This window comes from Mustelus asterias, chromosome 25, assembly GCF_964213995.1.
Source record: "Mustelus asterias chromosome 25, sMusAst1.hap1.1, whole genome shotgun sequence".
Lineage (NCBI taxonomy): Eukaryota > Metazoa > Chordata > Chondrichthyes > Carcharhiniformes > Triakidae > Mustelus > Mustelus asterias.
The window spans coordinates 23965471-24037559 of record NC_135825.1 but is presented as its reverse complement, the minus strand read 5'-3'; the positions used below and the strand labels follow the sequence as shown (position 1 = coordinate 24037559).

At 43.7% G+C, this 72089-nt stretch overlaps 2 protein-coding genes across 2 annotated transcripts; one reads left to right on the top strand and one right to left on the bottom strand.

The window, feature by feature from the left end:
* Positions 1-22993: 22993 nt before the first annotated feature.
* Positions 22994-23938, top strand: ora2 (olfactory receptor class A related 2). The gene has a single exon (XM_078241963.1). The coding sequence runs from the start codon at positions 22994-22996 to the stop codon at positions 23936-23938; it is 945 nt and encodes a 314-aa protein (XP_078098089.1).
* Positions 23939-49717: 25779 nt separating this feature from the next.
* Positions 49718-61812, bottom strand: tmdd1 (transmembrane and death domain 1). The gene is made up of 4 exons (XM_078241962.1): positions 61644-61812; positions 59972-60091; positions 58250-58402; positions 49718-50100 (listed from the first exon to the last, which is right to left on the bottom strand). Exons 1-4 carry the CDS (start codon positions 61792-61794, stop codon positions 49718-49720), a joined length of 807 nt encoding a protein of 268 aa, XP_078098088.1. The 5' UTR covers positions 61795-61812.
* Positions 61813-72089: the final 10277 nt, after the last annotated feature.

The following is a 72089-nucleotide window of genomic DNA, read 5'->3' as shown; positions in this document are numbered from 1 at the left end:
AGGAAAGGAAATTTACCATCCTTTCCTGTTCTGGCCTACATGTGACTCTGGAAACACAGCAATGTGGGTAGCTCTTAGATGCCCTCTGAAATGGTCTAGCAAGCCACTCAGTTCAAGGGTTATTAGGGATGGGCAACAAATACTGACCCAATCAGTGATGCCTGCATCCCATAAGCAAATAAAAAGAAAATGTTTTGCTCACTGATTCATTCAACTTACAGTGTTAGATGCACTTTGACAGTGTGTGGGATGGATTGGTTCAATTGCTACTTGGAATTTCTGGACAATGAAGATTGGCATAAGGTTAAAGAGTATGAAAGCTCTACCTATTTTAGGGTTGGGGATGAGAATACATTTTTAAAAACGTGGTCATCCCATACAAGTTAGCTGGGATAAGTTTTGTCACTATTTCTGAGGTGGTCTCCAGTCAGGTATTTATTGTTGAGTAAGCCCTCAATGAAAAAATGCGCAGGTAAAACAAGATATGCAAAATGACAAAGCACTAGTATTTAGGAAAGCTGTGGACTTAGATTTCACTCAATCAGGGCATTATTGCCTACTAGTAAATAAACCAGACGTTTCTCGTCGAGAAGTCCGGACAGTATTATTGGCTTCAGACGATAAGTATCTCGCTGACAGGAAGAGAATTATTTGGAAATTACATGGATAATTCATCCACCCTTTATCACAGAAATGATAAACTCTGCTGAAGGATGCTGGAGAAGTCCAGAGGGAATATGAAACTCTTATTGAGCAAGTTACAACTCAGTGCGATATTTGTGTGAAATATTGGAAGATACAAACATTATTTGTAGTGATGCCTCTCATATAAACCTTTGTGATGGATTTTCGAGCACACCTGGTTTTATGATATTTATTATGGAGTAAATGGGAAATGTTGTCCCTTGGCTTGGGAAGCTAAGAAAATAAAGAAAATACTAACTGAAACTCTTGCTGTTGTCGAGGCAGTTGACATGGTAATCTTTTTATCAAAGATGTTAGGGGAAATTTATTAACAAGGAGATGCCAAATGGACCATGCCTATTGAATATTATGTTGGAGAACAAAGAAATCTCCAAACTTAAATGAGTAGATACTTGTGAACCAAAAGCAACACTTCTGACGAGAAGTTATTGGCAGCTGAGGGATCCTGTGTATGCATAGCCCTGTTTGCTTCAGTCTATGCAAAGACTTTATTTTAAGATATTTCTGCCTATGCACAATTGCAGTTAAATACTAGACTGTGGGGGTTAACTACCTCTGCTAAGCTGAACAATTGGAGCTAACTTGACAACATATAGAATCAGAAGGCATGATGGGTTAGCTAAAAATTGACTACATTCCTGAAGGGTCAACAATGCAGGCAAACAACAGGTTCCCATAACAGCAGCTGTGAGGGTTGTTTTTCTAGATGGAGACAGCATGTAAAGGATACTTCCAATAATGAGATAAGGGTTGAAATATATTTTGGATTTCAGAGTGTGTTCAGTTCAAGTTCAGTTCAGTACAGTTCAAGGGCCTGGCCAAGAAGCGAGTCTCCAAATTCACTTTTTTCTGCTTCGGTCATGTTAATTCTTTAAGTTCTTTTCAATAAAAGAAAACTATTTTAAAACTCGTACCAGTGCTGTCCTCTTGTCTCTTCAAACGAATGAATGGATTCAACAGCAGCCTTAGAAGAAGGATACCTCATGATTTAGTTTTGGGGGTGCAAAGTTTATTTCTATTTTTTCTGTTTATTTTTCTAAATCTTTTCTGTAAGCATTTTTAAGTACTTGCTTTAGTGAATAAGAGCAGCTGATCCAAACTGAGCAAAGGTGAGGACACTTATTTAAGAATCCATTTCCATCACTATTGTGGATACTGTGTGTAAGGGAAAGGTAGCTTGTACTTATGTTACTTAAGTTTTGTGAATAATTTGATGTTGAAGACTCCTACTGTAGTGGCGATTTTTAACTCAAACCTTCTCGAAAACCTGGTCTTGTTCTCAGTTTATTTACCTCGTTGGGGTTTGATATGATGCAATTGGTGTGACATTGGTTGCATCATATTAGTACTAGGTCAGAAGGTGCTGATAAAATGTCATGGACTTGAAACGTTGGGCCGATGTTGAAGACAGACTGGCTATAGCTTATTCCTTTACCAGATGCCTGCTCAGTAGAGTAATTTGCTCTACAAAGTATGTTTCCAAATTCATGGTAGCTTGTAACATCCTTCAAAACCTTGTTCTTCTGAGAAATCAGTCTTTGTCCACCAGGCCTTTGGAGGGCACATCAGGAGGAAAGGAGAAGAATGAAGAGGAGCAGTAAGAGGAATAACCCGCTCAATGATTCTCTGTTTAGGTTTTTGCTGACTTTATTAGAATCTTGGTCCAAACATAACCAAAAGAGATAAACTCAAGAGATGGGGCGTGAATGACTGCCATTGACATCAGTAGCACTGACTGAATGTGGCATCAAGGAGCCTGAGCAAAATTGGCATAAATGTGAATCAGGAAAAATTCTCCACTGGTTGAAGTCATAACAGCCCAAAGGAAGATGGTGGTGGTTGGTGAAGGCCAATTGTATCAGACCCCATAAATCACTGCGGGAATTCCTCAGGGTAGTGTCGTAGGCCCAACCATCTTCAGATGCTTCATCTATGACCTTCTTTTCATCTTAAGGTCAGAGGCGGGGATGTTTTCTGACAAATGCACAATCTTCAATGCCATTTGTAACTCCTCAGATACTGAAGCATGGCCAATTCACCTAACCTGCACACCTTTGTGGGAGGAAACTGGAGCACCCAGAGGAAACCCACGTAGACACAGGGAGAACATGCAAACTCCACACAGACACTGACCCAAGCTGGGAATTGAACCTGGGTCCCTGATGTTAACCACTCTGTTAACCATATACAGCAAGACCTGAACAACAATGAGGCTTAGGCTCATAAGTGGCAAATAAAATTCATGCATCACAAACCCCAAGCCTACTAATAGGGCTGGTCAAAATTTCCCCATCACTGTATACCCAAAATTTTGAAACTTATTAAAATGAAATAATTTTCCTTTTTCAATATTCATTCATGTTGAGCTAAGTCATTCAATTTTAAGCAGAAAACACATACTTATTCTTTAATCCCAATAATAATTATTGGCTGTTCACAGAGCAAAGTTCACCGTTCACTCTGGTAGTCCAAGTTGCTTTCACATGCATGTTGTAGTCTAGTGATAGTGGTGGTTGAGGCTCCAACATTCTTTCCATCACATGGCTGATCAGGAATCTCTCCCATTCTTACCGCCTGTCATTGGCATATCTGGGAAGGATTTATTGGCAGCATTGTGAACACAGTATACTGCACACTATTCCTAGGCCATCCAAGTCCTGGGGTGCGTTTTGACCCCAGAGCCTCTGCCTCAGAAGTAAAGACACTATCCACTGCAGCACAAGACCACCTAGTCAAGGTGTACGTGTAATATTTTAATGCACTTCTTGAGGAACTGAGCTCTTACGAGTTTAAATTGTAGAAGTAATGTGTACAAAGCCCTATTCTAAGCCAAACACACCATCTGTGCAGCATGTCAGGGTGGCTTTATGAGCTGCATTTTGATGTATTGGAAATTGAATAACTCACAGCGGAGAAGAATCTATATCCATATTGTGCCAACTATAAAGATAACTTGCCCTCTGTGCCATCATTAGAGTCAAACCACAGATGTTTAACAAGTTCAGTAAAGTTTAAAGCTTATTTTTATAAGTCACAAGTAGGCTTACATTCACACTGCAATGAAGGTACTGTGAAAATCCCCTAGTTGCCACACTCCGGCGCCTGTTGGGGTACACTGAGGGAGAATTTAGCATGGCCAATTTACCTAACCTGCACATCTTTGGACTGTGGGAGGAAACCGGAGCACCCAGAAGAAACCCACGTAGACACAGGGAGAACATGCAAACTCCATACAGACACTGACCCAAGCTGGGAATTGAACCTGGGTCCCTGATGTTAACCACTGTGTCACCGTGCTGCCCCTCTGATTGCAGAGTTTACAGTGCAGAGATAGAAAGAGAAGTCTTTTATCAGGATAGTCTAACTGTGATTGTATAGGTTAGAACAGTACCAAATAAAGTACCTTATGCCCTTTGTTTTCTACGAATGACACAAATTAAAATCAAAGTTATATTATTTTATGAAAACTAAATTCAAGTTCCAGAGCTGACCTGCAAGCAACAAACTGTTTTAATTGCAGAGAATTGTGTGGAGTTTGCACATTCTCCTCGTGTCTGTGTGGGTTTCCTCCGGGTGCTCCGGTTTCCTCCCACAGTCCAAAGATGTGCGGGTTAGGTTGATTGGCCAGGTTAAAAAAAAAAATTGCCCCTTAGAGTCCTGGGATGCGTAGGTTAGAGGGATTAGTAGGTAAAATATGTGGGGGTGGGATTGTGGTCGGTGCAGACTCGATGGGCCGAATGGCCTCCTTCTGCACTGTAGGGTTTCTATGATTTCTAATTTTGCCATTATTCAATTTGGTGGAATATTATGTAATCTGCCAGCATTCCATTGGAAGAGGGAGGGGATAAGAATAAAGATGAGACCATTCTCTTGCACAACTGATGTTAGCTACTTGCCAAGTGATACTTGTAGCATTTAACACCAGACTAAGTAATGAGTCAGTGGCTATTGGAAAGGCACCTCCATTCATCTGAAATGTCAAATAATCCAAAACGTTATCAATCGAGGTGTCAACATATGATGAATTTTACCACGACCCTGAAGACGCATTCCAGTAATGAGTGCCTGTGTCACTGTGGGTGAATCTTGACTGTCTTCCAGTTTGTGGGAGGCAGGTAATAATGACTGCAAAGTGCAGAGATAGAAAGAGCAGACTTTTATCGAGATTATCGAACTGCGATTGTATAGTTTAGAACAGCTCTTTGCTTTCTATGAATGACACAAGTTAAAATCAAAGTTACATTATTTTATTAAAAATAAATCACTCTGTATTGATGTAATAACAAATGTAGCTATTCTACTAAAAAAAAGTCTTTGTGCGAGAGAAAACAGCTTTATTTATTATTTTAATATGTTCATTTTCACAAAGGCTAATTTATCAATTCACATTCCGAGTGCAAAGCTGCATCTTTAGGAAGCACAAAATCACCCTTTTAGAAATCCTACAGAAATGTTAGTTTTGGTCAGTCATTTCACAACATCTTTTTTGCCCCAACAAGCAGAGATGGCAATTTCAGTCTCTCAATATTGGGTAAACACCTAGCAGTGTTTTCCTGTCCAATCGGGTATGGAGTGTGGGCTCCCCTTTGGGTCCTCCTGGTGGCGGGATTAGGGGGTGGGGTGGGGGAGATGGTTGTACGTCCTGTCAATGACCTGTTCACATACAAAAGGTGATTGTCACCTAAAACCCTGAGAACAATCTGCTGGATGTAAGACACTAAGAAAAAAATGAATGTTTCTCGTGCTGCTGGGCAAGACAGAAGAAGAGAAGATTATTATCTTTACATGTACAGACCAGAGGAAAAGGTAGGCCATGAGGGCAATAAATAGCAAGTGAATTGAGCAAAACACCAACATTTGAGCTATGTGACATGGGGAGATGATCGTACTGGGATCAATAACTGAATACTAAGAAACAAGATTATGATAGAACACAGATAGAAGCCTTGTAGGCAGGAGTCAGAGAACATGGATGAACACCTCAGTAACTCTGGAGTAAATCCAGGGACTCTGGATGGGGAGGAATTTGTAAAATGTGTATAGGAGGGTTCGTTGGAACAATATGTGGACAGCCCGACTAGAGAGGGGGCTATACTGGACCTGGTACTGGGGAATGAGCCCGGTCAGGTCTTCAAAGTTTTGGTTGGGGAACATGTGGCAAATAGTGACCACAATTCTGTTAGCTTTAGGATAGTGATGGAAAAGGATGAGTGGTGTCCCAAGGGTAAGGTGTTGGATTGGGGGAAGGCTAACTTTATTGGGATCAGGCAGAAATTGGCAGCTCTTGATAGGGAGACGCTGTTTGAGGGTAAATCCACATCTGGTATGTGGCAGTCTTTTAAGGAACGGTTGTTAGGGCTACAGGACAAGCATGTGCCTGTAAAAAAGAAGGATAGGAAGGGTAGGATTAGAGAACCGTGGATAACCAGGGAAATTGAGGGACTGGTCAAAAAGAAAAGAGAGGCGTATGTTAGGTCCAAGCAGCTAAAAACGGAGGGAGCTCTGGAGGAGTACAATGAAAGTAGGAAAGTACTCAAACGGGGAATTAGAAGAGCAAAAAGGGGTCATGAAATGTTCTTGGCAGACAGGATTAAGGAGAATCCCAAGGCATTTTATTCATACATTAGGAACAAAAGGGTTGTTCGGGAAAAAATCGGACCTCTCAGGGACAAAAGTGGGGACTTATGCTTGGAGTCCAAAGAAGTAGGGGAGATCCTAAATGAATACTTTGCGTCGGTATTCACAAAGGAGAGGGATGTGATGACTGGGAGTGTCTCTGAGGGGAGTGTTGAACCGTTGGAGAAAATCTCCATTACAAAGGAGGAAGTGTTAGGTTTGTTAGAGAATATAAAGACTGACAAATCCCCAGGGCCTGATGGAATCTATCCAAGGCTGCTCAGGGAGACGAGAGGTGAAATCGTTGGGCCTCTGACGCAAATCTTTGTCTCGTCACTGGACACAGGTGAGGTCCCAGAGGATTGGATGATAGCCAATGTGGTCCCGTTATTTAAGAAGGGTAGGAAGGATAACCCGGGTAATTATAGGCCGGTGAGCTTGACGTCCGTGGTGGGGAAGTTGTCGGAGAAGATTCTTAGAGATAGGATGTATGCGCATTTAGAAAGGAATAAACTCATTAACGATAGTCAGCATGGTTTTGTGAGAGGGAGGTCATGCCTCACTAACCTGGTGGTGTTTTTTGAAGAAGTGACCAAAATGGTTGACGAAGGAAGGGCCGTGGATGTTGTCTATATGGACTTTAGTAAAGCGTTTGACAAAGTCCCTCATGGTAGGCTGGTGAAAAAGGTTGGATCCCATGGGATAAAGGGGGAGGTGGCTAGATGGGTGGAGAACTGGCTTGGTCATAGAAGACAGAGGGTGGTAGTGGAAGGGTCTTTTTCCGGCTGGAGGCCTGTGACTAGTGGTGTACCGCAGGGCTCTGTATTGGGACCTCTGCTGTTTGTGATTTATATAAATGATCTGGAAGAAGGAGTAACTGGGGTGATCAGTAAGTTTGCGGACGACACAAAACTGGCAGGACTTGCAGATAGTGAGGAACATTGTCAGAGGCTACAGAAGGATATAGATAGGCTGGAAATTTGGGCAAAGAAATGGCAGATGGAGTTCAATCCTGATAAATGCGAAGTGATGCATTTTGGTGGGAGTAATGTAGGGAGGAGCTACACGATAAATGGAAGAACCATAAAGGGTGTAGAGACGCAGAGGGACCTGGGTGTGCAAGTCCACAGATCTTTGAAGGTGACGTCACAGGTGGAGAAGGTGGTGAAGAAGGCATATGGCATGCTTGCCTTTATAGGACGGGGCATAGAGTATAAGAGTTGGGGTCTGATGTTGCAGATGTATAGAACGTTGGTTCGGCCGCATTTGGAATACTGCGTCCAGTTCTGGTCGCCACACTACCAGAAGGACGTGGAGGCTTTGGAGAGAGTACAGAGGAGGTTTACCAGGATGTTGCCTGGTATGGAGGGGCTTGGTTATGAGGAGAGATTGGGGAAACTGGGGTTGTTCTCCTTGGAAAGACGGAGGATGAGGGGAGACTTAATAGAGGTGTATAAAATTATGAAAGGCATAGATAGGGTGAACGGTGGGAAGCTTTTCCCCGGGTCGGTGGTGACGTTCACGAGGGGTCATAGGTTCAAGGTGAAGGGGGGGAGGTTTAACACAGATATCAGAAGGACATATTTTACACAGAGGGTCGTGGGGGCCTGGAATGTGTTGCCGGGCAAGGTGGTGGAGGCGGACACACTGGGAACGTTTAAGACTTATCTAGACAGCTATATGAATGGAGTGGGAATGGAGGGATACAAAAGAGTGGTCTAGTTTGGACCAGGGAGCGGCGCGGGCTAATTGTTCCTTGTTTCTCGTTTCAAGGCTTCATTCTATGATCATCTTGCTGGTGCCAGTACAGAGCGAGACTGCGGATAGTTGGGAACCTGTCTCGGGGGCAGGGAATTCATATGGTGTTCGTGGAAGTGGAAATTACTAGGGTTGGGAAGCATTTTCCGATCAGGGCCAGTGTGATCTCCTGGACTCGTTTCGATCGCCTCAGGGGGTCGGAGAGGAATTTCCCAGATTTTTTTTTCCCCATATTGGCCCTGGGGTTTTCACTCTGGGTTTTTGCCTCTCCCTGGAGATCACATGGTCTGGAATGGGGGGGTGGGGGTGAGTTAATAGGTTGTGATGAACAAAGCATTGTAGCTGTGAGGGACAGCTCGGTGGATAGGATATTGGTATGTAGATAGGCTGGAAAATTGGGCGGGGATCCTGGATTCAGGATTCAATCCTGGACCGGGGAGCGGCGCGGGCTTGGAGGGCCGAAGGGCCTGTTCCTGTGCTGTATTGTTCTTTGTTCTGTGTTAAATTGAATGGGCAAATATAAAGAGATCTGAATACCATGTTAGAGTAGCTCTACACAAAGGATATCATTAAATGTAATGCTGGAGAGATTGATATACAATGACTAGTATTGTATATACAAATATGAAAAATGGTGAAGGGTCAAAAGGTGAGGTGGCCCATTGATAAATTGATCACTACAGTTGAACTATATGAATGCATAGTGAATGAAGTTTTGGGTAAATAAGTGTGATAGTGAATTGCAAGTAAAAGAAAAGTATCGAGGTGTACAAGATTATGAGGGACATGGACAGAGTGGGTAGGGAGCAACTGTTCCCCTTAGTTGAAGGGGCAGACATAAGGGGACACAAGTTTAAGGGAAGGGGCAGGAGGTTTATGGGGATGTGAGGCAAAACTTTTTTTATCCAGAGGGTGGTGATGGTCTTGAATACGCTGCCTGGGAGAGTGGTAGAGGCAAGTTGTCTCACAACCTTTAAAAAGTACCTGGACGAGCACTTGGCATAACATAACACTCAAGGCTATGGGCCAAGTGCTGGTAAATCGGATTGGGTGGAAGGTCAGGTGTTTCTTGAATGTCAGCGCAGACTCGATGGGCCAAAGGGCCTCTTCTGCACTGTATGATTCTATATGAATGCATCGTGAATTAATTTTTGGGTTAATAGGTGTGATAGTGAATTGCAATAAAAGAAAAGTAACACAGGGAAAGACAATACACAAAAAATTAAACTAGAATTACCGAAACGTCAGTTACAAAAGGAAGGGACACAACTATTTTAAACAAACAAACATCTACATAGAACAGTACAGCACAGAACAGGCCCTTCAGCCCACGATGTTGAATACGCTGCCTGGGAGAGTGGTAGAAGCAAGTTGTATAATTTTTTTAAATGTTCATGTTCACATCATATCCATTGTAAATCCTGAAAAATACAACTTTGTTAAGGTGCTCTTTATCGACACAAGTGACGTTTTTATAAGTCTCAACAAATGAATAAACATATATTGAGGTTATATTTTCAGCATTACAAGGTAATAATTTTGTCCTTCTTGAAATAATTGTTTCAATATAATAATTGTTACAGATATGTATTAATAAGTAATAAACACAATAAGTATTTAACTGAAATGTAATCTGAGTTATTCATTATTGTACCTAAATCCTTTGTATTGTAAATGCATGCATGAATGTTTAGTCTATGAATTGATGGTTACAACAGTATAAACCTGGGTACTGTAGCAAATTATGATGATATTGGATTATTAACCCAGATATAATTGGCCCTGATTTTTGACGAGTTGGAAAGCCTTTTAAAATGACGAGTGGGACCTGGTTGTGGAAGACACATCTCCACTTCCAACAGCTCCCATTGTTCCTTCCTGGCAGGCACAATGTGGATTGCACAGCCAGGAAATTTGAACTCAACAGGGTCATTTGACTACAAACAGGTTCAATATTTGTTGTTCCAACAGCCTTTATCCGCCTTGTCAAAATCACAAATTCAAGGCGGGGGGGGTGGGGGGGGGGGGGGGGGGGGAGCGGGGGGAGGGAAAATGGAAATGCTTCTGAAGGGTGGCTTCATGGTCTGTTTAAATGTTATAATCATCAGTGATTTAAATCCCCAGTTCTATAAAATTGAAAATGTCTGCATCTTTCACTTAGAGTAACAAAACAGATGCATGCTGCTGGAGTGCATTGGTTAATAGGTCATCGAAACTGGCTTAGGAAAAAGCATTTACCATCTCTTTTTTTTCAGTTTTAACAAACAACTGAGCCTAACATGAATAGTTGGCTGAGTTTCAAAAGGTAAACAATCCAGTCCTCACAGCAGGGGCTGCATTCACATTTTGATTGACAGTTTGAAGAGATTAAATGATTAGCTATGTTTGATGTAGTAAGTGAAATAGATGTTTATTTTTTACAACAGATTTGGCACTCAAGGGGACTTAAACTTTTTGAAAGGATTTTATGAACATGAGTTCTTTCAGTATTTGATTGAGAGCTCTATTAGTATATTAGAAGCTTTTTTTAACAAACCTCCATTACAAATACAAAGCTTCTGAAGTCTTCTCATAATAGATACTGGATGAGTAGTTATGGAGGATACATGGATTGCATGGAAGGGGCATGGAATAAATGAAGAGGACATGGGGGTATGATGGGGCATGGGGGGATGTGGGGAATATGAGGTAACATTGAGATATGCAAAGGAATGTAGATGCTAGAGGGAATATGGGGAAGCATGAAGTGGCATGAAGAATATGAAGTAGCATGCAGGTGGCATTGGGAATGGGGGCATGGAGGATGCATAGAAACTATGAAGGGGCAGGAATGTGGGTTGTGTGGGATGGGTATGAAGGGGAGTTGGTGAAGGTTTGAGGAGGTGGCAATTATCATTAAAACTGGGCTTATGTTTCACTAAATGAAAGCCACCTTTCTAGCCTGGTGGCCTTACCATCTGCCCATATCTTTTGCCACCTCGGACTTGCTCTCGGAGGCAGCAAGTCTGACTGCATCCCACCCTTGCCTACTCAGGACAAAAATATGGTAGGCTGGGTGCTTCTTGAAGGAGACAAGATTTGTTTTGGCCAAGAAGTTTCTCAACTCGCAACTTCCTGCCTCCTCCACAAGATTTGGCCCAATGAGTTCAAATCTAATTATATATTTTGAAACTGTTATTTTTTTTTCTTGGGTGCTCTCCTCAGAGCATAGAAGACTAAGACAAAATCTGATAGAGGTACTTAAACTCAAGAGGCATTTTGATAGCATAAATATGGAGCTTCTTTCTGGGATAATTTTTTAAAAGCGTATCTTCTTGCACACTTTTTTTTCCACCCTTTGGAAGAATTTCTAAGCTAATTATCAGCCTGTTGAACCATGTTACTAATGCTCCTTCAGTGGCCAATAAGTCCTGATGTTGGGCTTGAACCCAGAGTTTCTGGTTTAAAGGAGGGACACTACCACTGTGCCACAAGACTTCCTACGTAGTGTAAATAGTTTAAGATGATTGGCAAAAGATCCAGCTAGACATGCATAAAAACCTTCTTGCAGATTGAGATGGTTAGGATTTTTAATACACTGTGTGGTGGGGTGATGTTATAGATTGAATAGTAACCTTCAAAAGGGAATTGGATAAATCCTATTTTAAGATTCGATGAACAGAGCTAATGAACTCTGATATTGACTATCTTAATATCCAGTTTCACGGGTTGTGCAATGTTGATTGTATCTCATGTTTTCCAGTGTTTCAATCATTGTTGCAAATGTTAATTAATTCCCCTTTCACTTAATCCCTGAGCACCATTATTGTTCATCTTTGTTTGTTTTGTCTTTTGATCACAAATTTAACTTGAATTATTTTCATTGAAATGCACATTGATTGATTGATTGGATCTTTGGTGTACTGAGGTTTGTTCATATTGAATTGGATTGAGCTTTTTCCTCTCGATGTACTGTGGGAATTATTTCAGAATGTTTGCCTCACTAACTGGTATATTCTACAGCTTTTATTGTTTTTCAATTAAGAAAAGGTGTACAGTTTCAACTGCATGGATTTCTTTTTGGGATGGGGAGGAGGCAGGGGCCGGAGCCGTTCACACAAGTGGGATCTTCTGGCCCCGCTGACTGCACATTCCCGTTGTGGGTTACCTAGTGGCGAGGGGTGCAATCAACGGGAAACCTCATTGACAACAGCGGGAACAGAAGATCCCGCCAACAGCTAGTGGTGGGCTGCCTCCACCACCACGAAACACACAGTGGGTTGCATGGAAAATCCCACCCAGAGAAGATACAAGTTTATACTTAAAGCAGTGGAGAAAAGCAGTACCTGGGATTTTAATAGTCAGCATCAAACAATCTTAATCAAGCAATCCAAGGCTCCCTTGACAACACCTTCCAAACCTGTGACCTCTACCACCTAGAAAGACAAGGGCAGCAAATGCATGGGAACACCACTACCTGCAACTTCCTCTCCAAACCACTCACCATCTTGACTTGAAAATATATCATTGTTTCTTCAGTGTCACTGGTTCAAAACTATGGAGGTTCCTTCCTAACAACACTGTGAGTGTACCTACACCACATGGACCACAGCGGTTCAGGAAGGCAGCTCATCATTAAAGTTAATTTATTAGTCACAAGTAAGGCTTACATTAACACCGCAATGAAGTTACTGTGAAATTCCCCTGGTCACCACATTCTGGCACCTGTTCAGGTCAATGCACCTAACCAGCATGTCTTTCAGACTGTGGGAGGAAACTGGAGCACCCAGAGGAAACCCACACACAGACACAGGGAGAATATGCAAACTCCACACAGACAGTGACCTAAGCTGGGAATTGAACCCGGGTCCCTGGCGCTGTGAAGCAACAGTGCTAACCACTGTGCCACTGTGTCACCCCTTCGCTTCTCTCGGGCAATAAGTGCTGACCTAACCAGCGATGCCCACATCCTGTGAAAGAATAAAAAAAAACCCCAAAATATAACAAAGGATTTGACCTTCAAGAATACAGCTTGAACTAGTCCTGATGGAATACCAAACAAAACCAATGAACCATTTCCCATTTTCTTATACCAGCTATTCTTATAGTTTTTCTGTGAGATATGGTAAATCTTAGACAGGTTCAACAATTCTAAAAAGTAAACTCTGTATCCCATCTTGGTTGACTCTGGTCCAAATCATTAATGTGAGAAGGTATTATATATTATTATTATTATATATCACTGATATATATTGATGTCTACATGTTTCTGCAAAATGTAGATTGGAACTCTCAAATATAACATTGTTTCACCCAGGAACATGATCCTATCATCATTGTATGGTTATTCTCTGAGGAGTTGTATTCAGTATTATTGAAATATATAAGATATATTGATTTGAAATTTGGGCAGCACAGTGGATAGCACTGCTGCCTCACAGCGCCAGGGACATGGATTTGATTCCTGGCTTGGGTCACTGTCTGTGCAGAGTCTGCACATGTCTGCGTGGGTTTCCTTTGGGTCCATGTTTCCTCCCACAGTCCAAAGATGTGTGGGTTAAGTGGATTGGCAATACTAAATTGCCCCTTAGTGTCAGGGGGACTAGCCAGAGTAAATGGTTATGGGTTATGGGGATAGGAACGCTAAGGTAGTAATCTCAGGATTGCTACCTGTGCCACGAAACAGTGAGGGAAGGAAAGAACGGAATAAGGTGGAGGATAAATGCGTGGCTGAGGGATTGGAGCAGGGGACAGGGATTCAGGTTCCTGGATCATTGGGACCTCTTTAGGGGCAGGTTTGACTGTACAAAAAGGACGGGTTTCACTTAAATCCCAGGGGGACCAATATCCTGTCGGGAAGGTTTGCTAAGGCTACTGGGGAGTGTTTAAACTAGAATGGTTGGGGGGTGGGAATCAAAATGTGGTGACTGGGAGAGAGGAGGTTAGCGTAAAAATAAGAGGGGCTGGTCGGCAGTGTGAGAGGGAGGATAGGCAGGTGAAGGGGAAGGGGAGCTCTCAGACCGAAGGGTTGAGGTGTGTTTATTTTAACGCAAGGAGTGTAGTGAACAAAATGGATGAGCTTAGAGCGTGGATTGCTGCTTGGAAGTGTGATGTGGTGGCCATTACAGAGACTTGGTTATCTCAGGGTCAGGACTGGGTACTTCAAGTGCCGGGTTTCAGATGTTTCAGGAGGGACAGGGAAGGAGGCAAAAGAGGTGGGGGAGTGGCACTGTTGATCAGGGATAGTGTCACAGCAGTAGAAAAGATGGATGCCACAGAAGGATTGTCTACGGAATCTCTGTGGGTGGAGGCTAGGAACAGGAAGGGGTCGGTAACTTTACTGGGTGTTTTCTATAGGGCGCCCAATAGTAGCAGAGATGTGGAAGAGCAGATTGGAAAGCAGATTCTGGAGAGATGTGATAATAACAGAGTGGTCATGATGGGAGATTTTAATTTCCCAAATATCGATTGGAATATCCCTAGGGTAAGGGGTTTAGATGGAGAGGAGTTTGTTAGGTGTGTTCAGGAGAGCTTCCTGACACAGTATGTGGATAAGCCTACAAGAGGAGAGGCTGTGCTTGATTTGATATTAGGGAATGAACCTGGGCAGGTGTCAGATCTATCAGTGGGAGAGCATTTTGGGGATAATGATCATAACTCTATCTCCTTTACACTAGCATTGGAGAGAGATAGGATCAGCCGAGCTAGGAAAGTGTTTATCTGGAGTAAGGGCAACTATGATGCTATTAGGCAGGAAATTAGAGGCATAAATTGGAAGGAGGTTTTCTCAGGGAAATGTACGGAAGAAATGTGGCAAATTGTCAAGGAAAATTTGTCTGGAGCTCTGCATGGCAATGTTCCGGTGCGACAGGGGAGTTATGGTAGGTTACGGGGACCGTGGTTCATGAAAGCTGTAATGGATTTAGTCAGGAAGAAAAGAAAAGCCTACAAAAGGTTCAGGGAGCTAGATAATGTTAGAAATCTAGAAGAGTATACGACTAGTAGGAAGGAACTAAAGAGGGAAATTAGAAGAGCCAGGAGGGGACATGAGAAGGCCTTGGCAGACAGGATAAAGGAAAACCCCAAGGCATTCTACAAGTATGTGAAGAGCAAGAGGATAAGATGTGAAGGAGTAGGACCTGTCAAATGTGACGGTGGGAAAGTCTGTATTGAACCGGTTGAAATAGCAGAGTTACTCAATGAATACTTTGCTTCAGTATTCACAGTGGAAAAGGATCTTGGTAGTTGCAGTGCAGACTTGCAGTGGACTGAGAAGATTGAGCATGTGGACATTAGGAAAGAGGATGTGTTGGAGCTGTTGAAAAGCATCAAGTTAGATAAATCACCGGGACCGGATGGGATGTACCCCAGGTTACTGTGGGAGGCGAGGGAAGAGATTGCTGATCCTCTGGCGATGATCTTTGCGTCGTCAATGGAGACGGGAGAGGTTCCAGAGGATTGGAGGATGGCGGATGTGGTTCCGTTATTCAAGAAAGGGAGAAGAGATAGCCCAGGAATTATAGACCGGTGAATCTAACCTCAGTGGTAGGTAAGTTGATGGAAAAGATCCTGAGAGGCAGGATTTATGAACATTTGGAAAGGAATAGTATGATCAGAAGTAGCCAGCACAGCTTTGTCCGAGGCAGATCATGCCTTACGAGTCTGATTGAGTTTTTTGAAGAAGTGACTAGACACTTAGACGGGGGAAGAGCGGTAGATGTGGTTTATTTGGATTTCAGCAAGGCGTTTGATAAGGTGCCCCATGCAAGGCTTATGGAGAAAGTGAAGGGGCATGGGATACAAGGGGACGTTGCTTTGTGGATTCAGAACTGGCTTGCCCACAGAAGGCAAAGAGTGGTTGTAGATGGGTCTTTTTCAGAGTGGAGGTCGGTCACCAGTGGGGTGCCCCAGGGATCTGTTCTGGGACCCTTGCTCTTTGTGATTTTTATAAATGACCTGGATGAGGAAGTGGAAGGATGGGTTGGCAAGTTTGCTGATGACACAAAGGTTGGAGGTGTTGTGAATAGTGTAGAGGGATGTCAGCAGTTGCAACGAGACATAGATAAAATGCAAGACTGGGCAGAGAAGTGGCAGATGGACTTCAACCCAGATAAGTGTGTGGTGGTTCATTTTGGCAGGTCGAATAGGATGGAAGAATATAATGTTAAGAGTAAGACGCTTGGCAGTGTGGAAGAACAGAGGGGTCTTGGGGTCCGGGTTCATAGGACGCTCAAAGCGGCGTCGCAGGTAGAGGCTGTGGTTAAGAAGGCGTATGGAATACTGGCCTTCATCAATAGAGGAATTGAGTTTAGAAATCGGGAGATAATGCTGCAGCTGTATAGGACCCTGGTCAGGTCCCACCTGGAGTACTGTGCCCAGTTCTGGTCGCCTCATTACAGAAAGGATGTGGAAGCCATAGAACGGGTGCAGAGGAGATTTACGAGGATGTTGCCGGGATTAAGTGGTATGCCTTATGAGGATAGGTTGAGAGAGCTAGGTCTATTCTCCTTGGAGAGGCGAAGGATGAGAGGTGACCTAATAGAGGTGTATAAGATGTTGAGAGGTATTGATAGAGTGGATTCTCAGAGGCTTTTACCCGGGGCTGAAATGGTTGTCACGAGAGGCCACAGGTTTCGGGTGCTGGGGAGTAGGTATAGAGGAGATGTTAGGGGTAAGTTTTTCACTCAGAGGGTGGTGGGTGCGTGGAATCGGCTGCCGAAAGTGGTGGTGGAAGCGGATTCGATTGAGTCTTTTAAGAGACTTTTGGATAGGTTCATGGAGGTTAGTAAGATAGAGGGTTATAGATGAGCCTAGAAGGTAAGGAAATTGTTCGGAGCAACTTGTGGGCCGAAGGGCCTGTTTGTGCTGTAGCTTTTCTATGTTCTATGTTCTATAGGGCCTGGATGGGATTGTGGTCGGTGCAGACTCGATGGGCCAAATGGCCTCCTTCTGTACTGTTGGATTCTATGATCTATATCTTATCTTCCAAAGTCATATGTAAAAATAAAATGAAAAACCCATGCTTAAAGAGTATAGAGAAGCATTTTAATTTTTCTTCTATAATATCCATTTGAGCTTTTAAATCAAAACTATTGATTTAATTCTGTACCATGTTTGCAAATTTCAAATGTCTCTATTCATGAAAATGTAACCTGGTTTGAAAGCTATATCTCAACTTCAATACAATGAACATGTAATTCAGGTTTTACAATGCAACATCATCATTTCTTTTGCAAACAAACCTTAGTTATTTTCATTTGGACTCCCTGATCATCTTCAATGGGATAATTATATTTTGATTGTTGGAAGATCATCTGTGAACTAAACTTGGGATAATTAGAATGGGACTATTGATGCTAACATACTTGGACGTTTCAAGCTTAATAGTTTCCATGTTCTAAGCAGCAACACTTTGAAGATGGAATATTCTTTTGGGATAGCATTGACTTGTTGTTGTTCTATTCTCAGAAGCACAAGATCAAATAACAAAGTGTTTTCAAATTATTGATGTTTTAGCAACTTCACTAAAAGGTGACTACAACTTCTTTTTATATTCAAGTCCCTAAAACCGATAGTGGTTAACATACTGATGTTTATTACTTTCTTGCCCCTTTGGAATGGTTTGATATACAAAAGCATATCAGATCTGAGTGATAATTTTGTTGTGTTGATATTAATATTATCAATAACTCTTTCCTGCATTCAGCAAGTTCATAGAATCCCCGCAGTGTAGAAGGAGGACATTCGGGCCATCGAGTCTGCACAGACAACAATCCCAGCTAGGCCCTGTCTTCATAACCCTGCAAATTTACCCCGCTAATCCCTCTAACCTATGCATCCCGGGACACTAAGGGGCAATTTAGCATGGCCAATGCACCTTACCTGCACATATTTGGACTGTGGGAGGAAACTGGAGCATCCGAAGGAAACCCAAGCAGAGAAAGTGCAAACTCGACACAGACGGTGACCCAAGCCAGGAATTGAACCTAGGTCCCTGGAACTATGAGGCAGCACTGTTAAGCACTATGCCACCATGCATTTCTGTTGTCTGCTATTTTCCTAATCTATAAGGAAGCACAATTTTCCAGCTCATCATCTTCACTGATGGAAACTATGCACCAGAAAGGCGAAAACAAAACTTCAGCTGAAAGGAAATTCTACCGGTGGACCTGCACTGAATTATTTTCAAACTTTCGGAAGATGGTAGAAAACATCTACAAAAGATTGATCCAGTTAGTGTGATGACTTGCAATTAGAATAAGAGGGGAACCTGTCCTTCATTACATAGTGATTAATTAAGACAATCTCTTCAGTTAATTGTTGTCCTGTCTTTATGTGCGTGGAGTAACTAGCAGGTGCTAGGGTCCTATTCCCAATAGCATATTTCTGATTTTAGATACAACTAATTTCCTTGAACCCTTATTCCCCAATGCATTTTTATGGAGTATATATACAATTTAAGAGCCCTTCAATCACATTCCAACAAACAATGGTAAGCATTATCTTTATTTTCTTTCAGAGCAATCGATTTTTCACTTTGCATTTCAGTTACATGCACGTATAATAATACATTTTAATGAAGATCTGTTATTTTTATCGTTGTTAAAGATTTGCATATTTAAAATTATGTCTTAGAACAAAGTTCTGGAATGAGTACAAAAAGGTAGTGAAGCTAGTCTGCTTCTCTTAAAACAAAGGGATTAGAATTTAATTTCAGTATAATTATATTTGAATATATATTTAAGTAAATAAACTTTTTAAAATTTTATGTAAAAGAAGAAATGATAAGGTAAGGTAAATGATGCACAAAGTTGTGAATACAAAATAAGAAATAAAACAAATGAAACCTGAGAATAAGAGACGGGGTTGGTCTACAGCACTTAAGCCATTTTAGCCTCAGACTTCCGACAGACAGAACAGAGCTCGATATGCCAAATGAAAGTCAGAAGGAGAATTGGAATGGCACCAAGATGGCATGGATAACAGGAATGAGGAGGGACTGCAGCTATCTGGCAAGACCAGAGAAGGTGGAATTGTCCTGCCTTGAGCCGAGAAGGTTAAGGGAGATTTAGTTGAGGTGTCCCAAGTTGTGAAGGGTTTTGATGCAGTGAATCAGGGGAAAATGTTTCTGCTGGGACATAGGTTGAAAATAATTAGCAGAAAAACCAGATGGGAGATACAACTACTTTCCACGCAGTGACTTATTGAATATACTGCCTGAAAGGGTGGTGGAATTGTATTTAATAGCAACTTTGTAAAGGGGATTGAATATATCATTGAAAAGGAAAAAATGTGCAGGCGATTGGGAAAAAATAGAGTGGAATTAATTGGATAGCTCATTCCAAGAGCCAACATGTCGAGAGAGAGAGAGTGAGAGAAAGATCTGAGTCAAGGCAAAGCTAAAGCCAACATAGGTACAGTGAGTCTTGTATAATTCTATAATTCTGTGGGATATTGTGGGACATGGTGGCACAGTGGTTAGCCTGTTACCTCACAGCTCCAGGGACCTGGGTTCGATTCCAGCCTTGGTGACCGTCTATGTGGTGTTTGCACATTCTCCCCGTGTCTGCATGGGTTTCTTCCGGGTGCTTCCGGTTTCCTCCCACAGTAAAAGATGTGCAGGTTAGGTGGATTGGCCATGCTAAATTGCCCCTAAGTGTCTCAAAAAACCTGTAGGTTAGGGGAATTTGCGGGGTAAATATGTGGGGTTATGAGAATAGGGCAGGTGGGGTTGGCCTGGGTACGATGTCCTGGTGGAGAGTCAGCGCAGACCCGATGGGCTGAATGGTCTTCTTCTGTACTGTAGGGATTCTAATATATTCTGTAATATTAAGGCATCAAGTATTACAAAGGACCTGCAGTCTGGGAAAGTGAGCAGACACTCATTGAAGGGTAGTGATGGGATGAAGCTGCAAGTCATGGGATCAGGCCAGTTTTAACTTGTAATGTCAGGATTTTAAAATGCCGAATGCTCTACATGCCTATTTAGAATACGGTTCTCGCTAAACTTTAGCTTTGCCTTGACTCAAATCTTTCTCTCACTCTCGCTCTCTCTCGACATTTAGGTCAGACTATTGTCTGTTTCTGTAGCTAATTATTCCTGGAACAGGTCGGTTGTCTGTCACCAGGGTTTTCTAGCTCGAGGGTCTCTACGCCACATCAAGCACAGCCACACTCACACACAGACAAGATAAGTGGCAATTTGGCATGGTCAATCCACTTAACCTCCACATCTTTGGAATGTGGGAGGAAACCGGAGCATCGAGAGGAAACCCATGCAGACATGGGGAAAACATGCAAACTCCACATTGACAGACAGCCAGGCCAGAATCGAACCTGGGTCCCTGCCACGGTAATGTAACAGTGCTAAACACTGCACCACGATACAAACCAAATAATGCACCAAACTTCGCATTGGACATCTGATCGGTTAATAGTAAACTAGTTGAAAACTTGTAAATAGTGTCTTGATGGATATCATCATTGCACTATAAATGATCTTAAGTGCATCATTACTAAGTTAAACTGATATAAATGTCATTAGAAGCATTATTACTTTATTCTCTTTCTGTTTCAGAGCATCCTAAATCGACAGTATAGAAGATATGATTTTAATAATGACAAAAAATTAGTAGATTGAAGCCATAAAACCTGAACCCTGAACAAATCATACATGGTCTTGGAGGTAATTAGGTGGCAATAGAAGAGTTGATAGTACATGTATAATTTTTTTGATTATCTTTGGTGGCAGTTCTGAAGACTTGTATTCGACTCAAAATATTTAACCCTGTTTCTCTCTCCACAGATGTTGCCAGACCTGCTGAGTAATTCCAACACTTTCTGTTTTCATTTCAGATTTCCAGCACTTGCAGTATTTTGCTTTTACTTTGAACTTTGAGGTAGTTTGGCTAGAATCTGCAGGATATATGCTTTCTTCTGCTAAATTCACTAATAGTGTTTTTGGACTTATGAGCCCATTTCCACAGTGTTGTTAGACTTTTCTGCCCTATTGTCTTACCCAAAGGTTTTTCTTTCCCGTGTTAGAATGGACCTGATGCTTGGGTCACTGTCTGTGTGCAGTTTGCATGTTCTCCCCGTGTTCGCGTGGCTTTCCTCCGGGTGCTCTGGTTCTGCTCCTCAGTCTGAAAGATGTGCTGGTTAGGTGCATTGACCCGAACAGGCGCCGGAGTGTGGCGACTAGGGGAATTTCACAGTGTTAATGTAAGCCTTACTTGCAACTAATAAATAAACTTTTAAACTTTAAAAGACTGGTAGGGTCATGCATTTTCACAGAAATCCTTACAATCAGTTGATAATGAAGTCAAATTCCGTCCTACTGTCTTCCATTGTGGAAGAGCGCATCCGTATAATTGCGTAAACAACATCTGTTAAATGATACAACAAGCCCTCAGGCTTCCCTCAGGGTAAATTCGCTTTGGTTTTGAATAAATTATTCTCCTGACAAATACCAAGTTCCTGAGGTCAAAATTTGAGAATATCTCCTGAAAGTGTTCACTGGTTATTTGTTCAAGATACCGAAGAGCATGTTGGCTCTGGGAAAGCCATCTTTTAAAACCATAGGTTTGATTAAGAATTTTGAAACACTAGTTGCACCTTTGTATAATTGTATGCATATATCTATGCAAGCAGCGTAGAGCAGTTTAAGGTTTAGCTGTGTAACTATTTCTCCTTCAATTGTTTCACATCTGAATTGGTCTCATATCAAAGTATGATATCTGCATCTTAATTAAAATAGGACGTTTCAAATTCAGTTTTATTTATCACTCACAGACATTCAGAAAGAAAATTTTCAAACAGCATTTTATTTTCGGTTGGTTCTTCTATGTTGCTTGCCACAGTTCTCATGGGCAAATATTCATTTACAACAATGGGGGCAGAAATATGTTATCTTAAATTGACATATCACTGTGGAGTCACTGACCGGCATCAAATTTTGCATGTCAATTCTAGACACCCATGCCTCAGCATAGACTTAGTTACTAGCTATGATTCTTTACTGCGGACCCTTCCCCAAATAGTTCATTAATCTTTTTGCATTTTGTGTAAAGACATGGCCGTAATTCTCCGAACTCGCCCACAGCTGGGATTTTCCGGTCCCGCTGCAGTGAATGGAGATTTGGCTGAGTGCCAGATTCTCCACTCACCCTGGCAGCGGTGGTTGGGAGTACAACATCGGAGAATTCCAGCCATATTTTCACCTGGCTGATAGATATTTCAGGTCAAATCAATTCCTGGATCACTGAGAAACAGCATTGTTGGAAGAACTATCACTGTTTCTAGTGTCTACTGCAGAATGATCAAATACATCATTTACTTTACAGCGTTGTCCCTAATGGCAAATGACTCAACACCAGTGTCATCAGAGACACCCAGTGGAAATCTCCTCGCAACAAGGAATTTGATACAGTAAAAGGTTTAGCTGTGTAACAATTTACATAACCACATTCTCATTCAATTGTTTCAAAGATTTTTGATGCAATTGGACAACGCTGTTATTGGGGTCTAAATATTTCCAGCCTCATCTGTGGCAAAATATTTCCTGGTCTTCTGAACAACTCAGAATTGGAAATTTGGATGATTCAATATATGAAATGGTTCACTAAACCTGTTCCAAATCCAATGAAGAGTTAAACACAAAATTGAAATGCAGCAAAGTGATTAAACAAAAGACTATTGTGTAGGTGAGACCAATGAACAAACATGCATATGCTACCTGAGAATTTTGACCTTTAAGTATAATGAAATATATTAAATATATTAAATTAGATAGCCAACAGTTGTTAAAGTGATTACTTGTGAAATTAATGTGTTTTTTCAATTATTTCTGTCAAAATAATATGGATTTCTTTTTGTTTAACGCAGGCACCAGAACAACATTTTAAGTAAGTACAAATAACTTAAAGCAAAGGATATGATGGAAGGAAGGAGTATTGTGAAAGGTACACTCTACCTTCTCTTAACAGTGATTGGAATCCCAGGTAATCTAACTATCATCACATCATTCATCCACATTGCCTTCTGTGACCACAAACTCCTCCCGGCAGATACAATAGTGTCCAACTTAGCCAGTGTGAATTTACTGGTGGTCTTGGTAAGATGCATCCCAGAAACCACAGCAGCATTCGGGCTAAAGCAACTGTTTGATGATTATGGGTGCAAAATTGTAATTTTCATTTACAGAACCAGCAGGTCTTTGTCCATCTGGCTGACTTTTCTACTAAGTGGTTTTCAATGTATCACTTTGGCACCAGTCACTTCAACTTGGTCCACTGTCAAACGACAAGCAGCAAAATACCTGAGCGCTATTCTTGCCTTCCTGTGGGCACTGAATATGTCCTTAAGTACTCCAGCTATATTATTTTCCATTTCCTCAGAAAATAACTCGGCTGGCAATAAACATGCTGTGAATCTTGAGTACTGCTTTGTGAGGTTCCCATCACGGACAGTGAAGCTGGCTAATGGTGCACTGCAGACCTCCAGAGATGTCATACCCATTGTCCTTATGGTACTAGCAAGTGCTTACATTTTGCTAGTTCTGTACAGACACAAGCAGCAAGTAAAAGGGATTCGGAGCTCGAGCAAAAACCAGGGATCCACAATTGAGACGAGAGCAGCCAAAGCAGTGGTCACCTTGGTTATTCTATATGTACTTTTCTTTGGAGTTGACAGCATTCTGTGGATTTATACTCTGACTGTCGCTAAAACGATGCAGACCTCACTCATCTCAGATCTTCGAGTCTTCTTTTCCTCACTCTATGCATCAGTCAGTCCTATTGTTATAATTACTTCCAACAGAAAAGTCCATAACAAATTAAAATGTATGAAGGCAAAACCAGAATTGTCAGAAACTGTTCCTTGAACTATTTAAAAGTACAAGACTAGATTAATTTAAAAGATCTCTGTAAACAACACAACATTTAACGTATTTCTGCATTGAAATTAATAATAAGGATTTTACTAATTGTATAGTTCACATCCATATCTAAATACAGGGGGCATATGATGGCATTGTGTTCCAGTATCACTGGCTATTAATCCAGAGGCCCAGGCAACTGCTCTGGGTCATGGGTTCAAATCCCATTATGACTGCTGGTGAAATTTAAAATTAATTAATAAATCTGGAATGTAAAGCTAGTCTCAGTAATGGTGACCATATCATTGATTGCTGCAAAAACTCAATCTGGTTCACGAATGTCCCTTTAGGGAAGGAAATTGCCATCCTTTCCTGGCTTGTCCCACAAGTGACTCCATACGCACACTTAACTGCCCTCTGAAATGGATGAGCAAGCTGCCACTCTGCTCAAGGGCAATTAAGAATGGACAATAAATGCTGGCCTTGCCTGGTCTGGAATGGGGGGGTGGGGGTGAGTTAATAGGTTGTAATGAACAAAGCATCGTAGCTGTGAGGGACAGCTCGGTGGATAGGATATTGGTATGTAGATAGGCTGGAAAATTGGGCGGGGATCCTGGATTCAGGATTCAATCCTGGACCGGGGAGCGGCGCGGGCTTGGAGGGCCGAAGGGCCTGTTCCTGTGCTGTATTGTTCTTTGTTCTTTGTTCTTTGTTCTATGACAGCCACATCGCATGAAAGAATAAAGAAAAATAATTACTCAAATTGGAAAGGCTTTGAAGATTGGTATGCATTCAGCATTGCCAGAATTCAATTAATTGCTTCATTTCATGCAAAAAACTCCAGATAATATATTTCTAATTTGTTTTTCATTCATGGGCTGTCAATATTGCTGAAAAAGCTAGTGTTTATTGCACCCCCTAATTGCCCTTGAGAAGGTTGTGGTGAGTTGCCTTCATGAACCACTGCAGGCCGTGTGGCCAAGGTACTCTCAAAATGCTAAAGGAAGGGCAATCTGTATCCAAGTCAGAATAGTGTGTGACTTGGAGGTGCCAGTGTTCCCATGCATTTGATGCCCTTGAGTCCTTTTAGGTGGTAGAAGCCACAGTTTCAGGAACTTCTGTATTGAATTAAACTTGGCGAATTGGGGCGTACATCCCTTAATGGTTCTAAATTTATGCCATCACCTGTACAAAGCGAGGTGAAACTTCTTGTGGTAAAAAAACTCATTCCAATTTTCTTCAGAAACTGTCCAGTTCTTCAGCATCAATTTAAACTGAAAATACATTATTATTAGGAAGGTATTCACTGAGTATAGATATCTGAATTGTGAATCTATTTTAACTTGACCTTATACAATTTACTCAAAAATCATGTCAGCAATACTTTGTTGAGATAGTCTTAATTGCTAAAATCATCAAGGTTAGCTTATATCAGTACTTGAGTTGGCTCAGTTTGAATATGCTCAACCTATCACTGGTATGATTCCCCTCTCTTTCCCTTCCTGCATTATCTAGTCCCTTGAAGAGGCTACAGCTTCTTCCTCGTAAGACACATGCAGCCTAAGTGTATGAAAGACTAAAACCATTTTTCCAATTTTTAGATTGGGTTACTTTTTCCTATCTCCACATCTTTACACAATGGGTGACATGTTCTCTGTGTCTCATTCTGTCTCCTGTAATGCCATATATCAAATAGCTCGTAACAATTGCTTGGAATCTATTATAACACTATGCTTTTGGAAACATGTTAAGAATGGATGAAGAAAAGTTTGAGCAAATGTTTTTATTAAATGAAGCTGATACTTTATTAAGTGATGAAGTATAGTGATGTATGAAAGATTCTAGGTTTCCTATTGCTTTGTGCTTTGCAGGCTGGAATTCTCCAGGCTTGCATGTTCTGTTATGGATGATAGCGAAAATAGAGAATTTGGCGACAGCCAAATCTCGATTCACTGCAGCAGGACTGGAGAATCCCAGCAGTGGGAGAGGTTGGAGAATTTTAACCTGTACATTGACATATATAATATTATAGCACAGAAAATTAATATATAAATTGTGATGTGGTATGAGTGACTTTTTAGTCTTAATCAGGATTTAATCTTACTTGATAACTTTATACTGAATGGAAGTGAGTTTGCATGTGGTGATTTTGGATAATTTCGAAGTACTCCATTCATGTTGTGAAACTTTATAAGGGCTAATGTATTTTAAGCTTCTGACCTGCCTTGTAGAAATATTACAATGTCATGATTTTGTGCTAATAGATGTTGCAAGGCATAAATGCAATCTACAACATTGACAGTGGATAATAAAAATATTTATTCTCCTTGACTATTTGTAAATGAACATTTCAGAAGACAGGTCTCTTTCAGTTAAATTATAAAATAATAAAAAGACCCTTTAAGAAAAAACTCACTGTGGCTACAATTTCTTACATTCTGGAAAAGCTCCACTTTCCATTACAATGACTGATTAAAAATGACCAAGCCAATTTAACAACATGCTAAAAGTACCAAACACTCACTCAATTACTTTCAGAGAGTTTAAAATCAATGCTGGATTTTCTCCTGCATTTGCCAAATTGTATTTCATGCCTTGTGTCCAATGTTCATATAAATATCATGGTTTGAGAAGATTCTTAGGGTAATTTGGCTTGTTCATAGATTCCTACAGTGCAAAAGGAGGCCATTCGGCCCATTGAGTATGCACCGACCACAATCCCACCCAGGCTCTATCGTCACAACCCCTAGCTGGTCCCCCTGACACTAAGGGGCAATTTAGCATGGCCAATCCACCTAACCCGCACATCTTTGGACTGTGGGAGGAAACCGGAGCACCCGGAGGAAACCCACACAGATACGGGGAGAATGTGCACACTCCACACAGTGACCCAAGTGGGGAATCGAACCTGGGTCCCTGACGCTGTGAGGCAGCAGTACTAACCACTGCTGCCTCACAGTGCCTTACAACCATTGTTGTAATCTGGTGTGACCCTGAAGCAATGACTGAAAACCACACCCAGGAATAATAGTGGAGCCACTAATTGGAATAGAGCCAATGATCCAGAGCCTTCCAAATAATATTATTTGCTTGATTGTAGAGGTTGGATAAACTCAGTATGTTTTCACTGGAATGATGGAGTTTGAGGGGCGACCTGATAGAAGTCTACAAAATTATGAGCGGCATAGATAGAGTGGATAGTCAGAGGCTTTTTCCCAGGGTGGAAGGGTCGACTACAAGAGGGAACAGATTTAAAGTGAGAGGTGGTAAGTTTAGGGAAGACATGCGGAGAAAGTTTTTCACACAGAGGGTGGTGGGTGCCAGAAAACACTTCCAGTGGAGGTGGTGGAAGCAGGCACATTAGCAACATTCAAGCTGTATCTTGATGGGCACATGAACAGGAGGCAAACAGAGGGATAGAAACCACAGGCTTGGTGGGCCGAAGGGCCTGTTCTTGTGCTGTATTGTTCTTTGCTCTTTATAATGGAGATAAAAGGATGGTCTTATCAGTGACAATGTACCTGGGTGGATTTTTCTACCAGACACAGAAAACTGAAATGATAAAAATTTCTGAGTAAAATCCTGTAGAATTCTAGCCATCATAATGTTATTTATGACAATGTGTTGCAGTTGATTGACTTTAGTCAGGTTTCAGATAATATCCTGCTGCTTTGGAGATCTATTCACTCAATACAAATGCAGTCATAGAAATGCAGTGTGAAAAATGCTTATAATTTTTAAGAGAAGGATATTTTCACCGCTATGGTTTATACTTTTTTGAAATGGTTCACATAATGCTGGTAATAAAATAATCCACAGCATGTTGGTTATGCTTTTGCCAACATCAATCCCATTACACTTGGGTCTTTAAATAAGATTTTGTTTCAGTGTGAAATAGATTAATTTTATTTCTACCATCTATTAAACAGTGTTATGGTATATTAAATGTCCTGGGCAGAATTTAATCCCATGTTGAGTTTGGGGAAGGGGGGCATTTAATCAGACAGGAAGGCTTGAAGATGGCCATCCTGCCCTGCCACCAGGTAATCCCCTTAAATGGGCAATTAATGTGCACTTAGGGCCCCATCCTGCCATTGCTGGTACTTGCTGTTTGGGACGTTTCAAAAGCAAATCCTATTGAGGTTGCTTGTGGATTCCCATGGAGTTCCTTCCTTCAAAGGCATTCAATGCCTGACTGAGGGTCCAGCCATTGGGAAGGGTGGTCCGGTTGAGAATTAATCACTGCCCTTGCTCTGACACTCTACATATCTGTGACCTCCATCCTGACATTCACTCACTGATGGCCTGGGTCCCTCAGTGATCCTGAACCACAAGTTAGTGCAGTCCCTCATTGGTTGTGTGCCTAGCAATAAAGCATTCCCAGCCCCTGATTTGCCAGCAGCTCTTTGCGCAGGATTCTCCGCCACCCCCCTCCCATACCCATGGGGGTCCTTGATCCCGAGGAAGGCCCGCTGCTGCCCAATTAAGTGCCTGATTGACACTCAATACGCTGGGCCTCCCTGATTAGAGGTCACGTATGGGCTTCCACCAGCTCTCCAGTCAGAGGGCAAGAGACTGGTCCCTCCTGCCAGGGTGATTTACTGGCCTCATGGCAGAATATTTGGGGAGAATGGGACTTGCACTTTAACCAAATAAGATAATGCCTATGGAGTCCTTATCTAGCTTTTGTACCATAAATTTTACAAAATTGCTACCTGAATCCCTGATGCTGAAAGGGATTAAAATAAACACATCGGCCGGAAGTTTACCTCCCCACCCACTGTGGAAATCAGAGTGGGCGAGGCAGACAGTGGGAAGGTCTGCTGACCTTAGGCAGGATTTTACAGTTTTGGGATGTATGAGGCCATAAAATCCCGCCCATAAACCAAAACCTTTTTTTAATGGTGAATGGTTCTCATTACAAGACACACAATGGCTGGCAATGCGATCATTCTTTAGCAACACAGCTTGAAAGTTGTGCATCCTTAATTAAAATAAAAAGACATATATTTTAATTTATGCTTATCATTTTTGCTACACTGTATTGTTTGCTGAGATATTCAGCACAAGCTGGTCACCAATAAATGTGTCTTCAAACCGGTATAAACAATAATTAAAGTAAAGTTAAATTTTATTTATTAGTCACAAGTAGTCTTACATTCACACTGCAATGAAGTTACTGTGAAAATCCCCCAGTCGCCACATTCCGGCACCTGTTTGGGTACACTGAGGGAGAATTTAACATGGCCAATTCACCTGACCAGCGCTTCTTTGGACTGTGGGAGGAAACCAGAGCACCCGGAGGAAACCCACGCAGGCACACGGGGAGAACAGACAGTGACCCAAGTTGGGAATTGAACACGGGTCCCTGGCACTGTGAGGCAGCAGTGCTAACCACTGTGCCACCGTGCTGCAAAATTATTCATTCTTTGCATTTTATTCCAAGAGAATTGATTGTTGCAAATAAGATGAAGCGTATATAATGAGCGGAATATTCCCCCCTAAAATTTAAGGCTGGAATTCTCTGGCTGTTCACACCAGCGGGATTCTCTGGTCTCACTGGCAGTGCATCCCAACTGGTGGGTTTCATGGCAGCGTGGAGTGGCTTCAACATGAAATCCCATTGATAGCGGTGGGACCAGAGAATCCTGCCACCAGGAAATGGCACGCCATCACCTGCCGTCGAGAAACACGCGACCGGAAGGTCAGAAAATCCTGCCTAAGTATCATAATGGCGAGAATACCGGAACGAGCCAAGCTGGTCCATCAGGCCTACTCCACACTGCAATTATCCCACATTTGGTCACTTTTTGGGAGAGTGTAAGGTATGCCACAATTACTGGGAGATGGGGCCTGAACACGCCAGTTGAGACTGGCTGCAGCACATTTGGGTGTCATTTTGCAAGTCGCCCTGATCTCTCAGTGCAGTGGGAGACCCCCCTCCCCACACGATCATCGAGACCCCCTCCCCCTTATCAGTGGCATGTTTCCCCACCCATTTGCCGACAAAGGTCACCAGCATCAGGGCATTGGGGCCTTCTGATGGGTCCCCAGCCTGACCCTTGGCATGCCCCCCATCATCCCCACCAATAGAGCCCACCATCATAGCCCCTACTCAGGTCCCACCCCCACTCAGGCCTCAAAAATCTTAAAATTGACTCCAGCCCTCTTCCAAACTGTCCACATCTGGCTTTAAAAGAGGTGGGATGAACAGGACACTATCCCAGATCCTCCAATTAGCTAACCCCCCACATCCAAAAAAACCTCAGAGTTGAATTCATCTGGACTCCCCCAACCACTATTTACTCCCCTCTGCTCCATCACCCAATTAGATCTACCCACAGCTTGGCTGCCAGCTTGTGGTGCAGATGGGAAACATATAGACCAAACCCATTCTTCTGGGTTTCCTGATATTAAAATAGCACCCACATCCTGCATCCCTGCGGCATGGTGGCACAGTCATTAGCACTGCTGCCTCACAGCGCCAGGGACCCGGGTTCAAGTGGGTCACTGTTTGTGCGGAGTCTGCATGTTCTCCCCGTGTCTGCGTGGGTTTCCTCCGGGTGCTCCTGTTTCCTCCCACATTCTGAAAGACGTGCTGGTTAGGTGCATTGGCCATGCTAAATTCTCCCTCGGTGTACCCGAACAGGTGCCAGAGTGTGGCGACTAGGGGGTTTTCACCGTAACTTCATTGCAGTGTTAATGTAAGCCTACTTGTGACACTAGTAAATAAACTTTGGGCTAATATGCAGCTCATTTAGCTTTGCTAAAGGACACCAAACAAGGAGGTCGTTAAATAACTAAACAATAATACATCTCCCTCTGTGCTGAATCCATACTGCTATTTTATTCATGTTTTTTTTGACCCTACTCAGCACCATAGAGTAACCTCCTAGCTTATCTATTGTCGAGCTCAATAGAGACTGACATTTAATTAGAAAGAGCACTTTCTAACCGTGTTGGTAAAATTCATCCTAAGATTAAGTGCTTGAGAATATAGAAAACAGCTGAGTAAACTGGAATTCAATGTAGCTGGCAATACAAACGTTGTGACGAGCTTTTAATGATTGGTAAATGATTAGAGAAATGTGGACCTGGGTCAGATTGGTTCAGTCAGACAGTGGTAGAATTACAAGTCTGCTTTCAAAGTTAAGTTTCTTTTCCCTTTGAAATAAAATCATGCAAAATTGCCTTCTAATTCCACTGACTTCCAGTTGAAAATATTAGCTAAAAGGTTGTACATTTTTGAGGTTTTACAGCCAGGTCATGGGTGCTAAATCGATTGTACTATGGATACATTGACCTGAGCCATCAAATAAATTACCTCTGTTAAAGTTTATTTATTAGTGTCACAAGTAGGCTTACATTAAAACTGCAATGAAGTTACTGCGAAAATCACCTATTCACCACATTCTAGCATCTTTTCGGGTACACTGTGGGAGAAGTTAGCATGGCTAATGCACCTAACCAACACAGCTTTCTGACTGTGGGAGAAAATCCATACAGACATGGGGAGAACACACAGACTGTGACCCAAGCCAAGAATCGAACCCGGATCTCGGGAACTGTGAGGTAGCAGTGCTAACCACTGTGTCACCGAGCTTACAATGAATTACTTTGTTTTAATGATCTGTAATTTAGGAGCCCCCTTTACTGGATACCAAGCATGCAAATATTCCATTCCACACTGTTAAAGCTCCATTAATAACCAAAGCCCAGCGATATGAAAGAATTCAACTTAACGATGTCCAGCTAAACTCTGCCTTATACACCAGTGTGCTGAGATTTTTGGCTGGTCCAGACATGACTTCACTGAACTGTTAGGGTACCAGATCAGAAACCCCAAGGTATATTATGAGACCAGACTAGACCCCAACAATTTTTCTATTTTGACATTGTGAGAATAGGATGTTTCACTCAGGGTACAATTCTACTGACAAACTAGGGAACTTTTAACAAAACAACTTTTATTTAACAGTACAGTTTAACTCTCACAACTGAATTAACTTAACTTTTAGTAATTGAATGATACTTAAACATGACAAGATACAATTCTTAACTGCTAACTATTACTATGCATTCTAATCAAGCAAAATTTCCCTAAGACTTAAACCCTCTTTGTAATTAGTTAGCAAAATACAGGCATACTTGTTTGTGGCTTAGGTTAACAGTCCTGAGCTTTCAGAAAACCTCTGCAGAGAGAGTGAGAGAAAAATACACTTCTTCCTTCTAGCATTTCCAGGCAGCATCTGTTTATATTTTAAAATGAAAATGAAACTAGTGTTTCCTACAAGATTAGCTTCTCCCATTAATCACATGACTCTTTCCCAGTCTATCAACCCAATCAAAAACTCACATGACTCTGCATACCAAATCTAAAATTCTAGGAGAACCTAAATAAACAAAAACTCCATTAACTCTACAAAGTAACACATTCCTAGATCAGTCATTATCCTGCATTCTCAGCACTTGAGCTGCACGGTTTCCCAGACAAATTGACTCTTGTGACAAAACACTGCTCCTTAAAACAGCCCCACCTTGCACATAAAACATTTCAAAATAGTACAGTATCATCACATAACCCCAAGCTCTGGAATAATATAGACTCATGGATCACCAACATTGTGGAATCCCAGTCTACATTGGGAGCTATGCCGACTTTTTTTATTCATTCATGGGACATGGGTGTCGCTGGCTGGTCAGCATTATTTTTATTGCCTGTTCCTAGTTGCCCTTGAATTGAGTGGCTTGCTAGGCCATTTCAGAGGGCTGTTGAGAGTCAACCACATTGCTGTGGCTCTGGGGTCACATGGAGGCCTGCCGAACCAGATGGGTCTTTTCCGACAATCGACAATGGTTTCATGGTCATCAGTAGATTCTTAATTCCAGATTTCTTTTATTAAATTAAGGTCTGTGCATGATTTCATGGAACCCCTTCCATGCTGGATGGCTGTCAGTTGGCCAGCCAGCATAACATTGCATTAACAAAGGGATCTTGGGTGGGAGTGGGTTTCACCTCCCCTTCCGCCCGTTCTGAAATTGGGTGCACCCTAAACGTAAAGTTCAGGCCTGAGGAGAAGCAACATGTTCGGGCCAGAGGGAGTGTAGAATAATAATCAATATGGTGATCAGGCCTCACTCACATTGATTAAGCTTGTTGGTGTTAGTTTCATCTTCTGGGAGTTCAGGAAATCCAGCTGCAATTTAAAGTCAGTCTGCAACTCTTAAAGGGGAAATGCAATTTTCAAATACGCAGCGGATTTTTCCTATAAAATGTCAAAGGCCAGACCCGCGGCTGGGATTATCCAGTCCTGCTGCTGTGAATGGAGAGTTGGCTGAGCGTCAAATTCTCCGTCCTCGCGGCAGCGGTAACAGGGCGTATGAGACTGGAGAACTCCAGCCAAAGTGTCAGGTTCTGACTGAAAAATCGGTGCGTTTCTCCCAGGTAAATTTTCTCTCCAGATTTTCTGACACTTTGTCAAATAAAGTGGGGGTGTGCCATCATCTTTGAAGGGCAGGGCCTAAAAGACAGAAGCAGGATATTTGTGATATATATAAAAGATTTGGAAGAAGGTGTAACTGGTGTAATCAGCAAGTTTGCGGATGACATGAAGATGGCTGGACTTGCGGATAGCGAAGAGCATTGTCGGGCAATACAGCAGGATATAGATAGGCTGGAAAATTGGGCGGAGAGGTGGCAGATGGAGTTTAATCCGGATAAATGCGAAGTGATGCATTTTGGAAGAAATAATGTAGGGAGGAGTTATACAATAAATGGCAGAGTCATCAGGAGTATAGAAACACAGAGGGACCTAGGTGTGCAGGTCCACAAATACTTGAAGGTGGCAACACAGGTGGAGAAGGTGGCGAAGAAGGCATATGGTATGCTTGCCTTTATAGGACGGGGTATAGAATATAAAAGCTGGAGTCTGATGATGCAGCTGTATAGAACGCTGGTTAGGCCACATTTGGAGTACTGCGTCCAGTTCTGGTCGCCGCACTACCAGAAGGACGTGGAGGCGTTAGAGAGAGTGCAGAGAAGGTTTACCAGGATGTTGCCTGGTATGGAGGGTCTTAGCTATGAGGAGAGATTGGGTAGACTGGGGTTGTTCTCCTTGGAAAGACGGAGAATGAGGGGAGATCTAATAGAGGTGTACAAGATTATGAAGGGTATAGATAGGGTGAACAGTGGGAAGGTTTTTCCCAGGTCGGAGGTGACGATCACGAGGGGTCACGGGCTCAAGCTGAGAGGGGCGAAGTATAACTCAGATATCAGAGGGACGTTTTTTACACAGAGGGTGGTGGGGGCCTGGAATGCGCTGCCAAGTAGGGTGGTGGAGGCAGGCACGCTGACATCGTTTAAGACTTACCTGGATAGTCACATGAGCAGCCTGGGAATGGAGGGATACAAATGATTGGTCTAGTTCGACCGAGGAGCGGCGCAGGCTTGGAGGGCCGAAGGGCCTGTTTCCTGTGCTGTACTGTTCTTTGTTCTTTGTTCTTTGTTCAGGACCGGTGCCATGGAGATTGGGGTGCCCTCGCTGGGCGTGAACCTGGTTACATTGCCTGTGAGGGGTGGGGCAGATCTCGATCTGCAATCTCCCAGCACAAATCCTGTTATGGCCCTCACGCAAAAGTTAGCAGCCATAACAGGATTTGCGCCTGCGGCAAATGGGGCTGGAAAATCGCCCCCATGATCAGTGAGTTACTGAGAGTGAGATGGTATTTTGGCCAGAACACCAGGTTCTCTTATGCAGCCATGGAGGATGGTCTGGAATTAGGAAGGAAATTCTCCTTTCTATGGATGGACAATGGGCACCCCTGCAAATTATCCAGCGGCAGCGGAGAAAGATGATGGGCATGTCAATGGCCGCAGTATTGTTATAGGTGGTGGCTACTGCGTAAGGTATTTGGGATCCATGGGCCACAGATACCTAATGCAGGCAGTCAGCTGTTTCAAGATAGTTTATTAAGAAGCAGCAGTTTAGATATGATGCATTAACTAATTAGGCAGAAAAGGTATACAACCTGTGACAGTTCCTGATCCCAGAGGACGGGCAGACAGTTGGCACAGTGTGTGTGTTGATCTCAGCAGCTTGTGATTACAGCATTCTGCTCACTAGTTGAAGTTTTTAGGGGATACTTTCCCCGATCTCCCTCCTTGTTCATCTGAAGATGGCGGCTGCTGACAAGCACTGTCACCTCACCAAGGCCCACCCCCTGCCCCTGTGCACTTGTTTACCCTTTCCCTGGTTGCTGGTAGCTTGCCCAGTATCAATCATCTGTTCAAACCCATCTGACAATTGGATACAGGACAGATATCCAAACTGTCAGGGTGGTTGCCATCCTTCCCTGCTTGATCGAGGTCAGCCTGTTAGTTTACCTCATGGTAAGGGTCAAAACCTGGTCGTTTCTTGGGTAAGGAGATGCACAAGAGGCTATACTATCAACTGAGATATGTCAACATGACAGTCTCAGCTAAGTGACCTTGCTGTTTCCAAAGACTGTTTGGAAGTCAAAGGGCCGGATTTTCCAGCAGCGCTCACATAAAAGCCGGAAGCCCGCCCGAGGTCAACGGACCTTTACATGGTCAGTATCCTGCCTGCTACGATTCCCGTGGTGGGCAGGAGGGCAAAATTCTGCACAAGTTGTTTAGAAATTCTCTTTGTAAAGAATCAATGCTGTTTACAAAATCCTATAAAGGTTCTACATTATGCAGAAAATACCAGTTCATTAAAGACGCCAATTTCTTAGAACGGTGGAGGGGAGGAGGTATTTCTTGACCTTACCAGCACTGTGGCACAGTGGTTAGCACTGCTGCCTCACAGTGCCAGGGACCCAGGTTCAATTCCTGGCTTGGATCACTGTCTGTGTGGAGTTTGCACATTCTCCCTGTGTCGGGGTTTCCTTTGGGTACTCCAGTTTCCTCCCACAGTCCAAAGATGTGAGGGTTAGGTTGATTGACTATGCTAAATTGCCCCTAGTTTCGGGGAGAATGAGCAGGGTAACTATGTGGAGTTTCAGGGATAGGGTGGGATTTTTGTTAGGGCAGGCTCTTTGGGCCGAATGGCCTCCTACTGTACAGATTCTATGATTCTATTCTATGATTTTATGATTAACCCAAGATAAAACTTCTCTCCACATTGCTCTTACTTTTAACATAACCATGAAACACCAGACTTTAATCATAACACTAATGATTCTTCTCTTCTCCTGTGTCACTTGCTTCTGACAATGAGACAATTCACTAGATCTTCTGCTTACAGTCCCACACTCAATACTTTCTGTTCCCCTTATGACATCCCCCTCTGGCCAACAGCTGTTATTTCTCCTCCTTCAAAGGTATACTTTATTAAGCTGTCTCATACACCTACAGAAATCTTCGACAGGGCATAAACAGACCAATCTTACTGCTCTTTATGGAGAGGCTGGCACATAATCAAAAGGGAGCCCTCAAGAACATGAGGAGGTCCTGAAATGTTGCACACTTTGAGTCCAATGGAGTACACTTCCATTGACATTAGTTAAGTAAAGATAAACAATATTGGAGATGGTGAAGCTGGAACTTACTTGAGTTTGGGCATTTTGTTTTTCTTCTCTTTCGATTGAACTCTTTAGTTCATATACACATAACATAGCAACCTGAGTTGCAGTGTTATGCCACTCATTTGTTACTGCATGCCCAGCCAAATATTAACCATTGCTAATCAAACTCTCTCTTTATCCTCCTCAGTTGTTCAGATAACAACCCAGAAAAAACAACTAGTAAAATTTGGGAAATGACATACTGGTGTGAAGTGGTCATGTATACCTTAAAATAGAACTCAAGTTCAGACCAGTATTAGTCATTTCCCAAGTTTTACTGTGTTTTCTTTCTGGGAAGGGCCAGTCATATAGATGGAAGGATATAATTCTATCTAAGTTTCCTCTGAGTTTCCTCTGGGTGCTCCGGTTTCCTCCCATAGTCCAAAGATGTGCAGGTGAGGTGAATTGGCCTCTTATTGTCCCAAGATGTGAAGGTTAGATGGATTAGCCATGGTAAATGTGCAGGGTTACGGGGATAGGACAGGGGAGAGGGGCTGGATAAGATACTCTGTCTGAAAGTTGGTGCAGACTTGATGGGTTGAATGGTCTCCTTCTGAATTGTAGCAATCTTATGATTCTAAGCTACACTATGACATGATCTCACTCATCCGTATATCAGCAGGAAAATTAGCACTCTGAGTGGTACAGATGGTGCGGTAAATGGGTTTGCACTTAACTGATTCATGAGCGTAAGTGAGAAGGTGCAGACGCAATTCAAAAGAATGTGCTAGGAAATGAGGGACAGGTCAGGCCCTTGCTCTGCTGAAGAGAACAGGATGTGGAGATGCCGGCATTGGACTGGGGTGGGCACAGCAAGAAGTCTCACAACACCAGGGTAAAGTCACCTGATGAAGGGGCAGCACTCCGAAAGCTCGTGCTACCAAATAAACCTGTCGAAGAGAACAGAGATTCAGACTTTAGAGGACCAAGCATTAAAAGAACAATGCTTTCTGTGCAACATCAATTGCTGAATGCATTGCAGTTGCTGGGGAGCCAATGCATTTTGCCAGTTTGTGGTAGTGTTCAAATCCACTCTGCGTGAGGTTCAGAGGCATCAACACTCTGTAATCAATCACAGAACATGCAGTCACTTTGAAGGATCTGGCCGCGTGCTCCTCCGTGCAGAGATTTGCGGCGCCAGAAATGGTGTCTCTCAGGGAAGTTCATGTTGGACATGCTGGGAGACTGAATCAATAAGGTTTAACATCAGACCATGGGTGTTTAGCAGTCTGCTAACCTGGGGATCGGTGAGGGTGCTGAGCTACAAGCTGACAGCCAGGAGAGACATGGAATGGGAGTGGAATGTGTTGCGTAGCACAGCTACACCATTGTCTTGCATTCAGCATTATGAGCGGCACGGTGGTACAGTGGTTAGCACTCCAGGGACCCGGGTTCAATTCTGGCCTTGTGACTGCCTGTGTGGAGTTTGCCAGTACTTTCCAGCAACAATCTGTGCACAATGACTTACCGGCTTACGCAGATACCAACTACACTAATTGTCACTCAGATTCAAGTCCAAAATACCCATTTCAACTTTTCTCTTACCTACTTCTCCCCATGTCTGCAAGGGTTTCCTTTGGGAGCTCCGGTTTCCTCCCGCAATCCAAAGCCGTGCAGGCTACATGGATCAGCCATGCTAAATTTCCCCTGAGTGTCCAAAGATAGTTTAGATAGATTAGCCATGGGAAATGTGTGGGGTCCCAGGGAGAGGGCCTGGGTAAGTTACTCCGTCAGAGAGTCGGTACAGACTCGATGGGCCAAATGGTCTCTTCTTCACAGTGCGGATACTATGATCAGCTAATGCGCAAGCCTGATCCAGGGAGTCAACTGGTTCTCGTCACTGAGTTGTTATGAGCTTCCAGAGGTCACCAACTAAGAAGCATCTCAAGAGACTTGGTTGGACCCACCCGAGTGTCCCACCTCCCTGCTGAAAATACTGAGGAGTGCCTCGTCGGAGCAGACAGCAGGTAAGAGATCAGTTGAAACGGGTATTTTGGACTTGAAACTGAGTGACAATTAGTGTAGTAAGTATCTGGGTAAGCCGGTAAGTCTTTGTGCGCAGGTTGTTGCTGGAAAGTACTGGCAAAACTCTGCAATGTCAGGTAACATGAAGATCAAAGTTGATCCTCGGGCAGATGCAATTTATTAGAGCATGAAAGAAAGTGGTAGCAAGGTGAAAATCAGACCACAATCTTCTTTTCCTCGGGAGAAATACCACCAGACATCAGCCCGTTTTTAAATCATAAATTCAGAATGCAAGTTTGGTGAGAAGCCGCAGAGCACTCGACGTGCCTACCTGCTTTCTTGCTGCATTACGATTTCAGTCATGTGTTGTTATCATCTAAGATTAGATTTGAAGAAGATACTTACACTAATTCTTTGTAATTACTATTCAACGTGTAGCACATTTGATGAATCTGTTCTCTTAAGCAAGGTAAACATGATAATTACCAAGTAATTAAATGAGCACGGGGCAGCAACGTGTTCATAATTAGTTATTGTCACAATTAATTAAAGTATGTTTATGTTACGTGCAGTGAAAAAGGGCTCCAGGTGTTAGCATTCATACAGTGCTCCATATTAATAACAATGCTGACCTTTATATGGGAAAAATTATTATATTACATGTTTAAATTCATACTTTCGAGTTCTAATCTTCTGTTGCTATTAAGAGTTTAATTATAAGGAAATTAGAAACAGAAGCAAAAGTAGGCCATGCAGCCCCTCGAGCCTACTCTGCCATTCAATAAATTGTGACTGACCTTCTATCTCAATTCTACTTTCCCGACTGATCCCCATATCCCATGGGCGGGATTCTCCGGCCACGCGCAATCCAAGACCAGAAATTCCAGCCCAAACTCAACAAACCTTTAAATGCTCCGCCACACTTTTTGTCTTGCCCGCAACAATTCCCGTGGCAGGCGGGATGAGAAATTTCCGGCCCATGATTCCATTGGAGTCCAAATATTTATCGATTTCAGCCTCGAGTATTCTCCCCATGTTGTTTCCTCCGGTTTCCTCCCACAGTCCAAAGATGTGCGGGTTAGGTTGATCGGCCAAGTTAAATTGCCCTCGGTGTCCCAATATGTGTAGATTAGATGGGTTAGCCATGGTGAATGTGAAGGTTTATGGCGGAGAAGACCTGGGTAAAAAGTTCTGTCAGCGAGTCAGTGCATAATCGATGGGCCAAATGGCCTCCTTCTGCACAGTAGGGATTCTATGATTCTATTCTACTAAAATCTCTCCTCAAAGGACAATTCTTTCATTGCATCAGATGTTTTACAAAAGCTTTGAGCGAAGTCTAATCTTTATTAGGTACAGAAATTAAGCTGAATTTTACAGTGGGATGGTGGTCACTCCCTCCCCCCCCGCCTTTACAAACATACAAATTAGGAACAGCAATAGGCCATTCTGCCCCTCGAACCTGCTCCGCTATTTGATAAGATCATGGCTGATCTGTTTGTGGATTGAACACTACTTTCCTGTCTACTCGCTATACTCATTTAATTCTCTTGTTAACCAAGAATCTATCTAACTCAGCCCCAAAAATAGTCAACGTCCCTGCCTCCACAGCTCTCTGGGGAGGAGAGTTTCACATGCTGGTTCCAAAAGTTGGTTTCAAACTGATGGAGTTAAAGAGAACAAGCACACTCCGCTGCAATAATACATTGGGAGTGGCCTAAAGAAGTTTAAAATGGGACCCTCACCCTCACTGGAAGGAAGTCCTGCCCTGGAGAGCTAACAGCCAATGTGATTGGATAGCAGACCCAACAGTCAGCAGCCAGAACTCAGTAATGAGTGCAGCTGGGATTGCAAGCAGGCCCACAAAGAAGATTGCTATACCTGGACTAAGATAAATCCAGGGCTTTTAGGGTTGGGAAGGGATCATAGAATCATAGAACACCCTACAGTGCACAAAGAGACCACTGGGTCCATCAAATCTGCACTGACTCTCCAGAAGAGCATCCCACCCTCCCCTCCTCTCTATCCCTGTCCCTGTAACCTTGCTCATTTACCCTGGCTAATCCACCTAATCTACACATCTTCGGACACTAAAGAGCAATTTAGCCCTTTGGCCAATCCAGCTAACTTGCACTTCTTTGGACTGTGTGAGGAAACTGGAGCACCTGGAGGAAACCCATGCAGACATGGGGAGTGCAAACTCCACACACAAAGTCGCCCAAGGCCGGAATCGAACTTGGGTCCCTGGCATTGTGGGACAGCAGTGCTAACCACTGTATCCCACTGGGATTGTGGAGCCTAGGTAGGGAGGTGAGGGATGGGTGTGGGATGGGCTATGGAGGATGGGCGGGAGGCACAAAGTGGAGTATCATCTGGGGGTGGTGCACAGGGCTCCGCACTAAAAGACGCATCCCCCTCCTTCCTTCCCACTTTTTAACCAGTTGACTTACTCATTTCATCACCTGCCCACACCAACCATATTATGATGTAATATTCGGGTCAGCTGACTTGTTTACAATTTCAGGTGGGCATCCTGCTGTTTTCAATGATCACCCACTCAATGTGTAATGGGGACTGGGTCATAGAAACATAGAAGATAGGAACAGGAGGAGGCCATTCAGCCCTTTGAGCCTGCTGTGCCTGATCGTCAATCTCAATAACCAAATCCTGCTTTTTCCCCATAACCTTTGATCCCATTCACCCCAAGTGCTATATCCAGCCGCCTCTTGAATACATCAGGGTCAGGGGGTGAACGTGAAAGCAGAAACATGCCTGGCAGAGGGCTGTACAATCCTGCCCTAGTACTGCACACAGTAATGCAAGGGTGGTTTCACTAAAGCCCTTACACTTGTACTCCAACCCCCTTTCAATAGAGGCCAGAGTACCATTTTCTTTCTGAATTGCTTGCTGGAGATGCATGTTAACTTTTTGTTTCATGTACACGGACACCAAAGCCCCTGTGAACACCAAGATTTAATAGTTCACCATTTAAAAAATATTCTGCTGTTTCATTCTTCTGACCAAAATGAATAGCCTCACATTTCCCAACATAACTCTCCATCTACCACCATTTTGCCCTCTCACCAGATTGTTTTATATCCTCCTACAGGATCTTTTAACAAAACACCAGAGTCATGATACCCTCTTCCATATTTTGCTGGGATAGGTTCTCGTGAACCAATTAAATACTGTTTTGACACTCAATTTTGGATTTAACAACTGTTTCTGAGTTGCCAGCAACTCACCAGAATCACCAAGATTAGTGCACATCAGAAAGGGTCTTCTTCAGTGAAACTGGCAGGCTGGGAAGGCTTTGTTTGGTTACGCCAAAGAGCTGTTCAGATGAGGATCTGGGGTGCCTCTGAGAGAGGCAAGCTGCAAGCTGTTTTGTTCTGAGGAGGACTGTGCAGGTGAATGCTGGGAAAGTCAGTGTGTGGTGCTTGCTTTGTCAAAGTTGTCAAAGTTTCTGCTGTTGATTTCTTCGGCCATTCCCATCCATGTCTGCTGGGTGCAGAGATTAGCCTCTTCCTTAAAGCCAACACATCTTATATCTGTTTCTTAAAATGTGCATTATCAGCAAATCAAGAATTCTCCAATATTACAACAGGGAGACTGGTTGCTCACTCTCCGATGAATTTGACCTGTTTTTAGGTCCGATGAATTTGACAGCAGGGAAGAAGCTGTCATCAGACTTTTAGAACATAGAACAGTACAGCACAGAACAGGCCCTTCGGCCCACGATGTTGTGCCGACCTTCATCTGAAACCAAGATCAAGCTATCCCACTCCCTACCATCCTGGTGTGCTCCATGTGCCTATCCAATAACCGCTTAAATGTTCCTAAAGTGTCTGACTCCACTATCACTGCAGGCAGTCCATTCCACACCCCAACCACTCTCTGCGTGAAGAACCTACCTCTGATATCCTTCCTATATCTCCCACCATGAACCCTATAGTTATGCCCCCTTGTAATAGCTCCATCCACCCGAGGAAATAGTCTTTGAACGTTCACTCGATCTATCCCCTTCATCATTTTATAAACCTCTATTAAGTCTCCCCTCAATCTTCTCCGCTCCAGAGAGAACTTTTGAATGGACCTACCTTGCATTAAGTTGATCTTTCTCTACACCCCAGCCATGACTGTAACAGTACATTCTGCACTCTCTCATTTCCTTCTCTATGAACAGTCTGTTTTGCCTGTATAGCGCGCAAGAAACAATATTTTTCACTGTATACTAATACATGTGACAATAATAAATCAAATCAAATCAAATCTCTTACAAGGACAACAGGCAGGATATTCCGGACCCCCACACGGGATATTTTTTCGCCCACCATTGGCCACTAGCAAGAACTTCTGCTCCCACCAATGTCCACAAGGATTTGCACCCTCTGCTGCTGGGGAATGCATGAGGGTGGGGGTGGGTGGGTAGTCGCCTTTAGTGGGAACAGAGAATCCACTAGCCGGAAGAGCTGGAAAACTTTGGCCAGCATCTGGTGTGAAAAATGCAGAGATCACACTCGCCCTTATGGGGTGCTCTCTGAAGACAAAAACACTTTGGGCACTGACTCAACCATTCCTTTCCCAGTGTTGTCAGAGGTGGAAGAGATTGCTATCTTTTTACCATTGTCATCCATTCCTTCTGTTCTCAGCTTGAAGACTCTGAAGCCAGAAACACTCAAGCTAAATTGTGTCTACGTGACTAGCATACTATCTCAATCAATTATTTTGTGGATCTTTCATAAGAAAATGAGTAATTGGGATAGAGATTGAAGAATGCATATAGAATGATCATTTAAGGGGAAATCTGTGCCATTATAAAAGCAGTGAAGGCATTTGCCTCTCATATCTCTATATCTGCTGCCAAGCTAGAGTTGGTTCCAGTGTTTGAAAGTGCCCGTGCTTCATGGTGAGATTTAATATCTGTGCTTTCTTCCCTGGGCTGTGCTGTTTCCTGGAATTATGTGTTGTTTTCTCCTACAGGAAACATTCATAACTCTAATTGATTTTTAGTCATTTCTAAGCCAGAAATCATATTCTCTTGGGATCTGGTTGGTACTGAGAGTAGGTGGAAGAACCAGTGGTCTAGGATTTGAGACTTCAGTGTAATAGTATATATCACAGGATGTCAGACAAGTGATTCATGCATTAAGACAGTTCTTACATTTCAGAGGATCAAAGGTAAGATCCTGGAAAATGTGGACCACTTCCATTTCTTGGGAGCTTCCTGTCGAAGAAGGCAGAGGTAGATGATGAAATTCATCACCACCTCCAATGGGCCAGCTCAGTCTTCAGCCACTGAAGAAAAGAATATTTGAAGACCAGGATCTCAAACAGAGACTAAGGTCAAGGTTTACTGGGCAGCAGTGATACTCACTCTCTATATTCTTCAAAGACTTGGACAGCCTGCAGCAAGGACCTCAAAAGATTGGAAAAGCACCACCAGTGGCGCTTTTGCAAGATCCTCCAAATTGTGGGGGGGGGGGGGGGGGGGGGAGGGGGAGGGGGGGAGGGGGGGGGGTGGGAAAGAACAGTCCAACAGCAATATCTCTCCCAGCTCAACCTGCCTGGTAATAAGGTGCTAATCACTTTGCTGGGTTGTTCATATGCTTGACACTAGACTCCTGAAGCAATTGCTCTACCCAAGCTCAGTCATGACAGGAGACTCCAGGAGAACAGTGGATTCCTCAAAGCATTCCTGGAGAGGTCAAATATACCGGCCGACTCGTAGGAGAATGTCTTGCGACCGACCAAAATGGAGAAGTCTCGTATGGCAGGATACCGAGCACATCAAAGGACTCTGCTCAGGATCATGCAGAGATGAAGCCAAGCCATCAGAGGGAGTGCATAAACCTCCAAATAACCCATCCAACCAACCTGTAAAGCACCAGCTGCCCCGCATGTCTGCAGATTGCACATTGGACTTTATTTCAGAGCTCATTGAATCAGAGTGGAAGCATGTCTTCCTCAATCCCATGGGTCTGCCTATGAAGAGACAGTGCAGAAGACATTTTGGTAGTGCCTAATTGGTTTTAAAACACTTTGGGAAATGTTGAGATTTTAAAAGATGTATTCAAGTCAAGTTCCTTATTCCTCTATGGATGATGTCAGGTTACATCACTTGCATGGCAAGGAACAAAATGGCATTGCAAGGGTACTGCTTGAATTCTGGGGTGGATATGTTCATTTGCCTCACTTTATATCAGTAAGTTATTGTTCAGCTGACAACTTCTATTTACTTTTGCTGATCTTGTGAAACCATTTGTCTTTTTATACTACATGGCAGTCATGGGGCTATTAAGTTGCCAGTCATTACCACCATTGTCAATGTGCTATTAATCACAGTGTAAGGGAATTGCTAGTTACATGTGTGACATTGATTGTCCCATTTACAGAGACAGCTAGAACACTTTGGGTGGAGAGCTCCTTGTAGGTTAGTAGCACTGAGGAAGTGTCTTATCATAAACCAGCTTGAACCTAACAGACCAGTCTGGATTGATTCTTCCACCACTTCCACTTGTTGTGCGTAACAATAATTACCTCCTTTTAGATGTTCCCTGCCATTTCATTTAATCAATTTTTACCAGCTGCATGTTAATAACCTCCTTTGTTTCATTTCTGATATTGAAATGTCAACAATTGGCTGAGAAAAAATTGCTGATCTGCAATATATCTGTTGTACGTCTGTTATCATGATCTCTGCAGAAAGAAAAACACAATAACCCTCTGAGTAAACTGGCCGGTACCTCATGTGGATCACAGGCCTAAGGTGTTCTACACTCACCAGAACGTACTCACCTGCAGAATTCTGCTCCCAGTATAATACCAATTTTCCCACATCAAGTTTTTTGATGTATAGCTCAACCCAGCAATATGCATTGTCGCAGGTACATTTCAGCCAACTCACCTTCTCTGCCTCCCAGTCCTGAGCATCATTGCCTCAGCCACATCAGGAGGGTAATAGCAATTGGCAAGCTGCTGGAGAAGGTCTATTGCAGCCCAAGCTTGCCCTTATTTAAGGACATCCGCAACCCACCAGCAGTATGCCTTCCTGCAGGCCACCTCACATTGTTAAACCCACCACACCCGAGGGATAACAGCTAAGGGTCTATGGCAGGAGGATTTCCATCAGAAACCACTCCCTCAAGGTAGAGTCCACTGATCTTCCACCTGGCTTCAACCTCCCAAAGCAACAGTGGGTCCTTTTAAACTGCCAAGACCTCTGTTCCGCCTCCCAACATCAGTGGGGTCACCAAAACCCATCCAGGCTGAAGCTGTGATGCAGCTCAAACAATGGGCGGAATTTTACCGGCATGTCCGCCAAAGGTTTGTATGATCCCACCCAAGGCCAACAGAGAATGCCATTCTCCGAGTTGAGCCTGTCCCCGGAATCGGGGTGGGCGTGCCGGTAGAATTCTGGCCAATGACTCACATTGTCAAGGCTGACCAAACTTGAAGGCGGCCTAAAGAATTCCATCTAGCCACTGACAAGGCAATTGCTCAACTTAGTGACTATGTACATGCTAAATAAATACATATGACCTCTGGGCACCGTAAGTAGTTGGGATCTTGGTGATCCCAACCCCACAGCCCTGACCTGAATATTTTAAACCCCCCTCTAGCATTATCTGTCTTCTTGATGAATGGACCCAAGGCTTTGTCCTGCTCAGGCCAGTGCAAAGTAGTTGATCCCAGAACTTTCAATGCGACCACCAGACTTGGGTATCAGTGAGTAGAAGTCCTTTCCCAACATACCTTTGCCAATGAAATGCGACGTTTTTTCAAGATACGACAACAAAATCAAATATTTGCCGTATTTTAAACTGCACCCATTTTTGGAAATCACTGTGCTGCATACTTATAGAATGGGTGGGATCTTCTGGTTATGCAGACGCCAAAACCGCCACCACAGATTCCCCAGTGACGGAGGTTGCGAACAATGAGAGACCCCGTTGAAAGCGGCAGGGTCAGAACATCCCTCTGCCAGCTGAGAGGTGGGCAGGGAGGGGGGAAATGCCACCCAATGTCCTGCAACTGGCTGCAAAGTGCAAGAATCAATTGCCTATGATTACATTAACATAGCTTTGCTTGTAACATTTTTAATTAACAGGCTATAATTGTGAAACAAATTCAGTGAAAACCTTCCTAATAAAAGGTTAATGTTATGCATTTCATTTAAATCCACCTGCGTTCTTGTGAGTTAAGGAATCTGTATGTATGGACTGAAAGATAGCAACATATTAGCAGTGCAAGCACAATTCTCAGCCATCCTTCAGAAATTCTCCAATTAACTTGGTGAACATAGGAAGGCCATACAGCTCCTTGAGCCTATTCCACCAGTTAATTAGATCATGGCTGATCTGTATCCTTAACTCCAGCAATTACCTTGGTTCCATACCTGCTAATATCCGAGTTCAACAAAAATAGTGGACAGTAACTCAGTTTCAGCATTTTTCTTCAAGAGATTGTGAAGATGGATGTTATGTTTTAAAATATGTTTTGGGAATATGGTAGTTTTCTGTACAGAAGGTGGTGTTTGCGTGTGTATGCACAATGTACTTGAGCTGGGGAAAGTTATTAGAGACAGCTTGTCTGTGACAGCTGAGAGATAAAAGTATGAGAGTGCTAGATTCATGCATTTATAATGAGAGGCTATGGTGTCAAGGTGGATTTATAAGTAAATAGTTGGGGTTTTAGAAATTTGTATTAGGTGATAGGTAGGGACTTGGCTTTCCAGCTGTTGAATTTCAAAGTGGAATTTAAGAGATGTTTACAACTTACAAAGGATTCAAAGGTAAACAAGGGAAGATAATTGAATTCTATTTGACCTGATTGTGGAGGCAATAGGAAAACATGAGAGATTTTTATATTTTGGAAAATTTAGATTAAAAAAGATACTGAGGAATCAGAAATGAAAGGGGAGAAGGATATTTCAGGAAAGATGTTGAGAGGAGTTGTGTGGCTGTGTGGGGGAGATGTCCTGAGACCAACTCAGTGCTCAGAGAAGGTATGAAATCTGAAACAGCCATTCATTCAGGACAGCAAATCTCTCGTTTCAGAAATCGATTTGTTTCTGAACTTTCTTGGATGTCCACAAAAGAGTCGAAGGTTTCAAGAAGTCACGTGGCATACCTTTACTAAAGTGACAGCAGTTTTGCCCTTGGGTAATACTACTGGATTTGTACAATTTAAAATCTATAAGGGAATTGTTGCCGAGTAGTTTATGTGTCTGTTCTGACCAAATGGATTTTTTTTTGGCGGGGGGGGGGGGATAGTTTGTGACTTTTTTTGCTATGAAACTTTATCCTTATGGGCTTAAGTTTTCTTTCTTATTAATCCATTTTTATAATTTTTCAAAATCCTAAAGGTGTTACTGGAGTTCGATGCTTCTGAGATCAATAGCTTTCTCTCCCTCATTTTTAAAATACGGGAAAAAAGGTTATGATCAATGAGACAGGTTTCTCTCTGGGATTTGTCTTGCCTGGAAAATAACATCTGCTGTGGTTGCAACAAGACATTAATATATGTATATTGCCAGGGTGAAAAAAATGAATACATCACTGGTGGTGCTTTATGGATGTTGAGCTGTAAGTTGAAAGGAGTATCAATGGGTTTGAGTGGATGACATAGAAACATAGAAAAACTACAGCACTAAACAGGCCCTTCGGCCCCACAAGTTGTACCTTTTAGGCCTACCTATAACCCTCCATCCTATTAAGTCCCATGTACTCATCCAGGAGTCTCTTAAAAGACCCTATTGAGTTTGCCTCCACCACCACTGACGGCCCCCGATTCCACTTGCCCACCACCCTCTGTGTGAAAAACTTCCCCCTAACATTTCCCCTGTACCTACCCCCCAGCACCTGAAACCTGTGTCCTCTCATAGCAGCCATTTCCACCCTGGGAAAAAGCCTCTGGGAGTCCACCCGATCTATGCCTCTCAACATCTTATATACCTCTATTAGGTCTCCTCTCATCCTATGTCTCTCCAAGGAGAAAAGACCGAGCTCCCTCAGCCTATCCTCATAAGGCATGCCACTCAATCCAGGCAACATCTTTGTAAATCTCCTCTGCACCCTTTCAATCTTTTCCACATCCTTCCTGTAATGAGGTGACCAGAACTGAGCACAGTACTCCAAGTGGGGTCTGACGAGGGTCTTATATAGCTGCATCATTATCCCCAGACTCCTAAACTCAATCCCTCGATTGATAAAGGCCAGCACACCATACACCTTCTTAACCATCTCCTCCGCCTGTGGGGCCGATTTTAGAGTCCTTCTGATCCTCTACGTACTAAGAGTCTTTCCCATGATAATTATCATCTTCCTAACATAAGGATTTTGCAAAGTGTGGATCTTTTCTGTGTGCATTCAGAGGAGTTGATTATCAATATGTAATGATTATTAATTTGTGATATTAAAGTGAACCTTTAACCTCCCCCCTCCCCCCCCCAACTCCCCCCCGCCCCCTCCCCCCCGCCCCGCCCAACCCCCACTGCCACCAGGTCAGGTGAAAAGTAGACATGTGAAAATAAATATCATATTGTAGTAGATGTTAGATCACGTTAACTAAACTGCTGCAGTGTAAAACCCAAACTTTGGTTTGAAACCAAAGTGGCAGTGTTTTTAGTCGACTTAACTTCATTCTTTCTAATCATTTTTCAGCTGAGATGAAAACATAATTATTTTGGTTTCCCCTTTTTAACTTCCTTGGTTTTCATTCAGTGAGACTGTGTAAGCTTTAAATTTCTTCAGTGTAGCCTCTGTTGCTGATATTTTCTAGCTGGGGTGCATTTTGTAAGCTGGGTATTCTCCACACCTCAGTTTGAACCTAACCTGCCGAGTGAGTATGGGGCAGGTTCGGGTTAATTTACACCGAGTATAATTCTAAGGTTTTACTCAGAATTGTAGTCTACACTTATTCTCCCTCCTGATGTGCTATTATAATTTTGATGAGACAAACTTTGTATGGGACATCACCTCCTTGTACAGTCAACTAACAACAAACAAAGTATCTTCAGAAAGACTCAATTCAGCTTGTCTTATTTATACTTTATTGGTCTTTATTTTCATGTCCAAGGTAACAAGTGCAAAAGTGCAATTTTCTTCGCTGTGGGAAAGAAATCTCCCTTTTCGAATGCAGATCAAAGTAATCAGACGATTGAGTCACTGATATTTAACAGTCTATAATTTCTAGATTTCCTTCAGCATTAAGCACGACATGTGATACAGCGCTATTTCATTTTGTGGCCTTGCTTGATTTTGACTTTTCTCGTACATGATTTGTTGCACGAAAGGAAGGGAAATAGTGCTGGAACTGGTTAGATGGTTTGTCCATGTGTGAACCTTCATCATCTGAAGAGTAGACCAAACACCGCACTGGCTTTCTTCGACGTTTGATGCGGTGAAGCACACTGGATCGACGCATTATCTCCATGCAGTCTTTCTCCGTTATTTTAATGATAAAATACAGACTCATGGCACCCAAGAAGGTGGAGCCAACAAATCCAAAGAACACCCCCCAAAGAACTGTCCTGAATCCTTCAGTCAGTTTCCTAGGATAAGGTGGGAGTTTCTCCATTTCAACAATTAGTTCCAGCTCATCCCAGTTAATTTCCAGAACTGAAAATGAAAAAAAGATTCCATCAGGTAGCTGATCAATAAATGTACAAATGAGAAACTTGTATGAGCATTGAGTCAAGTATTCATGAGAGGGAGCAAGAGGTAAGCAAGTGGGCAGACTTAATAAAAGCATTCTTTCTGGTTGTATCACAGCTCGGTATAGCTCCTGTTCTGCCAAGACCGCAAGAGACTACAAAAAGTCATGAATGTAGCCCAATGCATCACGCAAACCAGCCTCCTATCCATTGACTCTGTCGACACTTCCCACTGCTTTGGCAAAGCAGCCAGCATAATTAAGGACCACACACACCCCGAACATTCTCTCTTCCACCTTCTTCCGTTGGGAAAAAGATACAAAAGTCTGAGGTCACATATCAACCGACTCAAGAACAGCTTCTTCCCTGCTGCCGTCAGACTTTTGAATGGACCTACCTTGCATTAAGTTGATCTTTTTCTACACCCTAGCTATGACTGTAACACTATATTCTGCACTCATTTCCTTCTCTATGAATGGTATGCTTTGTCTGTATAGCGCGCAAGAAACAATACTTTTCACTGTATAGAACATAGAACATTACAGCGCAGTACAGGCCCTTCGGCCCTCGATGTTGCGCCGGCCAGTGAAACCAATCTAAAGCCCATCTAACCTACACTATTCCAATATCTCCATAAACTATATGGATGATGTACTATAGTATATCACCCGTATAGATATACTATAGTATGTCACCCATATAGATATACTATAGTATATCACCCGTATAGATATACTATAGTATATCATCCGTATATTAATACATGAGACAATAATAAGTCGAATCAAATCAAGACATCCAATAGCACTCATGCTTGAAACAAATATTTATTATTTGCCTCACTTGCACGCTTGACTGAACAGAAGAAATAATTTTCCTTATAATCCAAGTATTATATCCAAATTGGCTTAAGTAGCAAGTTGTCAGTTACTGTCATTGTAGTGAAAGGAATTGTAAAATGGAGAACTAGTTTAAAGCAATTATGATGTAATATTGATTGCTTCACAAACCCGCAACACAAACTATGTTGACAAGACATGATTCAATGTTTCTCATGGCAAAGGATTCGCCAACTTACTGGAGTGTGTTAACTTTGGCTCCCGTCCTGGCATTTAACTTGTCTTAATTGGGCAATGATTTTTTTTTTTGTTATCTCATTTGTGCAGCTAAGTGGATCATTGAGTAACAACAAAGCACCTCATCTCAAGGAGAGAAAGGGGGAAAAAATACCCCACAAAGTCTTGTAGAGTTATAATATAAGAGCTGGCAAAACTGGTACGGGAGTAAACAATTAATGGGGCCTTGTTAGTGATGAGCGTTAAACCAAACCTAAATTCTGACCAAGCTCCAATTTTTTGTGCCGGGAGTGATTTGAATGATCACACCACAGAATGGGAATGGTATGGGTTTGCTTTTAAGAAGCCCAATGAACCAAAATTATATTGTGTAAAAAAATTGTCCCTCTGGTCCTTTTGGGGAGAGATACAAAAGGGTCCAGAACGGCAATTTCTTCACACAGAGGATGGTGAGTGTCTGGAAGTTGCCAGAGGTACTAGTAGAGGGGGTACAATTTTGTCTTTTAAAGAGCATTTAGACATTTCCATGGGTAGGATGGGTATGGGCCAAATGCAGGTAATTGGGACTCGCTTAGTGGTTGAAAAAAAAAGGGCAGCATGGACAAGTTGGGCCGACGGGCCTGGTTCCATGCTGTAAACCTCCATGACTCTACTCTATGGGCCTGATTTTACCATCAAGTTGCACCCGTTTTCAGGCACGAAAACTTGGTAAAGTCGGGTGCGAGGCGAGTAGTGCGGTCCGCGCCTGCCTCCGTGCGGTTCCCTCTTTACCAAGGCCCAAAAATGGCTGCATGCATTAAAATTGAGTTAATGGGCTGCACGCCCAACCTTACCAGCACTTCCCCCTCTACCATCGCGTTCGCCCATCCAGAATCGGCACAAAACAGACATGCTCCACAAAAGTCTAATTCGGGCGCTCCAGTTAGTGAGGAGGTAAGTGCTGAGCATCTGTTGGCTCTCTGCTTGAGATCGGTGGGGGGGGGGGGTGAGGGAGGTGAGGGGGGGTGAGGGGGAGGTGGGGGGGGTGAGGGGGGGTGGGGGGGTGAGGGGGGAGGGTGATCTGTTGACACTCTGCCTGAGATCAGTGAGGAAGAAGGGGGGTCTGCTGTCACTCTGCCTGAGATCAGGGGGGGGGAACGGGGGTACACTGCCCCTCTGCCTGAGGTCAGTGGGGGGGAAGGAGGTCTTTGTCTGCTGCCACTCTGCCTGAGATCAGTGGGAGTGGGGGTGGGGGGGGGAGGGGGTGAGGGGACCGCGATTGGCCTGGGTGGCAGGGGGGTAAGGGGGATAAGGGGATCAGTAATGTTGTGGGAGTGGGGCGATGTTTGTTGGGGGCCAGGGGGAGGCATTATCCGACCCAGGAGGGATGTGGCGGGGGAGCAGCATTCTATTTTTTTTCTGCACAGTGCTGTTGGAGGCACCGATCAAAGCTGCAGGATTTCGGGTGCATTAAGCCCCGCCCACAGGCTTGTGCAGTGCGATTCGGAATCGCTGATATTTTTTCAGGCAGAGTGTGTATGGGGCGACTGAGAACAGGTCTAAAAGTCAGATCTGAAACACTCCCAGTTTCAAGTCCGTCCCAGCACTTAGAATCAAAATGGTAAAATAGGGCCCTATATTTGCCTTTTCATCAGTGAAGATCTTTCATTTTGTAACTGGTTCCTTGAACTTCAAAAATCTGTCAATTTTCACAGTTCCTTTATACAGTTGTGAAGCTCCCTCCATTGAAAATTACAGGTTTATGGGTGTGATTTTCTTTTGTCAGCAGGAAGCAAGTGACTCAAAAAATATAAGATTCAAAAGCAGGTGAGGTATTTTGAATCTGAGTATATTTGCTTGGTGGCTGTCCAAACCAGATCACTGAACCTCAGCAGGTTCCCTGGTTCATGGTGGCAAAAATAACAGGCAGAAACTCCAAGTTCCACTCCCAAACACAAACTCTTTTGATTGTTGCAGACATGACTGGAATCTGGCCGCGGTTCGCACATTTGCAGATTACGGAAGGAGTCGGCCATTTCACTCACCAATGCCTCCCCTGGAGTGGGATTTTGGTATACTAGGAGGGTGACACCTGAATTGTGTAGATCAGACCAGGTAAGAACAGGTCTGGTGTATTAGTTTGGATAGCCAGGGTATCCCTATGGACAGGAAATATACTCTTTGGATATGGTCCGGTGCCCCCTTTGGGAGAGGCAAGGCACCCTTTGGGATTGTTAAAATTAAACATGGTTGTATCTGAATTGTGCATAAACTCATTGGAACTGTCGAGGAGCTTTTATTTTATTCATTCATGGGATGTGGGCATCACTGGCTAGGCCAGTATTTAAAGTCAATCCCTAATTGCCCTTCAGAAGGTGGTGTTGAGTCACCTTGTTAATTGCTGCAATCCATATGCTGTATATTCACCCACAGTGCTGTTAGGGAGGAAGTTCCAGGATTTTGACCCAGGAACAGGGAATGAATGACGATATATTTCCATGTCAGGATTATGGAGCACAACTTCCAGGATGTGGTGTTCACATGCATCTGCTGTCCATCTCTTTCCAGATTTTAGTCATGGGTTTGGAAGGAGCAGTTGAAGGAGTCATGATGAGTTTGTGCAGTGCAAACCTGACAAGGAACTGTCAAATCTGTCAAGGAACTGTGAAGTGGATGAGCTCAATTGGTGGTGGATGGAGGCTATGGGTTGGCATGAGTTGGCCCCAAGTTGGCATAAGGATTATAAAGGGCCATGGGGATGTTGTGAAGCATAAGGAGTATGAGGGGACATGGGGGATGGGTAAAAGGACATGGGTTGATGTAAGGACTATGAGAGCATGGGGGGTGTGTGGGCATGATGTGGAGATGCTGGCGTTGGACTGGGGTAAACACAGTAAGAAGTCTCACAACACCAGGTTAAAGTCCAACAGGTTTATTTGGTAGAAAAAGCCACTAGCTTTCGGAGCGCTGCTCCTTCGTCAGGCAAGTGGGGGTTCTGTTCACAAACATAAGAACATAACAACATAAGAAATAGGAGCAGGAGTAGGCCATCTAGCCCCTCGAGCCTGCCCCGCCATTCAATAAGATCATGGCTGATCTGAAGTGGATCAGTTCCACTTACCCGCCTGATCCCCATAACCCCTAATTCCCTTACCGATCAGGAATCCATCTATCCGTGATTTAAACATATTCAACAAGGAAGCCTCCACCACTTCAGTGGGCAGAGAATTCCAGAGATTCACCATCCTCTGAGAGAAGAAGTTCCTCCTCAACTCTGTCAGGGCATATAAAGACACGAACTCAATTGACAAAATAATGGTTGGAATGCGAGTCTATACAGGTAATCAAGTCTTAAAGGTACAGACAATGTGAATGGAGAGATGTTTAAACACAGGTTAAAGAGATGTGTATTGTCTCCAGCCAGGACAGTTAGTGAGATTTTGCAAGCCCAGGCGAGTCGTGGGGGTTACAGATAGTGTGACATGAACCCAAGATCCCGGTTGAGGCCATCCTCATGTGTGCGGAACTTGGCTATCAGTCTCTGCTCAGTGACTCTGCGTTGTTGTGTGTCGTGAAGGCCGCCTTGGAGAACGCTTACCCGAAGATCAGAGGACGAATGCCCATGACCGCTGAAGTGTTCCCCAACAGGAAGAGAACACTCTTGCTTGGTGATTGTCGAGCGGTGTTCATTCATCTGTTGTCGTAGCGTCTGCATGGTCTCCCCAATGTACCATGCCTTGGGACATCCTTTTCTGCAGCGTATCAGGTAGACAACGTTGGTTGAGTTGCAAGAGTATGTACCATGTACCTGGTGGATGGTGTTCTCACGTGAGATGATGGCATCCGTGTTGATGATCCGGCATGTCTTGCAGAGGTTGCTGTGGCAGGGTTGTGTGGTGTCGTGGTCACTGTTCTCCTGAAGGCAGGGTAGTTTGCTACGGAAAATGGTCTGTTTGAGATTGTGCAGTTGTTTGAAGGCAAGAAGTGGGGGTGTGGGGATGGCCTTGGCGAGATGTTCATCTTCATCAATGACATGTGGAAGGCTCCGGAGAAGATGTCGTAGCTTCTCCGCTCCGCGAACGTACTGGATGACAAAGGGTACTCTGTCCGCCGTGTCCTGTGTTTGTCTTCTGAGAAGGTCGGTGCGGTTTTTCACTGTGGCGCATCAGAACTGTCGATCGATGAGTTGAGTGCCATATCCTGTTCTTATAAGGGCATCTTTCAGCGTCTGTAGGTGTCCATTGCGATCCTCCTCATCTGAGCACATCCTGTGTATACGGAGGGCTTGTCCGTAGGGGATGGCTTCTTTAACGTGTTTAGGGTGGAAGCTGGAGAAGTGGAGCATCGTGAGGTTATCCGTGGGCTTGCAGTACAGTGAAGTGCTGAGGTGACCATCCTTGATGGAGATGCTGTGTCCAAGAATGCAACCGATTCCGGAGAGTAGTCCATGGTGAATCTGATGGTGGGATGGAACTTGTTGATGCCATCATATAGTTGTTTCAGTGATTGTTCACCATGAGTCCAAAGGAAGAAAATGTCATCGATGTATCTAGTGTATAGCATCGGTTGAAGGTCCTGTGCAGTGAAGAGGTCTTGTTCGAACCTGTGCATGAAGATGTTGGCATATTGAGGTGCGAATTTGGTCCCCATGGCTGTTCCGTGTGTCTGGATGAAGAACTGGTTGTTGAAGGTGAAGATATTGTGGTCCAGGATGAAGTGGATGAGTTGTAAAATTGCATCTGGAGACTGGCAGTTGTCGGCGTTGAGTGCTGAGGCAGTTGTGATACCGCACAGAACCTTCAACTGATGCTATACACTAGATACATCGATGACATTTTCTTCCTTTGGACTCATGGTGAACAATCACTGAAACAACTATATGATGGCATCAACAAGTTCCATCCCACCATCAGATTCACCATGGACTACTCTCTGGAATCGGTTGCATTCTTGGACACAGCATCTCCATCAAGGATGGTCACCTCAGCACTTCACTGTACTGCAAGCCCACGGATAACCTCACGATGCTCCACTTCTCCAGCTTCCACCCTAAACACGTTAAAGAAGCCATCCCCTACGGACAAGCCCTCCGTATACACAGGATCTGCTCAGATGAGGAGGATCGCAGCAGACACCTCCAGACGCTGAAAGATGCCCTCATAAGAACAGGATATGGCGCTTGACTCATCAATCGACAGTTCTGACGTGCCACAGCGAAAAACCGCACCGACCTCCTCAGAAGACAAACACAGGACACGGCGGACAGAGTAGTCTTCATCGTCCAGTACTTCCCCGGAGCGGAGAAGCTACGACATCTTTTCCGGAGCCTTCAACATGTCATTGATGAAGACGAACATCTCGCCAAGGCCACCCCCACACTCCCACTTCTTGCCTTCAAACAACTGCACAACCTCAAACAGACCATTGTCCGCAGCAAATTACCCAGCCTTCAGGAGAACAGCGGCCACGACACCACACAACCCTGCCACAGCAACCTCTGCAAGACGTGCTGGATCATCGACACGGATGCCATCATCTCACGTGAGAACACCATCCACCAGCTACGCGGTACCTACTCTTGCAACTCAACCAACATTGTCTACCTGATACGCTGCAGAAAAGGATGTCCCGAGGCATGGTACATTGGGGAGACCATGCAGACCTACGACAACAGATGAATGAACACCGCTCGACAATCACCAAGCAAGAGTGTTCTCTTCCTGTTGGGGAACACTTCAGCGGTCACGGGCATTCGGCCTCTGATTTTCGGGTAAACGTTCTCCAAGGCAGCCTTCACGACACATGACAACGCAGAGTCACTGAACAGAAACTGATAGCCAAGTTCCGCACACATGAGGACAGCCTCAACTGGGATCTTGGGTTCATGTCACACTATCTGTAACCCCCATGACTTGCCTGGTCTTGCAAAATCTCACTAACTATCCTGGCTGGAGACAATACACATCTCTTTAACCTGTGCTTAACCTTCTCTCCACTCACATTGTCTGTACCTTTAAGACTTGATTACCTGTAAAGACTCGCATTCCAACCACTATATTGTCAATTCAGTTTGTGTCTTTATATGCCCTGTTTGTGAACAGAACTCCCACACCTGACGAAGGAGCAGCGCTCTGAAAGCTAGTGGCATTTTCTACCAAAGAAATCTATTGGACTTCAACCTGGTGTTGTGAGACTTCTTACTGTGTGTGTGGGCTGCATAGGTTGACTTAGGTTTGTATGAATGGGGCAAGGGAGTGTGTGGGGGAGTGTGAGGAAGTTTAAGGGCTGCTCTTCAAGCAGTAAGTTACTTTCATGCCACACAAATGCCAAGCAATAACTATCTCCAACAAAAGAGAATCCAACCATTTCCCATTGACACCATTGCTGGGGGTTTTCATTGTCCCAAAACTGAAGGGGAACAGCCATATAAATACTATGACTACAAAGGCAGGTCAGAGCCTGGGAATTCTATGGAGATTAACTTACTTCCTGACTCCCCAAAGCCTGTCCACCATCAACAAGGGACATGTCACAAATGTGATGGAATACCCTCCATTTGCCTGGATGTGTCACACAACACTCCAAAAAGTTACCATCTAGAAGGACAAGGGCAGCAGATGCATGGGAACACCACCACCTGCAAGTTCCCCTCCAAGCCACTCACCATCCTGACTTGGTATAATATATTGATGGCCAGATTAGACCATCAAAGGAGTAGCTAAATCCCTCACACCATTTTATCCACAGCCACCAGTCCCCCACCCCTGCCCCACTTTACACAAGGCAGAAAGAGTATAATATATTGCTGTCCCTTCACTGTCGCTGAGTCAAAATCTTGGAAATCCCTCCCGACCAGCACTGTGAGTGTACATGAACCACATGGACTGTAACAGGGCAAGAAGGCATCATCTTCTCCAGGGCAATTGAGGATGGGCAATAAATGCTGGCCTAGTCAGTTATGCGCCAACCCATGAAAGAATAAGAAAGAAAAACATGCTCTGTTTTTCTGCAGTGAGTGTGATTCCACATCCAGGTGTAACAGATATAATTTGAACTTACAATCACTACGCTTGTCTCGGTCTTTTTCTTCAATTTTAATCTCATTATCAGTCAAAATTAGGGAGGAGTCGGCATGTTCTAATGTTTTACCGAATTCTACAACATTCTTATTCACTTCCAAAGTCTTGTCCTGGTTCATGTTCTTCCGCAGTTCTGGCAAAAAGAAGCAACATTATTTGTCATTTACGTGCAAGTGTTTTCCATCATAATAGTTTTTTTTCTCCTCAAATAATACTTCATGAAAATACAATGCTGAATATGTGAAACCCATTGGCAACAAAGCATTGGGCGGAATTTTCAGGCCCCTCCACGCCTTGTTTTCCAGTGGCAGAGGCGGCTCACCATTAGCCTTAGGCAGGGCCTTCCACTCCCACCGATGTCTACAGCAATTTCTGTAGCTCACTTATCCTAACGCTGGGGAACCCACCATGGGGAGTGCACCTTCAGCGGGAAGGGCTGGAAAATCCTACTGCTAATCTTCCCGTTTGCCAATTCCAGCAAATTTCTCACGCTCAGTTATAAGCAGTGGCTTAGTTCAAAATGCATACCGTATTGATATAACATAGACGTCAGATCAAAATTGAGTCATTTTTATGGGGCTGATTTTAACTCTTTCTGCCTGGTGTAAAGTGAGACAGGGGTGGGGAACTGGTGGTTGTGGATAAAATGGTGTGAGGGACTTAGCTATGCCTTTGATGGTCTAATCTGGTCAATTGAAATTTCAGGAAGCAGGCAGCAATATACAACAGCTCCAAGTCAGCAGGAACATAGGTCAGTCTCCATTCCCGAAGCCTTGAAGATTATAAAATGATGTGGAAGAAGGGAACATTAGTAACTTCCATGTCAGGTAATGTACTGGTACCAGGAAGCAGGAAAGCAGAGGCCCAGTAAAGTGAATGATTTCAATCGCAGGGCAGTCACTTCCAGTCAAACACAGCCATTTTGTCTGTGACCATCTTAAACATTAAAATCAGCACTCCCTCTCTGCCACTGCTGTCAGATTGGCTGGCCAATTCACTGGCTACCTTCCATCCTAACTGAGCACTATGGGCTGAATTGTCCCACTCCACCGGCTGGGGGGCATGACTGGAGAATTCAGCTGAAGCCAAAATCTCAGAAATCCACCAGCATAAAAACAGTTTGCAATTCTCCCAATGGCGGGTTAATGGCGGGTTGGTTCTCCTGTTGCCTGGCGGTGTGAATACCATTTGCATTCATTTGCGTCTATGAATGCTCATTAAAATAGCTGACCGGCAAAATCCCTTCAGGTCAGCGGACCAGTTGGAAATCATGTCAGCATCAAACATGTTTGAAAAAAAGTGACAGTTCACTTGTTCACTTTGAGGTGAGTGCAAAGTCAGTAGTTAGCACTGCTGTCTCACAGCGCCAGGGACCCGGGTTCAATTCCAGCCTCCGGTCACTGTCTGTGTGGAGTTTGCACATTCTCCCCGTTTTTCCGTGGGTTTCCTCTGGGTGCTCCGGTTTCCTTACACAGTCGTGTTAGGTTGATTGGGTATGATAAATTGACCTTAGTGTCAGGAGGATTAGTGGGGTTACGGGGATAGGGCCTGGATGGGATTGCGACAGGTGCAGACTTGATGGGCTGAATGGCCTCTTTCTGTAATGATTTTATGATACTCTGATTCTAATTTTCCATAAACATGAAGTCAGATTATCAAATTAGTGCCTTACTGAAACACGTACATTAATTATCAATGATACCTTTATCGACATCATCCCGGCCAACCTGCCTGAGTGCACGAGACAATCGATCCCAGTACATACTCTCACCTTCTTCCTTCAACCACTTAATCAGAATTTCATTACAGTCGTTGATACCAACTAGGAAACAGACATAAATGAGAATGGCATAGAAAATGTGTCTTACAATTGTGAAATTTGCACTTTATATCTTAAAGGTATTTCCTTTCAGGGCTGAACTTTTTCGGCAGTGATCATTCTTCCACTTGTGTGTTGTTACAGAGACCCGTCTTCTCAACCTTGCTCCACCTCTGAGGTGTATTGATCCTGAGGTTAAAATCACCATCAGTCACCTCTCCCCCTCAAAGGGAAGATGGACCCTACAAGCTTGAATGAAAAAGGCAGTCAAAGGGATACCACATTGCTTACACTATGGTCAGCTGGGACTAATGTGACTTTGCCTTTATCTTTATGGAGCAGTTTTGGGTGTGCAATGATGTATAAATGACACATTAGCCACCCCCTAACAGATTCCGAAGCACACTGAAGCCAAATGGTGTCCGACTGCCTCCAGCAAACTCAGCACAATGTGGAAAATCATTTTAGTGCAGTGTGAAGCCACTGGTTAGCACAGGACTGCCAAGGCACTTTACAAATTTGATGCAGTCTCCATTATGGGAAGTCAGACATTCCCTTCCCTTCTCTTCCAATATTACAAAATTCCACAGGAGAAGTGTTTGTGCTTACATGTAAGCTCAAAGTTCAGTCTTCGTAGGCAGTCTAGATTATAACTCTGGTCTGACCTGCTGCACACAACTATTTGCTTCAGACTAATATTGCGGTGTAACTGTGGTCTAGTCAAAGTAAGGAACCTTGCCCATTCAAATGGGAAAGTAAATGCATTTCTAAACTTGCATTTTATTCATTTAAAAACAATAAAAGTAATGTCATTCATTATTATCAGAGTGTGTAAGGGTGTCAGTGGCACAGTGCTCAGCACTGCTGCTTCACAGCACCAGAGACCTGGGTTCAATTCTAGCCTTAGGTGAATGTGTGGAGTACGCACATTCTCCCCGTGTCTGCGTGGGTTTCCTCCGGGTGCTCCAATTTTCTCCTACAGTCCAAAGACGTGCAGGTTAGGTGGATTAGCCTTGCTAAATTGCCTCTTAGTGTCCAAAGATGTGTGTGGGTTAGAGGGATCAGCAGGGTAAATACATAGGGTTAGTGAGATAGGGCCTGAGTAAGGTGCTCTGACGGAGATTCGGTGCAGACTCGATGGGCCTCCTTCTGTACTGGAGGAATTCTATGGACTTACTAAATCACATTTTTCTTTCAAAATATGGGGTCATTGATTCTCAAGAAGTAAATTTACCTTCCCTCAATTGGTGGGCAATAAGCCTTGGAAGCTGTTAAAATGGCTCCATTTTGCAGTACTGAGATATATTTAGGCTTCCTTCTGGGACCATGGAGGGGCTGGGACTGCTCTTCAGCTGCTGCCTACCTAAAATCAGTGCCCACTGGCCTCTACCTGCCCAAGCTGGCAGAAAATCTACCCCAATATATTCAAACACAGGGCAGTTAAAAGGAGAATATTTCACACTTTAGGTTTTGATGAAGCAAGATGGATATATTATATGCAAGGCTTGATCATTACAATGTGGCTGTATCAGGTTAGTTAGGCAAGTTTACCTACTGATTTCTCTGCGTTTCCTGGTCTTGAATAAATTGTCATTTTCCTCCGACATTTTGTCAATCTCCTTCATAAAGTCTTTCTCAGGTTGAGTGAGCCTTGAGTGGAGGTCCTCACATTCAACAGAGGTGAGCAGTTCTGCTATTCGATTCATTTGGTGAAGTCCTATATTATCAGCAGCTAAAGGAAAGAATTTGTACATGTCCGTTATTGAATGAAAGTGGGATCTATGACAGCGGTTCCTGACCTTTTCCCTTATAGTCTCGACCACTAGATCATCATCAAAAGCTTTTGTAAGCTTTTGGGGGGGTCTGCCAGGGTGAGGGTGGTGGGGGATTGCTACTGCTGGGGGAACGTGGGCTGGACATCGGTGCGCTCCAGGATGGAGGGGGGGTGGGTTTTGGGCCTGGCCCAGGAATTGGGCCGCGATCAGATCTTGGAGGGGGGGGTGGGGGGCTGGAGGGGCAGCACTGCAGGGGTCCCGGGCTGGCCAGCAAAGTGCAGGCTGACAGTTCGGGACCACTGCAGAGTTCCAGAACTGTCAGTCTTTGGAGTGAATATGCTCTGCCCCCCCTGGGTTTTTAATGATATTCACGATTGTGACCTCTGCATTGCACAGAGTGGGAGATTTGGGTCTGAAGTTGCACCGAGAAAACAGTCATGATCTAGACCCGTTTTCTTGCCAATTCAGCACTTTTGGGAGAATTGCCCCCTACGTTTCTGCTGTGGCCAAAAGATTTGCTACCAAATAAACCTGTTGGACTTAACCTGGTGTTGTGAGACTTCTTACTGTGCTTACCCCAGTCCAACGCCGGCATCTCCACGCCAAAAGATTTGACTGAGGCAAACAAGTAAGAATTTGACTGCTCTGGTCATTTGGCCCACATCTCTATTTTCTTTATCAGCGCTTCTATTTTGCCCTGCGCATGAAAAACTGTCATAAAAGACTAAGGAAATTTGGCATGTCCACCACGACTCTCACCAACTTTTACAGATGCACCTTAGAAAACATTCTTTCTGGTTGTATCACAGCTTGGTATGGCTCCTACTCTATCTAAGACCACAAGAAATTACAAAGGGTCACTAAGCCCAGTCCATCACTCAAACCAGCCTCCCACCCATTGACTCTGTCTACACTTCCCACTGCCTCGAAAAAGCAGCCAGTGTAATTAAGGACCCCACGCACCCCGGACATACTCTCTTCAACCTTCTTCCGTTGGGAAAAAGAAACAGAAGTCTGAGGACATGTACCAACCGACTCAAGAACAGCTTCTTCTCTGTTGCCAGCAGACTTTTGAATGAACTTACCTCACATTAAGTTGATCTTTTTCTACACCCTAGCTATGACTGTAACACTACATTCTGCACTCGGTATGCTTTGTTTGTGTAGTGCACAAGAAACAATACTTTTCACTGTATACCAATACATGTGACAACAATAAATCAAATCAAATAAATCAAATCAAATAATTTTCCCTGAAGACTCAGATTGAGACCATTTAAGTGATTGAAAATATCTGCCACAGATGCCAATTTGACAAGCCACTGAAGCATTGTGAGAGTTCAAACTTTGAGTCAAGTAAAAAGATTCTCACTTCACCTTGCCACGTGAAAAGATGTGTGAGTACTTTTCCTTGTGACAGCCAATGGAGTTTGGTGTGCGGAAGTAGTTGATGGTGATCACTGCCCAGCTGGTCACGTGCTGCAAGTATTTGTGAATTCAGTGGATGGGCCTTGATAAAATTAACTGTTTTAATCTCTGCCTCCAAAATGGTCATGAGATCAGCAAGCATTTTCTTTGGAGCTAATGCCTCCTGCAGAGAATGGACGTGGTGAGCAGGGCCACTGGTCTTACATGTGTAACAACTTCACTGTGTTGGCCTAACATCATACAGAGCCCACCTGTGCTAACACCTATGCATTTTGACCAATCAATCCAATTTCAAATAATAATGTAACATTGATCATGATATATATGCAATACTTGTAAATGTATTTCTTTTCCACAGACCACCTCTTGTGGATCACCAGTGTCCAGGGACCACAGGTTGAGAACGACTGATCTCTGGTACTGTTTTGAGAATGGTGTTTTTACTTCATACAGAGTATGCCGTGGCCTGCAGTACACTTCATTCCACATTATGTTAACTGGACAAGTTTATTTACAAATTAGGAATATCAGAAATAAAGAAAAGTGTTTCGATGATTTCATAACTCATTCAAATATTTTCAAGGTGACCAGGCCACATTCATTTATTAAAGTATTATTTATGTAGCTGTCAGTGTTCTAGTTTCTGGCCATGCATATTTCCACCATATTATTTCTGTAACTAATGTTCCATTACACCTGTCAATTATGCCTAGACTTAACATGTCTATATTAACTTTTGATTGAATTCTCCCAGCCTCTGTCGCCAATACAAGTGGTGATCTTGATACCTAACAGCTCCTGTCCCTACTTTGTGGTTTCTGATGCGCGTCAATTGAACACGAGGCTCGAAGCTTCGGTAACAGAAGGCTTTTATTGTCTAACAATGGAACTAATAGAACGTAAACACACTATCCCAGACTGACGAGGTCCCGCCCGAGCAGGGGGTCTTATACCTCTCCCAGGAGGCGGAGCCCGACTGGGATGTGCCACAACAGTAACAACCACAGGTGTATTAATCCCACCCTAGCCCAACAACAACATTAGAACAATCCCACAGTGGGAACACCCTAGCCCAACAACAACATTAGAACAATCCCACAGTGGGAACACCCTAGCCCAACAACAACATTAGAACAATCCCACAGTGGGAACCAACGATGGTTCACCACAGTTTCTACCTGAGATTTACTTAGCATCTTACCTGCCTCACTTTAGCACCAGCTCCTACCTGGATCCCAAGTACCTACTGGACTGAGCCTGCATCTGGTGGTCTGATCTATCCTGACTGCTGGATTCTGTTCCTTCTCCAGGGCCCTGCTCCCAGTTCAAAAACAAATAAGGGATTTGTCTTGTGTAGGGCACTTCTTCCAGCAGTTCTTTCCTGTAAAGAAAAACTCTAGCCCTGACAATGAGTGGGAACGGCTAAGGGGCCAAGTGCTTTTCAAAGGTTGAAGCTTCTTTTCCTGTGGAGTGGGATAGAGTTCTTCCCTCTAATCAGTGAACCCCCTATTATTTAAATAGCAAGGTATGCTTCTATTCAAGTGCTTGTTTGTCAATTAAAATATTACACGGCACTCCAGCTCTACCCAAAATATATGTTCCTGAGCTGCCTTGAAACTGGAGTTCAGCACAATTAGAACAGTGGATAAAAGCAAATTTATGGACGCTGGAATCTGAAACCAAAAGAGAAATGCTGGAAAATCTCAGCAGATCTGGCAGCCTCTGTAAGGAGAGAAAAGAGGCTACAGGCTAAAAGAGGCTAAAAATTACCCCAAAAGGGTCATCTAGCCTCGAAACGTCAGCTCTTTTCTCTCCTTACAGAGGCTGCCAGACCTGCTGCGATTTTCCAGCATTTTCTCTTTTGGTTACAGTTAGAACAGTGGCTGTTTGACACCAACCAATAATTTTCCATGTAATAGGCTTCAAATATTGGGGCAAAAACAGGAAATGCTGGAAAATTCTCAGCAGGTCTGACAGCATAGAGTCATAGAGGTTTACAGCATGGAAACACGCCCTTCGGTCCAACTTGTCCACTCACCACCCTCTGAGTGAAAAAATTGCCCCTCTAGACTCTTTTGTATCTTTCCCCTCTCACCTTAAACCTATGCCCTCTGGTTTTAGGCTCCCCTACCTTTGGGAAAAGATGTTGACCTTATCCAAGCCACTTTTTATTTGATGGACCTCTAAAAGATCACCCCTAAGTCTCGTACACTCCAGGGAAAAAAGTCCCAGTCTATCCAGCCTCTACTTATAACTCAAACCACCAAGTTCCGGTAACATCTTAGTAAATCTTTTCTGCACTCCTTCTAGTTTAATAATATCCTGGTGACCAGAATTTACACAGTATTCCAAGTGTGGCCTTATTAATGTCTTATACAACTTCAGCAAGACATCCCAACTCCTGTATTCAATGTTCTGACCAATGAAACCAAGCATGCTGAATGCCTTCTTCACCACCCTGTCCACCTGTGACTCCACATTCAAGCATCTGTGGAGAGAGAATAGAGCCAACATTTCATTCGAGTCTGGATGAGACTTCAGTATCCGTTGTTTTTTTTCCTTTATTCAAACACGGGGGATTGTGAGCTCTTTCCGTGAAATATTGTTCCTTGCTCTAAAATATACACAATCTGTTTTGTATGTCTTCCTGGCCCAAAAATTATTCTGTGGGAGAATTGTGTACAGATCTTAGCATTAACATTGATCTGTGTATGTAAAATGCCTCTGCTAAAATAGTCATCAGAAAAATAAATAGTCATCTATTAATCACCTCTTTGTAATTTAAGATTTTTTGCTCCTTAATTTAGAATAGAATTTACAATTACTTGATACCATTCTGGAATATTGTTCTTAGAACCACAGAATTCCCACAGTGCAGAAGGAGGCCATTCGTCCCTTTGAGTCTGCACTGACTCTATGAGCTTTTGTTTGTTGTATCTTAACAATCATATTTTGTTTCGTAAGGGCAATGGGAACGTGCAAGGGGGGGTGGGATAGGGGGTATGGGGGCTGGGTCAAGGGGCATAGGTTGGCATAGATGTTATAAGGGGGATGGGGGTTGGTGGAGGGGCATGGATTGGCATGGAGTATGATGGGCTAAGAGGGGTTGGGTGAGGGGTGTTGAGTGGCATAGACTGGCATGCATGGAGCTTGAGGGCTGTGTGGGGGAATGGGGGGGGGGGGGGTGAGGAATGAGGGCCGGAGGGCTGTTTTCTGTTTTAGTTTATTTTAATTTAGTTTAACAAAGTGCCAAAGCCCAGAGGCAGGACCTCTGCCCAGCCACCTCTGCACCCAGCAGTCTCTGTATTAATTCTCGGAGCAGCGGGCCTCACTACTAATCCAGCCTGCTCCCATAGAATGAAAATCCGACCGGCGGGCAGCCATCCTTAAAGATCAGGATTGCAAGGGCAGGGAGTTCTCCCATCTGGGCACACGTAGCCCAGGAGCAAAAATCTGGGACTAATTATTCTTTGAAGCCAAGTATTAACATCTTCAAGGTACAATTAACAGACAATAATAAAGGGGCCTGCATCTAAATTGGGATGCACCTCACATTCTCAGTGATTACATTGCAATGAGGTGAATTGGTTGCAAACACACTGGGGTGATTCTCTCATCCCGCCGTGCTAAAAAAACCCGGGAGAATTGCGTGTCGGCTGATTCATGGGATTCACACATGCGTTCCCGATCCGTGCGCATCTCCCAGCGCCGGATATCCGCCACAATCAGGACCACGTGGAAACTGGTGGGAACAGCAGGTGAGAGATTTAAATCTTATTTTAATGTTATTTAAATGTGATTATTGGGCCTGAAACGGAAGTCTCTGGGCCCGATAGCATCTCCCATCCTGCCAGTACAATTTCACTCTGGTGGGGTTCAGACTAGCTCCCCACTTTCAGGGAACTAGCAGGACGACCTGGCTGGAGTGAAGGGAGGGCAATCGGGGGCCCCTAAAAGGGTCGGGCAGCATGGGGGTAGTGCCCCCCAGGCATGGGAACCCCTGGCTGTGCCAGCTGTGCTCTCTGGAACTGCCCACGGGGCAAAATGCCCATGCCCAGGGGGCACCTTAGCACTGCCCATCGGGCATGGGGCTGTGCCAATGGGATGGGGCCTATTGGGGCAGGGTCTAGGGGTGGGGCCTAGGGGGTGATTGGTGGGGGGGAGGTGTGCGCGTGTGAGTGTGTGAGTGTGTGTGTGAGTGTGTGTGCGCGTGCGTGTGTGTGTGTGTGTGTGTGTGTGTGTGGATCATCTGCATGTGGATCGATCGGGGCTGGGGAGGGGTGGCCTGGGGGTGGGGTGGTCAGATTGGAGGGGTCTGTCTCCCGGGGGTGGGGTAGGGGTCTTCTGGAAGTGGGGGTGTCTGCCGAGGGGGGTCTGCCTCCCGTGGGAGGGGGGATCTGTGTCCGGGGTGTCTGCAGGGGGGGAACGTCACTGCTGGGGTCGGGGGGGGGGGGGGGGGGGGGGGGAGCAGGGGGGAGTGGGTTGGAGATCGGGGCGCTCCTGGATGGTGGGGGGTCTCGGGGCTGTCCCGGGAATGGTCATAGGGGCTGTGATTGGGCCATGAGGGGTTTTGGGGGGACAGCACTGCGGGGGTCCCAGGCTAGCCAGCGATCGAGCTGATCAGCAAACTGCAGGCTGACAATTTGGGGTCACTGCGCATGCCGAAGCTTTTATGATATTCCCGATTGTGATCTCTGCAGTGCACAGAGTGTGGGAGATTCGAGTCTGAACTCCCACTGAAAAAACAATTAGGATTTACATCAGTTTTCCCGCAAATTCAGCACTTTAGATCTTTTTTGGGAGAATTGTCCCCATTATTTTTACAATTTTTCTTTAAGATGACAGTGGCAATGAATCCCATAGATTCACCACCCTCTGGCTGAAGAAATTCCTCCTCATCTCAGTTTGAGGGGGTTCTCAAAAGTAAATTTTTGTCTGACCTGTGTCCTCTCCTGAGCATGTTCTGATGCAGAAAAATAATACAGCCAATCCTCTTAAAAGTCTCATCTTGTGTGTGAGCTCAGAATTTCTGTCAGAGTTTAGATTTGAATACATACTTTGGAATTTAGAATCAAGCAACTTTACAATAGGAATCCAACTAGAAATACCCCTGGGTTCTCCTGCTTGCTAATTAAAATTCCACTGATGAAAGGGAAAAATAAATCAATGTTTTATATTATAACAAAGAAATATTGGACAATAAAAATATCAGATGGCAGAGAGTGTTATACGATGCTATGAATTGATGTATTATTACGTTCAAATTTCTCTTGGAGACAGTCCCTGATGTTGGCTGGCTGGTGAATGATGGCAGAATCGATGTTTTCCCATATTGTGATATATGTATGTTGACTTTTTGGGACGCATACTGCCCCTTGAAGAGTATGGGTCAGGTGGCCCCTAGGGAATTTGCTCCTCCCAATGTGGAACCCCCTTAAGCAGTCTCGCATTTGACTGTGGACAGTGCACACCTGTAATAAAGAGTTCCCAGTGTCTCAGTTACAAGGCCAACTTCTTGGTTCTTCTTGTACATCCCTTCACTAAAGGCATCCGTAACACATGGAAGGCAGTAAAATGGAAATAAGGTCAGCACATACTGGACACCTTCCTGTCACTGGTTGCAAAGCAGTCTGAGCAGAGGTCATACGTTGCTCATTCACCTTGCAGTGTGGAGAATAACATGCAGTTCACAGGGATAGAAAAATAAAGATTGCTAAAAAAAAAGTTGGATTCGAGTCAGTTGATTTGGGGGCAGCAACTGATCACAAGAATGCTGTTTTGATTTGAATTAATGCAGGGATATGTTGTTTGTGTTTTCCCCTGAGGTATTGCAGAGGGGAGCTTGAATAGGTGGATTGACAGGTAAGGTCATATGATTGGATACAGCTAGGCTTTCACAGAGAACTCAAAGCAGTCTGTTTTTTGGGAGAAAAATAAATGCCTCTCTCCCTTCTCTGAGGTTTAGAGACTAGAATCTGCCAAGAAATAAGCCTTTTCCACTAAGATTTTACTGTTTGAGGGTGGATTTTTCTCTGGTAGATACTGCATGAGAATTAGTAAGCAGGTGTCAGTCTGGATCACTCTCCAGAAATGTCAAAAGGCTGCAAATCAAGTACCCACGTAAGCATCTTTGGTTCCTGTGATAACTGGTTCTCAAGAAGGGATTGACATCTGTGGAGGATACTGCTAAATTGGAACAATAGAGATAGCTAGCTGTTAAGAATTATACTTTGTCATATTTAAGTATTGGTAAAGGTTATGCTAATTATTTTGTTATATTCTAACTGTGTTCTTAAATAAAGTTTGTTTTGATAAACCTTCCTAGTGGGCCACTCGAATCATACCTGGAATAAAGCATCTTATGTTCACCCTAATGCCAAAATCAAATGCAAAATTTAGGGTCTGGGTTAACTTCATAAAATATCCTGGAGTTTCTGATCTGGTACTTAACACTATTCATTGCCGATGTATCATGATCCCTTTAAATGTATTTTCCCAATCTAATCTCAGGCAATTTTCTCCTCAGAACTTCATAATTTCCTCTGCTCAAACTTAAATTGATCGACCCCACATTCAAATGTAAAGTTCTAACACATTATGCTTGTCATGGTATGTCTAAGTTGCAATTCACATTGGAACATTCGAGAAGCTGGGTGACTTCCAATATCTGATGTCAGGTGACTTGTGGCAGTCATCTTTAATCAATGTCTTCTACTGTCTTTAAAATGTCCTTTTAAACAGTTCTGTATATGTTTGGTCAGCTGGTGAAATTATTGATTAATATCACTCATTCACAAGTCACATCTTTGTGACAATGGTCTGGATGGTTCTTCAAGGGTGAAGTATTTCTGAGTGACATTTGTTTGCTGCAAAGAACCTGTGTTAAACTAAAAGCAGATGCCACAATATTTTATTGGTATCAAAGAGAGAAATTTTTGGGCATCTTCATGATGCATGTTGATGATTTCTTTGAAGGTGAGGCTGTGGAATTTGAGAAATGTGACATCAATACGACTAAAGTGGAATTTAAGGTTAGAAGTCAGAATTTCAATATTTTGGGGGTGATTTTCAACCTGCATTTGCCATCAGAGAGAACGATGATTCGGGCTGAAAATCTGGAGAGAATTAGGAAACATGATTCTCTCTATAGAGACAATGTTCTGTGATTTTTGAGGTGGGAACCTCATTTAGTAGTACATTCCAATCTAACTAATATGCCCCTTTGCCACAAGATCCCCCCTTGCTGTATTTTCAAACCCCACTAATGTGACATCATTTTGGCGAGGTTTATAGCAGGTTTACCCAAATGTAAACCTGTTGCAAATATGATTATAGCTCCCAGCGCAGAGGGACATGCTGAGACAATGCCCTGGCACTGCCCCCGGCACAGGTTGACAATGCAATGTTGGCACAGTGCCAGCCTTGCAGTGCCAACTTGGAAATGCTAACCTGACAGAGCCCTCCTGTGCAAAGGGACAGCGCCAGTACCTAATTTCCGTTCTTTTAGTGACTGAACTCATCTGTGTTCTATAATAGGGGATGAGCAATACTTGTCATTGTACAACATAGAAACAAAATAATAATCATTGGTTTAAAAGTGGACTCCCAAGTCATTCAAATCATTATTAAACAATTCATAAATAAATGTTAACCATGGTGCAGCAGTATTATTTTTACAGGAGGAAGGGGAATTTTCCAGCTGTTCGTGCCAGTGTGATTTTCTGTTCTCATTGCGGTGGACGGAGATTCAGCTAAGCGCCAAATTCCCCGTGCTCGCTCGCAGCAGCAGCTGGGTGTGAATGGCTGGAAAATTCCAGCCTGTAGCTTTTGAAAGCAGTGGAATGCAAAACCCATCATATGTGCAGTGACTGTGCCAGTATTGTGATTAAGAAAAGTAGATAAACTAACTCAATGACGACGCTGTTGTACATGTTCCATAATGGGATTAGTACGGTATGCAGAGGATGAAATGTGATGTAGAAAATTGTCAGGCACTGGTGAAACATTCCCACACTAAACAAACTTCAATACAGTGTCAATGATTGTGGTAAAAGACTGAGAGGAAGAGGTACGGATCCAGTTAAAATGATTAGGGACTGGCTCATGTTAAGAGAAATAGATCAAGTGAGAAACCTGCTTCAAGAGTTAAGCCATGTAATCCTTCTTAGAGGGTTAATTTTCTCAACCTAATGTGAATCTCTGGAACCCATGTCAATTTAGAAAAAAATAGATAAAAGCAAGTTACTGCGGATGCTGGAATTAAGCGTGCGGAACTTGGCTATCAGTTTCTGCTCGACGATTTTGCGTTGTCGTGTGTCTTGAAGGCTGCCTTGGAAAGTGTTTACCCGAAGATCGATCTTCGGATAAGCGTTCTAATGCGGCCTTCAAGACACATGCGGTCTATGTGGTAAGCGTTCTCCAAGGCAGCCTTCAAGACACATGACAACGCAAAATCGCCAAGCAGAAACTGATAGCCAAGTTCAGCACGCATGAGGACAGCCTCAACCTGGGTTCATGTCACACTATATGTAACTCCCACCATTTGGCCTGGGCTTGCAAAATCCTACGAACTATCCTGGGTTGAGAGAATACACACCTCTTTAACCTGTGATTATCCCTCTGTCCACTCACATTGTCTGTGCCTGTAGAGACTTGATTACCTGTTAAGACTCACATTCCAACCATTATCTTGCAATTGCGCCTTTGTCTATATATGCCGTGTTTGTGAACCCAACTCTCCACTCACCTGATGAAGAAGCAGCGCTCCAAAAGCTCATGATACCAAATAAACCTGTTGG

Coding starts and splice junctions, on each gene's coding strand:
- tmdd1 (XM_078241962.1), bottom strand. CDS start 61,794: ATGAATCGAATAGCAGAACTGCTCACCTCTGTTGAATGTGAGGACCTC. Junction 58,403..59,971: donor CCGGGATGATGTCGATAAAG/GTATCATTGATA, acceptor TCTTTTTGCCAG/AACTGCGGAAGAACATGAAC. Junction 50,101..58,249: donor CCGAGACAAGCGTAGTGATT/GTAAGTTCAAAT, acceptor TTTCATTTTCAG/TTCTGGAAATTAACTGGGAT.
- ora2 (XM_078241963.1), top strand. CDS start 22,994: ATGGAAGGAAGGAGTATTGTGAAAGGTACACTCTACCTTCTCTTAACA.